General features: G+C 36.9%; 11 protein-coding genes and 1 non-coding gene across 18 annotated transcripts; 7 read left to right on the top strand and 5 right to left on the bottom strand.

Moving 5' to 3' along the window:
- Positions 1-2,731: 2,731 nt before the first annotated feature.
- LOC117623058 (1-aminocyclopropane-1-carboxylate oxidase homolog 1-like) lies at positions 2,732-4,654 on the bottom strand. 2 transcript variants are annotated; one of them, XM_034353907.1, is made up of 3 exons: positions 4,116-4,654; positions 3,334-3,659; positions 2,732-3,140 (listed from the first exon to the last, which is right to left on the bottom strand). In XM_034353907.1, the coding sequence occupies exons 1-3, from the start codon at positions 4,652-4,654 to the stop codon at positions 2,872-2,874; spliced, it is 1,134 nt and encodes a 377-aa protein (XP_034209798.1). In that variant the 3' UTR covers positions 2,732-2,871. The 2 variants fall into 2 exon arrangements, with proteins under 2 accessions (XP_034209798.1, XP_034209808.1); XM_034353917.1 differs by having other exon boundaries at positions 2,732-3,123; positions 3,338-3,659.
- A 4,212-nt stretch (positions 4,655-8,866) lies between these two features.
- Positions 8,867-11,207, bottom strand: LOC117623049 (1-aminocyclopropane-1-carboxylate oxidase homolog 1-like). Its single transcript, XM_034353896.1, has 3 exons — positions 10,382-11,207; positions 9,704-10,025; positions 8,867-9,332 (listed from the first exon to the last, which is right to left on the bottom strand). The coding sequence occupies exons 1-3, from the start codon at positions 10,933-10,935 to the stop codon at positions 9,081-9,083; spliced, it is 1,128 nt and encodes a 375-aa protein (XP_034209787.1). The 5' UTR covers positions 10,936-11,207; the 3' UTR covers positions 8,867-9,080.
- Positions 11,208-11,594: 387 nt separating this feature from the next.
- LOC117623040 (anaphase-promoting complex subunit 2) lies at positions 11,595-17,389 on the bottom strand. The gene is made up of 14 exons (XM_034353887.1): positions 16,481-17,389; positions 16,051-16,361; positions 15,875-15,946; positions 15,485-15,729; positions 14,888-15,304; positions 14,523-14,724; positions 14,293-14,407; positions 14,092-14,174; positions 13,408-13,527; positions 13,191-13,279; positions 13,034-13,115; positions 12,464-12,655; positions 11,911-11,979; positions 11,595-11,787 (listed from the first exon to the last, which is right to left on the bottom strand). Exons 1-14 carry the CDS (start codon positions 16,983-16,985, stop codon positions 11,665-11,667), a joined length of 2,625 nt encoding a protein of 874 aa, XP_034209778.1. The 5' UTR covers positions 16,986-17,389; the 3' UTR covers positions 11,595-11,664.
- Positions 17,390-18,925: 1,536 nt separating this feature from the next.
- Positions 18,926-21,206, bottom strand: LOC117613232. 2 transcript variants are annotated; one of them, XM_034341860.1, is made up of 5 exons: positions 20,948-21,206; positions 20,396-20,513; positions 20,219-20,308; positions 20,015-20,113; positions 18,926-19,311 (listed from the first exon to the last, which is right to left on the bottom strand). In XM_034341860.1, the coding sequence occupies exons 1-5, from the start codon at positions 21,013-21,015 to the stop codon at positions 19,210-19,212; spliced, it is 477 nt and encodes a 158-aa protein (XP_034197751.1). In that variant the 5' UTR covers positions 21,016-21,206; the 3' UTR covers positions 18,926-19,209. The 2 variants fall into 2 exon arrangements, with proteins under 2 accessions (XP_034197751.1, XP_034197758.1); XM_034341867.1 differs by lacking the exon at positions 20,948-21,206 and adding an exon at positions 20,827-20,941.
- A 2,119-nt stretch (positions 21,207-23,325) lies between these two features.
- LOC117613567 lies at positions 23,326-25,643 on the top strand. The gene is made up of 5 exons (XM_034342175.1): positions 23,326-23,515; positions 24,630-24,744; positions 24,846-24,935; positions 25,061-25,159; positions 25,254-25,643. Exons 1-5 carry the CDS (start codon positions 23,448-23,450, stop codon positions 25,353-25,355), a joined length of 474 nt encoding a protein of 157 aa, XP_034198066.1. The 5' UTR covers positions 23,326-23,447; the 3' UTR covers positions 25,356-25,643.
- Positions 25,644-26,542: 899 nt separating this feature from the next.
- Positions 26,543-35,196, top strand: LOC117615235 (actin-related protein 9). Of its 4 annotated transcripts, none has more exons than XM_034344282.1 (21): positions 26,543-26,704; positions 26,822-26,894; positions 27,042-27,151; positions 27,229-27,288; positions 27,382-27,447; positions 27,708-27,810; positions 27,965-28,173; positions 28,441-28,561; positions 28,930-28,994; positions 29,554-29,643; positions 30,539-30,589; positions 31,309-31,440; positions 32,724-32,813; positions 32,898-32,968; positions 33,066-33,265; positions 33,371-33,414; positions 33,502-33,551; positions 34,089-34,134; positions 34,291-34,341; positions 34,533-34,679; positions 34,884-35,196. In XM_034344282.1, the coding sequence occupies exons 1-20, from the start codon at positions 26,702-26,704 to the stop codon at positions 34,674-34,676; spliced, it is 1,779 nt and encodes a 592-aa protein (XP_034200173.1). In that variant the 5' UTR covers positions 26,543-26,701; the 3' UTR covers positions 34,677-34,679; positions 34,884-35,196. The 4 variants fall into 4 exon arrangements, with proteins under 4 accessions (XP_034200173.1, XP_034200174.1, XP_034200175.1 ...); XM_034344283.1 differs by having other exon boundaries at positions 26,578-26,704; positions 34,891-35,196; XM_034344284.1 differs by lacking the exon at positions 30,539-30,589 and having other exon boundaries at positions 26,578-26,704.
- A 284-nt stretch (positions 35,197-35,480) lies between these two features.
- LOC117616903 lies at positions 35,481-35,608 on the top strand. The gene has a single exon (XR_004584246.1). It is a non-coding gene; the product is annotated as a U11 spliceosomal RNA (small nuclear RNA).
- Positions 35,609-35,797: 189 nt separating this feature from the next.
- LOC117615993 (enoyl-CoA delta isomerase 2, peroxisomal-like) lies at positions 35,798-36,912 on the bottom strand. Its single transcript, XM_034345190.1, has one exon. It carries the CDS (start codon positions 36,710-36,712, stop codon positions 35,996-35,998), a length of 717 nt encoding a protein of 238 aa, XP_034201081.1. The 5' UTR covers positions 36,713-36,912; the 3' UTR covers positions 35,798-35,995.
- A 3,840-nt stretch (positions 36,913-40,752) lies between these two features.
- LOC117620998 (DNA repair protein RAD5B) lies at positions 40,753-47,242 on the top strand. The gene is made up of 18 exons (XM_034351258.1): positions 40,753-41,897; positions 42,044-42,177; positions 42,277-42,412; positions 42,540-42,593; positions 43,088-43,237; positions 43,339-43,490; positions 43,646-43,730; positions 43,856-44,047; positions 44,256-44,399; positions 44,513-44,665; positions 44,914-44,981; positions 45,104-45,226; positions 45,325-45,424; positions 45,607-45,719; positions 45,807-46,410; positions 46,504-46,575; positions 46,674-46,772; positions 46,928-47,242. The coding sequence occupies exons 1-18, from the start codon at positions 40,761-40,763 to the stop codon at positions 47,048-47,050; spliced, it is 3,639 nt and encodes a 1,212-aa protein (XP_034207149.1). The 5' UTR covers positions 40,753-40,760; the 3' UTR covers positions 47,051-47,242.
- Positions 47,243-48,245: 1,003 nt separating this feature from the next.
- LOC117614800 (uncharacterized protein At4g14450, chloroplastic-like) lies at positions 48,246-48,983 on the top strand. Its single transcript, XM_034343706.1, has one exon. The coding sequence runs from the start codon at positions 48,413-48,415 to the stop codon at positions 48,743-48,745; it is 333 nt and encodes a 110-aa protein (XP_034199597.1). The 5' UTR covers positions 48,246-48,412; the 3' UTR covers positions 48,746-48,983.
- A 7,957-nt stretch (positions 48,984-56,940) lies between these two features.
- Positions 56,941-60,067, top strand: LOC117614906 (protein PSK SIMULATOR 1). The gene is made up of 2 exons (XM_034343835.1): positions 56,941-59,298; positions 59,618-60,067. Exon 1 carries the CDS (start codon positions 57,339-57,341, stop codon positions 59,139-59,141), a length of 1,803 nt encoding a protein of 600 aa, XP_034199726.1. The 5' UTR covers positions 56,941-57,338; the 3' UTR covers positions 59,142-59,298; positions 59,618-60,067.
- Positions 60,068-62,667: 2,600 nt separating this feature from the next.
- Positions 62,668-66,875, top strand: LOC117614077 (bet1-like SNARE 1-1). 2 transcript variants are annotated; one of them, XR_004583829.1, is made up of 7 exons: positions 62,668-62,869; positions 63,882-64,029; positions 64,955-65,011; positions 65,110-65,169; positions 65,298-65,383; positions 66,299-66,533; positions 66,864-66,875. XR_004583829.1 is itself a non-coding variant. In XM_034342760.1 (6 exons), the coding sequence occupies exons 1-6, from the start codon at positions 62,847-62,849 to the stop codon at positions 66,324-66,326; spliced, it is 402 nt and encodes a 133-aa protein (XP_034198651.1). In that variant the 5' UTR covers positions 62,668-62,846; the 3' UTR covers positions 66,327-66,641. The 2 variants fall into 2 exon arrangements, 1 of the variants encoding a protein (XP_034198651.1); XM_034342760.1 differs by lacking the exon at positions 66,864-66,875 and having other exon boundaries at positions 66,299-66,641.
- The last annotated feature ends 715 nt before the right edge of the window (positions 66,876-67,590 follow it).

The following is a 67,590-nucleotide window of genomic DNA, read 5'->3' as shown; positions in this document are numbered from 1 at the left end:
AAGCCCAAGCCCGACCCATGAGCCGGGCTTGAGAAACCCATTGGGCCGGTCCGGGCTAAGCCCAACGGGCCCTACTTCATTCAAAAAAATCATAAACTTAATCATAAGGGCATTTTAGTCCAAATTTGAGATTAAACTCACTTAATTCCAATATTTTCATTTCAAACCAAATTCATAAAACATCCAATAAAGTCACACAACTTATAAGATTTTTCACAAAAATTCTAAAACCAAGTATTATTTTTGAGGTTATTACATAATTAGATCGTAATACGTTTTAAGAAATAATTTTAAAAAATAATAAGTATCAAAAAAATATTTTTTTAAAGGATTGTATGAATAAATATGCAAATATTTGGTGATGGGTTCAAAAACAGCATGATTATATTTGATGGTACAATTATATTTCGTGATATGATTATATTTGGTGATGTGATATGTTGTTCATCTTATATATATATATATATATATATATGAATTAATAATTGACACAAATTAATGTGCTAATCATCCAATTATAAACTAGGAATGAGTAAAGAAAAGTAAATGAAATGAAACAAATTATATATGTGATTTAAGTGATATAATCCTAAACCTAAACTCTTATTTATACATAATTATATATGTATGCGGGCCTAACGGGCCGGGCTTTTGTGAGCGGGCAGGGCCGGGCTTTCTTGGGCTTAATCGGGCCGTGTCTATAGGCCGGCCGGGCTTCAGACACCAAGCCCTTGGGCCGGGCCATCTCAAAGCCCATAACGGGTCGAACCCCGTGGGCCCCAGTTGGCCCATGAGCCCGTGGGCCAAATGATGAGGCCTAGTCTCACATGCGGGATATGAAAGCAAAGATAAAAATGCATGAAAGGTCAACATGGGTTGGCAATGGTGCAATAGGAATTATTTCTTTTGGTTTGAACAGCAAGCCCAAGAAAGAAAAAATAATTGTTTCTTTGGGCTTAATCGTGAGGCCATCATGACATCATGCGCTCAATCCGAAGGAATCCAAATCCCACTTAGGGCATGTTTACGTATCAGTAATGGGTATGGGAGGAAAGGGAATGATTTCCATTCCCGACTTCCTCTGCGTTTACTTGCAATCAGGAATGAAAACATAAGTGAGCCCCAACTCAAAATCCGTAATCACATTCCTCAAAACTAAGTATCAGATCAACTAGGGGGGTGTAGTCGATTCTCATTCCTGTTTTCTCTTAATAACTTCCAAAAATACCCTTACCATTTTACCATAATTCCAAAACACCCCAAACCCTTAAAAAAATAAAAACTCACACTAAGAAGTTCCAAGACGCTCCAACTTCTTTTTCACGTTAGCGTTGCAGACACAACCTCCCAGAAGCAGCAGCTACACCTTGTGCTCTGAAAGTCATTCTATCTATCTATCTATCTATCTATCTTCTTCTATCTTTTGTCTTCACATTTATCACAAAACAAAGTACGGTCATGGATAAAGACTTTTGTGGAGATTATATATCTCTTTTTTGGTAGTATGAAGATTATGTATTTAATCATATAAAGATTATGCATGTTATTATTATTTGATTGTTTACTAGTTTCGTAGGTGAAAGGTATATAATTATTGGAGTTTATTTTTCGTTTCAAATTGGCTCTGGATAAAGGTGTTAGTAACATTATCATTGAACTGAGCCCTTGCTGTTCATCTTGTTCAGCATATTAATTCCTCATGTTTACACCGCCTTACTGGTTTGTTGCATGATTAGTTTGGTCTCGTTAGCCAATTTGAGAATTATATATGTGTTGTGGTGAAAATGTGCAGGACATTTTAGTAATCAAATTAATTTGGATTCTGATTTATGCAAATTAGTAAACAATAACAATGAAAATCAACCCCATTCCTTTGCCAATTCCATATGTTTAGTAAACAGCTTAATGTGAATGATTCTTCCCATACCGATTCAGTAGTTCCCCGATTCCTAAATTCTCTTATTCCTTACTTTTTCCATTACTGATACGTAAACATGCCCTTAAATTATTTTTCTCTCTCCACCCGCAAATCGTGTAGAGAGGAAAAAAGGGGGGCAATGTAGGGACCAAATCTCACGTGTCATGGCTTAACCCATATGCTATGATTAAAAGACGTGGGATGGTCGAACTTCCCTCCCACTAGAGAAGTGTGGAGTGAGGGAGACACAACCCGGTTATGTGAACCCCATTACCATGAAGTGGAGGATGGAATGCGCAAAGCTAGGGAAGTGGCGCTAAACTCAAGGACTTGAAGTGCTATAAAAACCTGATTAGACCTCCAGCAAAGGTTCGAAAAATTCAATTGAGCACTAAGCGTCTGCTGCACAAACACTGACTTGAGCATCGGAGTGGCTTTTGCAGATACTCACCCAATTTTCATTGTTTGTTCTCGAGAACGCGATCCAGAGTTCTTTTTCAACCAAGGAAGTGTGCAGACTTCAGTCAAGAACCCGTGGAGGTATTTCTTCCTGAAAGACTCCAACAAAACCTCATTTGGATTGGTAGCTACCATTTTTGTTCCTGGTAAAGCTTAAATTTCTAGTGGATATCAGACTAAATACATATGATTCAGATCAGTAGTGTATATTTTTGCAAAGAATATAACTTTGCAATGAGCACAAGACATAAAAAAGAAGTCCAAATATTCCCAATACACTTTTACAATGAGAAGGTCGAGACAGATATCTATGTTAATTACTTTGACATATGTCCTGCATCAGGCGTGTACAAACAATCCACTTTTGTTGGCAAACATGATTTAACAACTGCATGAACATTATTATCTAACCACAACAGAGAGATTTTATGAAAATTTAAAGAAGAGGCTGATAAATATTTGTTCAGGGATGTACTGCTCCTCTATCTCCAAGTTCAAAGCTCAAAATGAGTCAAGGCTGAGGTCCCATCAAGGCCTTTGTCAATGAAGTGGGCATTATATTCCCTTATGGTTGTCTCCCTGTACTTTGGGGGGTTGTCTTCTGATAATAGTTCTTTGATAGGTCCATAGAGTCTCCCCAATGGTAGCATACCTGTGCTAAAGAAACTTGCAACCGATACTCTTGGACCTACACGGTTCGCTAGTACCCTATGCTCGACGCTCTTGAATCTTTCATTTGATATAAGCTGCAACCCCAAAAGAACTCAACCATAAAAAAAAATTAAAAAGAACAAGAAAAAAAACCCAAAGTAGGAAACCAGATGGAAGAATTTGAGACATATTCAGGTACAATAATAGTATATACTACTCCAGCCTACTCCCTTTTAAGAAGTATAAATAACATCTCCCTTTCAATTAAAGAAAAAAACAATGAAGAAGAAGAAGAATAGTTGTACTCGCCTGTAGAAGATCTCCAATGTTAACTACTAGAGCCCCAGGAACAGGAGGTACATCAATCCACTTGTTCTGATTAAGAACCTGGAGACCGCCAATATGATCTTGCAGAAGGACTGTGATAAAGTCATTGTCAGCGTGCTTGCTTGTCCCCAGAGTTAACTCTGGCTGGGGACATGAAGGATAGTAATGGCCTACATGCACAAGCCCTAAACTACAATCTATGTCATTCAAGTGACTTGGCTTTAGCCCAAGAGCCTCCGACAGCAACTCGAACAACAACTTCCCCAATTTCATTACTTGCTTGGAGTATTCAATAAGTATGTCTCTATAAAAGTTGAAACACAGAAAAGCACATGAAGTTGTCATATATATATATGATTCAATTAAAAATTGTAGAGCCAGGCATTTAACCAAAATCGTGAGCTGAATGACTTTTGATTTATGTTTAGAAAAGGCAAATGGCCTACTGTCAGATGTCACCTACTTACTCATGTATAAACCTTGGATTAAGTTCATTCTTATTTAAAATATGGGATTCTTGTTTGGGACATTCTACCCCTCCCGGACACGATACAGCTTTGTCACAGGCCATAACAGATAAGGAACTAGGCCTGCTCTAATACCATTTGTCATGGGCTAGCTAGGTGCATGTTTGTTTGGTGATGCTGCCTACCCATATATATAAAACCCATATGGGTGGTTCGTATCTGTATCAAATTAATTAATACCATCTTAAATTTTCTAATGATAGCAGAGAATTATAAGTTTCCATGTCACATACCTGAATACTTCTGGCATGTCTTCTGGCTTAGTAGGATTAGGAGCCATGTAGCACATAAAAGAATCCCTCCAATTAGTCGCTGGTGCTCTGTGTAGATCAAAGTTGCTATTGTAGACCACAGGTTTGAAGTGATCTCGAGTATAAAACTGTTTCTTCACTTGAGTGTCTTGCTCATAAAACCCACGTACCCCATCCTTTATCTCCTCCAAAACATCAATAGGTATTCCGTGTTTCACAATTTGAAAAAATCCCCAAGTCTCTGATGCCTCTCCAACTTTTGTAACAATCTCCTTGCGTTTCATTGGTCTATTTAACTCAAGGCCTTCAAGGTCTATGACTGGAACGCTAAACTGGGTGGCTTCTGAATCAAAGTTGTTGTTGGTGGAGTACTGATCTGGTGGTTGATGAAAAATTCTAGGAACCACTGTTATCCCAGCATCAACAAGGCCTTTAACACCTTCCTTGGTGTCATCAAAAGCTCTTAGTTCACTTTTTCTGTCATAATTGATTGGAACCTCATTTGTATTGGTACCTACCATCTTGGTTGCTGCTAAAGCTTAATGTTCTAGTGGATACAATATTTTTGCGAAGACCATAGGCCAAGGATAATGCCAAATTTAAATTATTATGATTCAAAGTACTTTGTAATATATTAGCAGAGTTGTTTTTTTCACATTACTATATTCATTTTGGGTTAACAATTCAAAGTACAGACAGATAATATTATACAATTCAACTTTCTTATATGAAAATATGATATTGATTATAACATTTTAATAACAGATCTACGTTTGATCCTATTAACTTGAAGACTTTCTGCCAATGGGGTCTACCACAGTGGTTGTGACTTCCCCCTTCCCCACATGGCACCCCCATTCGAAACCCCCCCTCCCTTTAGAGTAGCCTATCCTTGTATCAACAAAAAAACAAAAAAAAATTCAAGACTTCAAGTTGGTCAATAGTAGTAAAGCACTCGTATTCGTATATTATAAACAGGTATAGACAAATAATGCTCAGAATTCTGGTTTTGTTAAAGAAAAAAAATTCTGCTTTAGTTGGCAAGCATGAAGGTTTATATCCAAAAGAAAGAAATTTTAAGGAAGTTGGTAAAAAGAGCTGAAAACCTTTGCAACTATTATTGGAAAGCCATAATATTTCACAACAGATTATAAACAACCAATGTACTATAACCATACAATTATCTAACTTTATAACTTTGACTTTATGTCCCGCATCAGGCATGAACAAACAATCAACTTAGTATTGTGTATGAAGCGATATTTTCATGCCAAGTTATTTAGTAGACACCATTTGTTCATTGGAGTTGCTCCTATGCCTCCAAGTTCAGAGCTTGAAATGAGTCAAGGCAGAGGTTCCATCAAGGCCTTTGTTATGGAAGTGAGCATTATAGTCCTTCACAGTTGTCTCCCTGCATTTTGGAAGATTGTCTTCTGAGAGCAACTCCTTCATGGGTGCATAGATTTGTGGCAATGCTTAAAAACCTGTGTTAAAGAAACTCACAGCAGATACTCTTGGACCGGCACGATTTGCCAATACCCTGTGTTCTACACTCCTGAATCTATCATTTGATATAAGCTGAAAGTCCAAAAGAATTCAATATCAGAAAACCAAACTAGGAAACTAAATTGAAGAATTTGACCCATATTCTAATGACTATACTACAACAGAGGGATGGTCGGAAGCCCTATGCGAAAACTAAAATGGGGCCATGCTACTACACTGCCGAAACTTTTCTCAAATTTTAAACAATAAGAAATTATAAAAAAATATGTAAAAATTCCCTATCCCGGGATATATCCTGGTGTATAGAAGTTTTCCTCACATTCTGGACAACCTAATACATGTGTGCAATCACAATGTAATAGTACCTTTTTAATTTTAAAAAAACCCAACTGTATCTCCTACAAAATATAAAATAGGAATAAGATTTTTTTTTTTTTTTTTTTTGGGGGCGAATATAGGAATAAGAATTATAGTTATACTTGCCTGTAGAAGATCTCCAATGTTAACCACTAGAGCCCCAGGCACAGGAAGTACATCAATCCACTTGTTCTGATGAAGAACTTGAAGACCACCAATATGATCTTGCAGAAGTTTTTGCAAGAAAATAAGCAATTCGTACAGTAAGTTTTTGACATATCCCTTCAATTTAAATTTGAATGAAATTAGGTTTGAAAATTGCACAAAATAATTTAAAATAATTAATTACTATTTATTGAGTAATTTATGAAATAAGTAACATATTTAAATATTAACTAAAGAAATAATAATTAAAACATAATTACTATTTAAAATAATTCAAAAAGGATAAGATATTACTTAATTATATATATTAAATTAAAGAAGTTAGCCAAAAACAAAAGTAAAGAAACTAATTTTAAATTTTAAAAATAAATAAATAAACACTTCTCTTGACGAAATTTCGTCTGCACAGGTTGGTAAATATTTGCCGGATTAGGTTTCTCCCGACGAAAATACATGTGCCGACGAAATTTCATCGGGAGAGGTTTTTTTTTTTTTTTTAAATATATAAACTTAGGATGTGTAGGTTAATTAATTTTTTTTAAATTTTATTGTTAGTAATTAAATAATATATTTGCCTTATTCAATTAGTTAAATTAGTAATTATATTTTTATTATTATTATTTTTTAATTAACTTCGTGAATTATATTACTTAATAAATAGTAATTCATTTTTTCTTTTTTCTTTTTCCTTTAATATTTACTAAGTAAAAACATAACTACTAATCAAATTAATTAAAAAAAAGAGCTATTTAAAGGGTATAGCCGCGTAGCTGGACTTTTAAAATATTCTATTTTTCAGAGTATAGCCGCGCGGCTATACTTAAAAGATATTCTTTTGAGGTGCCCCCGTATCACGTATTCGTGTCGCCGTGTCCGTGTCTGTGCAACATAGGGATTAGGAGTGTAAACTTGTAGCACATAAGTATCCCTCCAGTTAGTCGCTGGTGCTCATAGTAGATTGAAGTTGCTATTGTAGACCACAGGTTTGAAGTGATCACGAGTGCAAAACTATTTCTTCGCATGGTGTCTTGCCCATAAACTCACGTACCTCATCCTTTTGTTGTACGGAAACACTACAAGATCTAGTCGTTGATGGACTATGCGACGGCACACACATAAACCCCTCTAAGAATAAAATACACGCACACCGAAGAGAGAAAGCAAACACACAATAACACAGATTTATGGAGGTTCGGCCTCATGCCTACATCCTCTTAGTGATCCACTCGAGAAATTCACTATTATGTAAGAACAAGTTTAGTTACAATTTAAACCCCCTTAGTTCTCACAAAAATCCTAGCTCTCTTTTCTCTCACCCTGGCTCAAATCCTTTGATGCCCTTGTAAACACTCAAGAAACCCTTGAATTATGTCTTGTGTTTCTCCCTTGAAAATTCATTAAAGTCCTGTTTAACCTATTTTAACCTATTTTAACCTATGTGTGTCTCTTCCTATTTTAACCTAATCCTAAAGTCCTGTTTATAATGCATAAGACTTTTGCTATAAGTTAATTAAGAATAGGAAACCAAAATAGTATTAAATTATGCTAAAAAAAACCCCAAAATAATAGGGAAAACCAAGTCAAACACACCAAACAGTGCGCGGACAAATTGACGCGACTTCACTGCTCTCGGCCAAAAACGACCGTCCTTCTCTTGCTGCTCTTCTTGCAGCCCCTTAGTTCCTCTTCCTTCATCCTGCATCAATGGTGAGCCAATTCACAAGACCTTTATCTCCTCCAAAACATCAATAGGTATTCCATGATTGACAATTTGAAAAAATCCCCAAGTCTGTGATGCCTCTCCAACTTTTGTAAAAATCTCTTCGCGTTTGGTTGGACTATCGAACTCAAGGCCTTCTGGGAACCTCAGTTATCCCAGCATCAACAAGGCCTTTAACACCTTCCTTGGTGTCATCAAAAGCTTTTAGTTCACTTTTTTCTGTCATAATTGGTTGGAACCTCATTTGTATTGGTAGCTGCCATCTTGGTTGCTGCTAAGCTTAATGTTCTAGTGGATATCAGATCAGAAGTGTATCTTTTAGCAAAGAAGATCACTTTGCAATTAGTGAAGTGGGAAGAAAAACAGCATTTTTGCAAATTTCATTCTCTGATTTAATTTTCAATGAACAAAACTAGATGTACTTTATGATTCAAAACTAAATAACACATCTCAAGACACTACGCACTGTTAGCCACCACTTGGACAATTAACGTTTCATCACTTAGTAAACATCTAGCTTTTATTTTTGGTCCAGATTCTTGTAGCCTACTTTGATAAAAATGACTGAATATGCTTTTGAATAGTCCAGGCAAAGGCAAAAAAGGCTCAAATATTCCCTAGTAAGTAACTGACTAAAATTAATTTGTTCAAACTTGAATCAGAGCAAAAATAGTTTATAATATATTAGCAGAGTTGTGTTTTTCACATTAATATATTCATTTTGGCTATACAATTCAAAGTACAGACAGATAATATTAGACATTTCAACTTCTGTATACGGCCATAGTAGTAAAGCACTCATATTCGTATTTTATAAACAGGTATAAACAAATAGTGCTCAGAATCAGTTGATTATATATCATAGTTAAAGAAAAAAAATTCTGCTTTTGTTGGCAATGATTTTACCAGTGCATGAAGGTTTTTATCCAACCACAACAGAGAGATTATATGGAAGTTTGTAAAAAGAGCTGAAAACCTTTGCAACTTTTATTGGAAAGCCATAATATTTCACAACAGATTATTAACAACCAATGTAATATAACCATATATACAATTATCTAACTTTATAACTTTGACTTATGTCCTGCATCAGGCATGAACAAACAATCAACTTAGTATTTTGTATGAAGCAATATTTTCATGCCAAGTTATTTGGAAGACACCATTTGTTCATTGCAGTTGCTCCTATGCCTCCAAGTTCAGAGCTTGAAATGAGTTAAGGCAGAGGTCCCATCAAGGCCTTTGTTATAGAAGTGAGCATTATATTCCTTCACAGTTGTCTCCCTGTACTTTGGAAGATTGTCTTCTGATAGCAACTCCTTAATGGGTCCATAGATTTGTGGCAATGCTAAAAAACCTGTGGTAAAGAAACTCGCAACAGATACTCTTGGACCGGCACGATTTGCCAATACCCTGTGTTCTACGCTCCTGAATCTATCATTTGATATAAGCTGAAAGTCCAAAAGAATTCAATATCAGAAAACCCAAACTAGGAAACTAAATTGAAGAATTTGACCCATATTCTAATGACTATACTACAACAGAGGGACGGTGGGAAGCCCTATGCGAAAACTAAAATGAGGCCATGTTACTACACTGCCGAAATTTTTCTCAAATTTTAAACAACAAGACATTATAAAATAGATAATAAAAATTCCCTATCCCGGAATATATCCTGGTTTATGAAAGTTTTCCTCACATTCTGGACAACCTGATACATGTGTGCAATCATAATGTAATAGTACCTTTTTAATTAAAAAAGAACCCCAACTATATCTCCTACAAAATATAAAAGAGGAATAAGAATTATAGTTATACTTGCCTGTAGAAGATCTCCAATGTTAACCACTAGAGCCCCAGGCACAGGAAGTACATCAATCCACTTGTTCTGATGAAGAACTTGAAGACCACCAATATGATCTTGCAGAACGACTGTGATAAAGTCATCGTCAGCATGCTTGCTTGCGCCCAAAGTTAACTCTGGCTGTGGACAGGGGGGATAGTAATTGCATAGAACCTGAAGCCCTAAACTACAATCCATGTCATTCAAGTGACTTGGCTTCAGCCCAAGCGCTTCAGACAGCAACTGGAACAACAACTTCCCCAAGTTCATTACTTGCTTGGAGTACTCAACAAGTATGTCTCTACAAAATTGAAACCCAGAAAATCTAAGGGTCCGTTTGGATGGAGGGGTTTGAAAGAAGGGATTTAGATTTGACAACAAAGCTAAATTTGCTTTAAAAAAACAAGAACCACATTAGATTGAATGTATTCTAAATAACTAGACATTTGAAATGACTATATGGAAGGAATCATTTGAAATCCATTCATTTTCTTCCTTTCTTTCTTGTTCAAATCTTGGCATATATGGATTGTAATAGTATATACAAACAATTTTACCTTATAATGTCATATAAACTCATAGATTCGGAATCCCTCCATGGAAATGGAGCCTAATATCATATTAAACCAGAAAATTATAAGCTTCCTTGTCACATACCTGCATACTTGTGGCAAGTCTTCTGGCTTAGGAGGATTAGGAGCCATATTACACAAAAAAGAGTCCCTCCAATTAGTCGCTGGTGCACTATAAAGATCGAAGTTGCTGTTGTAGATCACAGGTCTGAAGTAATCACGAGTGTAAAGCTCTTTCTTCACCTCAGTGTCTTGCTCAAAAAACCCACTTACCCCATTCTTTATCTCTTCCAAAACATCAACAGGTATGCCATGATTGGCAATTTGGAAAAAGCCCCAAGTCTCTGATGCCTCTCCAACTTTGGCAACAATCTCCTTGCGTTTGGTTGGATTGTTATCATATTCAAGGCCTTCCAGGTCTATGACTGGAATTTTGAGCTGGGTTTTGGTGGGTTCTGAATCACAAGTGTTGTTGATGGGATACTGATCTACTGGTTGATGAAAAATTCTTGGAACCTGGGTTATCCCAGCATCAACAAGGCCTTTAACACCTTCCTTTGTGTCATCAAAAGTTTTTACATCACTTTTTCTGTCATAATTTGTTACGCTTGGAACCTCATTTGTGCTGGTGGCTACCATTTTCGTTTGTGTCTGCAGGATGGTAGAACTAAAGCCTAGCAAACTAGATATGGATTGCCGAAGTTCAGACCACAAATGAGCGAGGCTGGAAGAAACTAAAAGCAAGATATTTGCCAAGAGTCAAGACTGTGGGGGCGGGTTGACGCTATAGATATTTTTGTGGTGGCCAAAGGACATACAATGCCAATTCATTCTTTGGATTGGTAGGCTATCACTGAAACTAGAGGTGAGAAATTTCATGATTAAAAGAAAACTGAAGGACGTCTCGTAACACATAGCTATTTTATTTTTATTTTTATTTTTAATACAAGCGATAATCTGAGAACACTAATCAGCAAGTGAACCTGAGAACACTAATCAGCAAGTGAAGGCCTTTTTCCACTTAACTAGACCCTATTCACATGAAATTTCTCAAGCGATAATCTGAACAAGATGCTTAGAATCCTATTCACATCAAGCTTCTCATTTGGGTAGCAGCTACCAATATGCTCTGACACAGGCTTCACATTTGTTCTCTTAATTTTCAGTTCTGCAGGATCAAACCGATGGGCTCTTTTTTCATGATATCTCGTACAACCCGAAGAGAGGCATAAAGAGTTGTACTTCAACTCTCGCCTTTCCCCTCAAACGAATCAGAAAGAAAAGAAAAAGAGTTGCACGAGGATAATACATTTTGCCAAGCTTTATAATTTTTACTAAAATTAGTAGGGTTCTAATTCTGTTAGTTTACTACTTTTTCAAAAAATACATTCCATCTCTTAGTTCCAACTTCTCTTCAGAAACTAGACCCGTTAAGAAACTTTGCAGCTGTTGGAGAGTTTTGTCATAAGGAGGATCGGCTATGCAGAACATCTGCAGGAATGAATGTGTTAAGAAATCTATTAAAAACAGCAACAGGACATATAACTTTCTTACCAGATATCATGTTACTTGGCAGAAATCAAATATCACAGGGAGTGTTAAAATCATCCTTACCTTGAGAGTATTATGAATTCGATCTAATGCCATGCTTCCAAAGTTTGTGAGCATCCCCAAGATAAATTTCTGCCAAAAACCAAATACCATTTGAAAAGCTGAGAACACAATGGCACCATGCAATTTTATCTGTTTACATATTTGAGACTGATACTCAAGACTGGACAAAGTTAACATGGTTACTATAAATGGCAAGCTATCAATTATGTGTTTCCTTTCCCCTCCCCTTAGTGGGAAAAGAAGGGAGTTAAATTTCTACTTCACTTGATTATTTCAGCTATTGACAATTTGGTAAAATGTGGAAAATAGTGTCATGAGCAGCAATTTTGTTGCCCCCTTTTGGTCTTTATAAAGAAGATCCAGTATGAAAATGAAGATCCAGAGATGGAAAACTAGAACTTAAGGCCGTAATACCTAGAGATGGAAATATACTGAAAGCAAAAGAAGATCCAGTATGAAAATGAAATGGTAGATCCTTCCTAAACAACTCAACCCATTGGGATGGATTTTAAAAGTATACCAAGATGTGGTCAATCTCGCACACATCACATACCTCATACACAGTCATTTCCTTGCGCAGTTGATCCTCCACAGAGGCTACAGAGCTCTCCCCCTCTTCATCAGCAACTATAAGATCCTCGATGCTTCTATTCGTACCACCATTTTTACCACTGTCAACCATACCTTCCATTAGTGTAAACACATGGTCTTCAGAGTCTGCCCCAAGTGATTCTGCAAGAATTCCCTTCAATAGGAAAAAAGAGGCAAACATATGAGTTTTCCTCTTGACTTCCAAAGCTTAAAACTTCAATAAATAACAAGAACCCATTTGAAAAAATTTTAGCTGGTGCTTGACAGGAAGGGGAACGTTTGACTTTACAATAAATGACACATCATATCATTCAACTCGAAATTCAAAATGATTAAAGGTAACTAAGATGAAAAAAAATCTGTAATCAGTAAAAGTAACCACTGCTGCTGAGAAATCCAGAGTTTCTAATACTCTTTACTCTGTCACCAAGACAGATAACTCAAAACTGGGGTTTGTCAAAAGTATCTAGGGTTTGTGTTCAAAGACAACAAATATATCTGAAACACGAACGTATTAGTCTATCTAGCATACCTTGCTTATCCAGAAATTTATCCTGCGATTAAGTATGTCTGTTGGAACCCCAATTGCAGCTGCAAGATTCTTACAGGTCCAGCTGAAACTATAAGATATCAGTATGGCAAGAAAATAGTAAACAACAAAAAATGCATTAAGATATTTCTGACGCTACCTTGTCTGATCTTGAAATTGCATTATAATTGCTGCATGCACAGGAGCAACCACGAATTGTACTGCTCTATCTTCAAATTGCAACTCCAACTAAAACAGCACCAACCATCATAAGTATTGTTAATGTCAATTCAGAGATTCAGGAAATATAGAAAATCTCAGCAAGTCAAAACTCTCCTAATAGAAAGGCATGAAATGACATAGTGTAAGCATCTTACCTTAACTGTACCAAGACTTTTCTTCCATAATAGTTTACGAGGGGTCTTGATTTCATTAAACCTCTTTGCATAATCAGATAGTAGTTGGTCAACAGGTCCAGGTACATTAAGGGACTCATCCTGAAATTTGGTTTAAAGGTTAATCAACCTTTACTGAAATTTTGTTACAAATAGAAAATGTAGTTCTAATGACAATAACAAATGCTAATGAGATGTATATATTATAACGGACAAAACAAAAGACATCAGTTTATGCACAAGGTTCTTGCTAGTCAATTTAGAATGAGTCAAACATAAGTTGCCTAGATACTCATGCAGAGAATATGTCACCAATTGACTAATAACTTTGGTGAAAGAAACAGTGGGCAAGGAAAATGCTGAAGTTAAGTGAATCAATAGAATAGGCGGGAAATTTTAAAAGAAATAAATTAAATTAAAATGCTTGCAAGAAATCATAACTAATGGGAGCCTCGAGGAGCATTAAGCTATTAAAGCCACTCCTAAATGCAGAAGAAACAACCAAAGTGCAAGCGATTACATTTAAACATAATCTGGTATCGCTGATTGCAGAGAAGTGTGCCAAGAAGATATTTCAAATTATGAGAATGTAAATCCTCGATCCGTCTTTTCCCTCTAACAGAAATTTCGAAATAAATGACATTACCACTGGCAACAATTCATTACCTGGATTTGGGGCCAGAAATTTGAAGAGATGATTGTTGCATCAAAAACATCCATGGAAACCCCGTTATCTCCCAGCTCAGAACCTAAGACATCCACCCCACGTTAGTGGAATAAAATAAAATAATTAGTCTTCTGGTAATGCTGGAGAGAATGGCCCAAAAACCAATCATCTGTAGGGAAGACGTAAAGTTTGGAAGCTACCTGCTTGAGATGTCTGAGTTATGGTTGCTTTAATATTGCCGTTAGTCCTCTTAGAATCAATCAGATCATTCAGCATAATTTCACATTTCTGCATGCTGCTCTCTCCAAAATGTATCTGAAGAATGATTACAAACTATGAACATTAAGGTAGACAGTTTGAAGACTACATGAACAACCAATACACCCAACTAAACAAAGAAACCGCAAGCTTAAATAAAAAAACCACTTGCCTTGAGGAGTTCAAGAGTGCGTATCTCTGTATCAATGTCATAGTCAGATTTGTTGAGAAGCTTTTCAGCCAGCATAACACGGTATTCATTAACTAGTTGATCTTTTGAACCAATTATGCCAACAATCATCCCAAGTATGTCAACCTTCCTTCGGTTCCTGCTGCCCTTCAAGGGGTCAGCTTCTACAGGGTCTGGCTCCCAGCTGAAACAGCAGAATTATAAAAATAAAATAAAAATACATCACCTGAGTATGCAAAGAACAAAAATATAGCATCTGATTGGATTGAAAGCAACTAAACTACATTCCATATAACTTGCAAACAACTATAATACATTTCAATCCACGGCCTTGCTTATGCACATACCGTGAAGCATTTATCCATGCATGCTTGTCATCAGTGTGGAAATCGTCATCAAGACCAGCGTTCTCTTGATTTTCTTCATCTCTGTTTAATTCTTCAAGAAGGCTATCCCCAGTGTTTCCAGATACATTCGGATTCCCACCAGTCCCATCTGTAAGCATGGTCACAATGCACTTTATGGTGTCCTTCCTTCCCCTCAAATAGTCCCTAATTGGTTCTCCAACTGCTTCGAGGAAAACACCTGCTGGATCTATTGTCCGGAGTGCTTTAATTGTTGAAACATATTGATGCAAAATGTCATTGGTTGAGGCACCTGCAGTTAGCAAGCGATATCGTAGTGCAGAGATAAATGACTCAACCAGCTTAGAATGTTGTCCGGTGTATTCAAGACACTGTTTCAAATCTTCAATTGCAGGAGAGCTGCAAAACCCCAAAAGGAAAACAAATGATCAAGGAAAGCCACAATAAATGAAGGTTATTTAAGTGATTGGTATAACACACCCCACACCCCATCCCACCACACACCCTCCCCCCCCCCCCCAAAAAAAACAGAAAATCAATTATACATCATCGTGGATTCCAACAATTGAAAACCAATACCTGTCAGGGTAATCCACAATAATCTCAAATAATTTAGTTATTCTTAAATCTTGCAATGTTTCGTATGCAAAATACTCTAGTCGCAACTGCCATCTAACAAGTCCTTCAGATGGGGTGTCAATTCCAGGATAAAATGTAGAAGGACATGAAGCCAAAGGTGACTTGAGACCTGATGAAACACTGTCATAACTAACAGAGTCACCAAGATAAGCAAGAAGAGCATGCAAGAACTGAAGAGGCACAGCCTGCAGAATACACATTCAAATATTAGGAAAACTTTGGCCTTTGAAAACATAAAGTCGTATTGGATAACTAAACCATTTGTGCGTTATTTGCGGCTTCACAGTTCTCCACAAAAATGGAAATGAAACACAAGCATATGAAAGCCACCTGAATCCACCCCTTGACGGACTCCAAAACAGAAATCCGGTAATCATCACCAGCAAGATCATGAACTTTGGCCTGCCATTCAAACAAGACAAATTAGAAGTTAGCAAGACAAATGAAATGGTGGAATGTTTAACATATAACAGTATACTGAATCCAACAGCAGAGATAATGATCACCTTTAGAAACAAAAAAATAGCAGAAGCGTAGGCATCTTCAGTCATAGATGTAAACCCGAGCCTTCTAAGATCGCGAACAACCTTCCCTATGTTGTTCACCAATTTATTGTTGTCCAAGAACCTCCCTTGGGGATAGCATTCATCAATCTCCATTTGTCCACTCCTGTATGAGACTTTGCATTTGTCATCTAAATCCATATCATCTTTATCATCATCATCATCATCATCCTCATCATCATCATGAGGGAAGTCTCCACCCATTATAGTACTCAGTTCCTCCAACCTTCCCTTAAAATACCAGTGGAGTATCTCTAAGAATTAAGAACATGGAGGCATTAAAAATAAACGCAAGTAATTACAAATTAAAACAAAAAAACAAAAAAAACATGTACATTGAAGGTTAAGATCTTTTATTTATTTATTTTTGTACCAGGAAAATGCCGGGGAAGAGTGGCCATAAGAACTGAAGACACTGACATTTGGTACTTAGCAAACAGCTCAACTCTGTAATCATTAGAATCATGGCTTCCATGGTTGTAAGACTGCAAAGCATGAACCAGTATCAACAGACACTTCTCCTGGTACTGCTTTTCCGAAGATATTTCTTCCAAAGCGTTATAGAACACTTCCTCTTCAACCGAAACGTCGTCGTAAGCCTCGAAATGCCGCCAAAATTTCAAGGCGCCATTTTTCTCGAAGGTTCGCTCCAGCGCACCAAGGAAATGGTCTCGGAGCAGAGACTCGAGCCCGTGCTTGCAGAGGCCGTGAACGTGAGATACGAACTGCGGACCGACGGAGAGGTCGCCGGCGCCGTTTAGAAGGGTGTCCGTAGCAGCACAAAAGCCATTGTAGCTTTTGAGGATTTCTTCGATGGAGCCATCACTGAGTTTTTCGAGAATCGCTAAATTGCAGACTGATGAAATCGAGTCCGCCATTGAAATGCCCTTGAAGCTATCGCATTGCTTAAATTAGGCTAATCTTCAAGAGAGTTTGATAGATTCTGTAGCTGAACATTCCCAAATTCTTTACAGACCACACAAATTCGATGAACCAGAGATACAAATTCTAGCCGCAAGCCAGCTACCATAGCCACGAGCCCAACTAAAATTGGTTCTTTGAGCAAATATTGACCCAGCATTCGAGTAGCCACAACACACACCAGCTACAATCAAAAGTGAGAGAGAGAGAGAGAGAGAGAGAGAGATATAAGGGTTGTGGGCCTGGGTGGGGTGAATCCGGAGAGAGAGAGGGTGGCTGGGATAGGGGAAGGTGGCGAGAGGGTCAGGAGAGAGTTGGGGAGTGCGGCGGTGTAAAGCAGGGGCGGGTTGTGTAAGTTTGGTTTTCAATTTTTTTATGTTATTTTATTTCTTTTCGCAATATTAAAAAAAAATTTAAATAAGACCTTGATATATATATATATAATATAACTCATAGTGTAAATTATTCTAAATTGATATAATTTATGAATATGATTTTCAAAATTTAAGTGCAAAGAGGTGGACTCATTATTCTGATCAACTGGCCTAACCTACTGAATTATTAATATATTTTGCTTTTTTAGGACAATACCTTAGACTTTTTGATGGAGCAACTCCAGAACTTGTGGCCATATGAATTACTAGTTTTTTTTTTTTTTTTTTGGGGCAATCCATATGAATTACTAGTTAGATAGAACTTTCTATTTTTAGCATTATGATCAATGACTGGTAAAATCCTACTCTCTTTCTGCATACACATTAAACATCCATGGCATGGCAGTTAGATGAAAAAAAATCTCTATTGTAACGGGAATAGCACACCGACTAATAACACAATAACATGTAAAAAAAGTTATCCCAACTATCATTGTGTTATTGATTTGGAATAGCAAAAAGTGATATCCCCTTGACACATACTAATTTTTTCATTTGATACAAGTTGCAACCCAATTCAATTAAGGGGTTAGAATAGATGGAACAAGGTTAGATCACAATAGGTTAGACCCTTACTCAACTACTAGCCAATTGTTTTTTTTTTTTACTTTAAAATTTCAGTTTTATAACTTGTATAAAAATAAAAAATAAAAAAAAACATGTGTATCCAAAATGCTTTACAGTTTTGGAGGTGTCCCAGTTTTATGGGCAACTACATAGCATGTTATTTTTTTCTCTTTTATTTAATTCATTTTATACAGATTGTGAATGTACTACTATATCCTTTTGACATTTTCATTAACTAATGACAATCTGTTTTAAGGTCGTCTCCCTTTATATAAATAGATTAACAAGCCCAACTTTTGACTTGGGCTTAGGATGACAAATTATGCAGCCCCTTTTTCATTTCATTTCCTGCGTACACAACATCCATGGCATGGGAGTTGAAATAAACCCATGTCTCAGGCATTATTTCACTTTGTCAACAATCAACTACTTAGCGTTTGATTGAATCCTTTTCCAACGGCATCTATGACAAGAGCAAGAGCAATGAATGATACAGCCAGCTATCGTAACTGTGGGATCGTGGGGCTGTGGCTACTGGCTACTGACTACTGACTAGTACTGCTGCTGATAGTAAGGTCATGCCGGTGAGATCCCAAAATTGAATGGATCAACCTTCCCTACCCAAATCCTTTTAAGGGAACCACCCTCTAGTCGAAACTAGTTTCAAATTTTCAATTAATGTCCCAATATGGTTATTTGGGTAGGCCCATATCGGACACCCAAACGCGAAACAAGGACCGTGAGACCAGCAACGCAGCTACATGAAACCGGCCGGCTGATAAAATTTATTCACCAAATGATGTAGCAACAGGCATATGACACAACCAAGATCTTGCAAGTGCAACGAGCAAGATGGATGATGGCAAGTAACTAATTGAAGTTCTCAAATCCAAGCATAAGAAAAGTTGCACCGTACATTAACAAAGGATATCACCAGCAGAAATAAATACCAATAATGATGTAATATTTCTTAACGTTAACAAACCAGCTCAGCTAAAATAGAACACCACCGCTTAACATAAACAAAAATCCCTTCTTTCCACTAAAATGTTTCCCTAAATTTTCGAAAAGAGAGACTCAAGTACAGACAGATGCATGCATACAAAACTAGTTCCTTAGGGAACAGTCAGGTGAAGTCAGAAACTAAACCCTCACATCATCTAAGGTTCCTCCTCAATCCTCATGTAGTTTTTGCTTTGGGAGCTCTTTTTCTGAGTTGCCTCTTTGGTATCGACGCCTTCATGCTTATGAAAAACAGCAGAGCCCCAAAGAATGCCAAATTCTGCAAATCATAAAAAAAGAAATCATTAATAATGATTTTGAAACTTTTTCTTTGGTTTTAGCTTTTTATATAATATGACTATCTAAGCCCCATACTATTGTTTAAGCATATTGTACACTAGATCCCTAATGTCAATAAAGAAGGGCCGCCTTGTGCAAGCAGCTTCTAAGAATCTAACCTAAGGCTAAGGGAGAATCCAAGTCATAACGGGGCAACCTCCTTCTCAGACCAAGAATCAGCCTCATTAATTTCCAAAAAGAAAAAGAATCACCCTCATTAGGTGAAATATCAATATTAGGACTTTTTCCATCTTAAAGTTTGATCCAATTAACCTTCCTCCTATAGTTTAAAACTTAACAAAAGTAACCATTTTAACCATATCAAACTTGTCTAAATCAGACATTTCATCATTGGTCGAGCATTAGCGAGCCGGCAATTTTTAACAGCAAATTTTCATCCCTATAATTTTGGTTTCATCGCACTTTAATCCATATGGTTTGACCTCGTTGTTGAGTAACTTAGACATGTTCTGTCTACAAAATTGACAAAATGTCTAATTTAGACAAAATTGAAATGTGAAGAAAATTAAGAGGGTATGTTTGTTGAGTTCTAATTATAGGCATGACAGTCAAATTAGGACTAAACTACAAACATTAAAAATGTGTCTGAGAGAGAAAGAGAGCAAGGAATCTTGATTTCCAACCTGGGTAAACTTGAGGAAAAGTTGATTGAATTCGGTCTTCTCAGGATCATAGTTGTAGAAGTCGTACAAGATAGGAGTGGCGATCGCCTGATGCAGAAGCTGCACAAAAATATATTGAAACACATGTTTCAGAAACTATGTTGGTCTACAGGTACAAAACAAAGACAGGCTCAGACGACCAAATCAATTATACAAAATACAAACCAGCAGATAGGCTCCAAGAGGAGAACCAAGGATGAAGAGAAGACCCCCAATGCCCTTCAAGGCTATTGTGGCCGCCAGTAAATGTTGGATCTGCCATTAACAAAGTACAAAATTCACTTGGGTTGTATACAAATAAGAAGTTATTGAATTAAAACAAAAAAATTTAAAATTTCTCACTTCAAATTTTTTGGGCTCTTTCAAACCAGTGTGAGTTGATAGATGATTCCAGAAAATATCGAACTTGGGTCTCAGAGACTTGGCTGCGGGTCCCCCATCCACACCAAATTCACTGAACCTATAAATAGAAACAAATATGAACTGTCTCATCAAAATCAAAGTGCATTCAAAGAAATGAAATATGCATAAATCAGATCATGTCACACAGCTCTTGTTCTTTAAGTTACTTGGATCTAAGCATGCATGCTTCACCATGAAAAATAACCAACTTTTTGAAAGGGCAAAAAAAAAAAAAAAGCAAGGCTATCAAAATACCCACAAACTTGATTTTGCTTCTGCCAATTCAAAAGCTAACAAACAATAAATCACATTTAAAAAAATGCCTAAAATGAAGTGGGTTCCATGCATGCAGCAAGATTATGAAAACATACATCATCAACTAAAATTCCATTTTAGATTTGCCCAATTGAAACTTCAACTTTAAAGTTCTCTTTTTTTTCTATAAAAATAGAGACTGGGCACAGTCACAGAGAGACACAGATCTGGGCTCACTCTTGCCAAGCAGAGAGAAGGAAGACAGAGACGAAGAGAAGCCTTCCAACGAACGAAATGAAGGCCATGTCTGGTGTCTGTACGGGAAGAGACCGAAACGATGCCGCGGCAGAGACGCGAGACTTTGGGGCCCGACTCTCAGACAAAGTTTCGAATTTTCGATGCAAGAAAAACGAACTCGGACAGGGGTGATAGTGATAAGGGGGGAGTATATCTAGGAAACGGCGTCGTAAAGTGAGGGACGGATGCACGCGTTCGAAAAATTTAGAAGAGTAAAGCGGTCGTTGGATACCATTCGAACTAATAATACTTGCGCGAGTGATGTACGTTTGTGTACTCGCGCGTTATTGGTGACGATTCGGGACCGGCAGGCCTACACGTTAACTCACCAATCATTTGGCTTGTGGTTTCTCGTACTGGAGCCCACCGTGGCGTTCGTGGCGGTTTTGAAAAGCGAGTGTTCGTGATGTCGTAGATCCAGAGAGTATTGAGATTGATGCTTCTGTGATTTTGATTTTGGGCTTGAAATTTTACACTGGTGCCCCTGAGCGTGTTATTGTCCATTTTAATGTTTTTTTGTTTTTGTTTTTTTGAACATTTTAAAATTTAAATTAAAGTGCTCTTGCCATGTGGTTTTTTCTATCTTCCTTTACCACTTGGATTTATTTTTTTCTTTATTACATTTGGTTCTATCATTTATGTTAAACTTCTTCTGTCACCTAATCTTTAGCCCATCTAGCAGTAATAAATAAATAAATTTTAAAGATAACTTTGGCAAGAAGATTTGGATAAATGCATGTATTTGCGGTCACGGGTCTAGCCACAATAAAAAAAATCTTGACTTGCATTGTATGTGTGAGAAAACTCTTATTCTCGCTTGCATCACAAAATGCATGCATTGGCAAGTCTTTCCAAATCTTTATATGAAGATGGACAAAATGAGAGGTTAGCTAGCACGACTGACTTGAGAATATTGTTTCTTTACACCATCTTGCACTCTTCATTTTTCTTTTTCTTTGTTGTTGTTTTAAATATACAATTATGCAAACTGCAGATCTAATATGTTGCCTGCCGCCCACCTCAATGACCTCATGTAGGAGCTATGCAAGTGCACGTGAAGACAACTCAAAGGATCAGTGAAGTTCCAAATGAACATAAGTAGATCAAGGCAAATCAGATGCTAGTGCTCAATATTATTTTCCTTTTCCGACTAACGTTTAGAGACAAAGTCATTTGTAGTCTTTGTAATTTGCTGGATTTTTCATTTTGCTCTTTGTAGTTTTAATTTTGGCGATTTGATTCATGTAGTTTGATATTTATCACAATATAATGGCACATTCAAATTTTCATCAAATTCAATCTAAAATGCCTCTGCACGTGAGGGACACATGCTTACTCATGCACGAAATTAAATGAAATTTTAGATGTGCCCTTAAATTCCTAAGGATATACAATTACATGGCTCAAAACACTAGAATTGAAACCACATTGACCAAAATGGGAAATCCAACAAATACTTTTTTCTAACATTTACTATGTTTTCCATATTATTTCTCCCTTAAAAGACAACATTGACTTTTTTACATTTTAAAAAGTTTATTATCAACTAATTAATCTCATATGGTCCATTTGCAATGTATGTGTATGTGTTTTTTGGTTGTACAATACAATGTATGTGTTTTTTGGTTGTACAATACAATGTATGTGCTTATATGTGAGTGCGTATTTATATCTATAACTTCAAATATCCCACTAAAAAAAGTTGCAAGGGAGAACTAATAAAAGTAAACATGCCGCTAAAGGAAATATATCATCTGCAATTAAATTTTGAAAGAATGCTTCTCTTATAACCTACTTCTAGTACCTCTCTTATACTGAGTTTATCTATAATTATGAATGATTACTGAAACTTAAAAATTATTCTTACTCCTCATTAAAAATGACAACATGATGAGGCAATATTAGATTCAGAAAAATTAAAAGATTTGTAGTCATACAATTTCTGGTCGCTTTTTTAAGTGGAGATTTAAATTCTTTTATAACACAAACTCCTTTACGTTTTTAAAAATCGAAAAATAAAATTTGAAAAGTAAATTGATAGAAAAGAAATTAGGGTCCCATAAAATGACTTTATTTTTTTGTTGGAACATAAAATGACTTCTTACTTGTGAAACACTTCATAAGTGAAAATACCAGGTTGGTGTAGTCGGGTCAAAGTCCACGGCCTTGTCCAGTTCGGATTCAGATTTCATATTGTTTTTGTCAAAACCCAAACAATATATAATAAATAAATAAATCGGATTTACTGTCCGGCTGCCTAGCCTCAAGTCTCAAGTCTCAAGTCTCAAGCTCAAGTCTCAAGTCGGCCCTTCAAAATTGCTTCTTTAAATTAAGACCCAACGACTATCCCCTCGGAGACAAAGCAGACCTACGATTCGAACTCCATCGCTTTCAAAAACTCTCTCTCTCTTTCCTTCTTATTCTCCTCCTCTGCAAAACAATGGGGTTCGTCTCCTTCCTCGGTCGCGTACTCTTCGCTTCCATCTTCATCCTCTCTGCTTGGCAAGCGTAAGCTCTCTCTCTCAGATCTGCTCGATTAGGGCTTCCCTCTCAAGTTCACCTCTTTACTCTTTTCCTTTTTTGTCTGAACTCAGATTTACCTTTTACTCTAGCAGATTTGATTTGTTTATACTTCTCCGATCTAGTTTACTATTAAGCATTCGTTTAGTTCATTTGTTTTCAAATTTTTGTACTTTATTTTTTCGCCCTGTATTTCAATTTCCGATTTTTGTGTATACTATGCGTGTGATGTTATATGTGTGTGTGTGTGTGTGTGTGTGTGTGTGTGTGTGTGTGTGTGTGTATCTTTGCTTGTTTGAAGTGAGATTTTAGTGACAATAATCTATTGGTTTCTGAAATAAGCGTTGAGAAATTTAATGTTTAGATGATTGTCGCTACTTCCTACTGGCTTTACTGTGTAAAGAACTGGTTGAGATCCAGTTGTGGGTTGATTTTCCAAATCTCTGCTGTTTCATTTGGTCATGGCACTTCTAAAGTCAGGTGCTTGCTGAATTGTGAAGATCTAATGATCTTTTGAGTGTTTTAATAAGCTGGGTTGAGAATAACTTTTTCCGACACAAAGTGAACTTATTCGCGTATCTTAAAAGGGTGGTGGTTGTCTATTCCTTGTCTGGTCCTTGTTTATGGAACTTTGAATTTTTCTTTCGACGTACAACGTTATGGTCTAATTATTTAGATACTTGTGAAGAAATTTTTTTTTTCTTTTTCCTAAATGCTAGTTTATTTGAAATGTGTAATTCAAGCGTCTGTTAATGTCAAAAACATCCACGTGTGTATAGGTGGGATCTAGTTTGGCAGTCTCTTTAGTTCGTTTTGGATGAAACAATTTCTATTTAGAGCATGGATGAACACTTTGGGTGATAAATTTAATTTAAAAACCTGGTTTCCATTTTTTTCTGTTTAATGGTTGTAGTGATCATTAATATTGTAAAAGGTTTATTATCTCCTGTTGCTTTGCTCTGTAACATCCGTTTGTGTGCCATCTTTCAAGATTGTGCATGTCTTGTAGCTTATTGCTTATATTGTAAATAGTCTGTTACCCTTTGGTATGTTTAAAACGATATTGTATTCATTTGTGTTGATGTAACATCTGTATATTCAGGTTCAATGAATTTGGTGTTGATGGTGGACCTGCTGCCAAGGACTTGGTTCCGAAATTTAATGTATTCAAGAAAAATCTGTCTTCGAAACTAGGGGTTGAACTACCACATATAGATGTAAGTCTCTTTATTTCTTTATATGCAGTTTCTTGATTCGATCCTATGTTCATGTTGCTCATGCGGTAGGTTGGCTTTTGACATGGGAATATCTTTTACAGGTTAAACATTTAGCTGCTGCTACGGTAGCTCTAAAAGGGGTTGGAGGCATTTTATTCATACTTAACAGTTCTTTTGGAGCTTCTCTCCTGGTTAGGATTCCTTTCTTCTGGGCTTTTGATCAATTGCTTTTGAAATGTAAAGAAGTGGTGATCAAATTCGTGTTTCAGTTGTTGGTTACCTAATATTCCTGACACATGTAATGTTTCTGTTGCAGCTTCTACAATTGGCGTTTACCACTCCACTTATCTATGACTTCTACAACTACAGTCCTGACAACACCAAATTTGGCATACTCCTGAATGATTTCTTGCAGGTTTGTATATTGTATACACTTGCTTATTGCTTGATATGTTTTTCATCCATGTAGTTTAGAGCGTAATTTGATGAGATTGTAATTTCGTTTGCAGCACGCAGCACTTTTTGGTGCACTGCTTTTCTTTGTAGGGATGAAGAACTCAATTCCAAAGAGGCAACTCAAAAAGAAGGCCCCAAAAACCAAAACCGGTTAGAAGTACATCGAGGGAGTAATAGATTTTCAAAAAGGGTCTAAATTTTAGCTTCTTGAAGTGGCTGCTGCTCAGCATCATTACGACGGGGGATTTTAAGCTACTTATCAGTGCTCTTGTAATTTTTTCCAATGTTCCTTTTTAGGATCCATTACTTTGATTATTCCCTGTTCTGGGGTGAGATATACTGTTACTTCAACACATGAACTGGTTGTTGTGGCCTTTTGTTCTTCGCTGATAAGTCATTATATCTACTTTTACTAAATGAAATTAAGATTTTCTTGATCGTAATTGCACACTTCTAGGGAAAGTGATTGTTGTTTCCAAACAACCGAGCCTTCAGTTTTGAAACCTGAAAATTCCCAGTTTGTAAGTGCACTACTTGGCTCATTACATGCAATTCACATTATATGTGCGTGCAAAACAGATTTGATTTGTCTGGGATGAAGAGTGGCTCTTACCGGCAATGAACCAAAGTATTTTCCTTTTAAGAGATAGATGATGCTCCCTAAGAAATAAAAGAGTGAAATAAAAGTTACTTTTGATTTGTGTGGGTAGCCTTTCAACGTTTACCTTCTTTTTTTCTTAAAAAATAAAAGTTATACTAGTTTATTGGATCATGCATTACTTTCTATATCTCGTTCAAATCTCCATCTTTTAAGAGAACCTCTAGTGAAATTGCATCAATAAAATGAGATTTATAAAACAAAACAAAAATAAGATAAGAGTGTAAGATAATTGTTTTGAAGTATCAATAACAACATTTTATACAAGGATATTGAGGTTGAGAGCATTTGGACACACTTCTCAAGTGCAAGGATAACGACTCTTAACCATTTCAACTACAAACCTCTCCCAAAAATGAGGAAATAAATTTGAGAGCAGCAATGTGCCATTCTTTACCTTAACTTAAACTTGAGCTTGATATCAAAAATTAGCTTAGCAAAATATATTGGTCCTATTCATGTAAAGAGTGTATTAGGTTTTTTTATAGCAAAATCTTGTAACTCAAGTGGTTAGATGCGTTTATTCATACACTCTAGTTACTGCGTTTATATTCCAAGCCTCATTTGTGTAAAAAAAAAAAAATCAAAAACAAAAAACAAAAAAGGTAATGTTTTCACATTAAATATTTTTATTTCCGAAAAAAAAAAAATTTTAACTGGGTCACTGACCAGGCCTGGCAGCCCATATTGGGTCCTAGACAAGAAAAGAAAGAAGAAAAAGAGAGAAACGCAGGCTCACAGAGTCTCTCAGACAAACACCGGAAACAAAAAAAAGAAGAAAAATCAAGCAGGCGAACCGCGATTTCAAGCTCATTCTCGTTCTAGCAACTCCTTTCAGTTTCCATGGTACGAACCCAGAACACGCACGCACTCTCTCTCTCTCTCTCTCTCTCTCTCTCTCTCTCTCTTTGTATGCAAATTGTAAATTGTTTGTTAATTCACAAAGCTTGTGCTATTCCCCAGGATTACTTGAAAACCGTGGTCCCTTCACAACTGCTCTCCGAGCGAGGCTCCAACCTGGTCGTCATCAACCCAGGTATTTAGTTTCTGAGTTTCCTACAGCTTCATTAGAAATATAAACACAAACCCATCAAATTTTTCTAAGCAAACACAAAACCCACTTGCCCCACTCAATCTTTTAGTTACTTATTTTGGTCCTTTATTGTGTTGTTGGGGACGTTAGGTTCTGCAAATATCAGAATAGGCCTTGCTTCACAGGACACCCCTCTTAATATTGCTCATTGCATTGCAAGGCATACCACACAAGTGCCCAGGAGAAATGTCCAAGACCAGGTTTCTTATACTTTCTTAACTTCAGTTTTATTTATTTCTTTGTATGGTTAGTCATGATTATTGTTTTTGGGTTTCAGCTGCTCAATTCACAAGTTTCAACCGCACAGTATATGGAGCGAGAAAAAGCTTATGATACAGTGAGTATATGTACATTGCTTCCTTTAATGCGTTAACCCATTAGCTTTATATTTGGAATTTGAATTGAACCTAAATGTTTGTGCATTTTCAAGATTGCATCATTCTTGAAGATACCTTTTCTGGATGAAGAGGTTGCTAACAATTCTTACCCACGCAAGGTATGTGTGATCATTGATATAATTTATTTTATGCGTGAAATTAGCACTGTATATACTCAAATTGACAGAGATAGTGTGCTATGCATGTTCATTTTTTTGGCATTTTGTTTACAATAAGATGATCTGAACGGATCTCTAACATATTCTATTTTAATGAAAGCTTTTTTAGTGACCTAAAAACTATAGAGACCAATGTAAAATCAGCTTGATGTTTGGTGATGATGTGTTTTGGTCATTGAAATGATGAAGCTGATGTGCAGATGGGACGCGTTGATGGATACAATCCACAGAATAGTAGAAAGGAACCAGCATTTGATTGGACAGATGTATATGAAAAGGACCCTAGTTCGTCTTCATCATTAGGTAATACAAGAGTGCTTATACAACACGCACTAATTGTCTTGATTCTCATGACTGGTTGAAGTACTTTGCTGTGTGTATGGGCATTTAACCTGATGTTTTTCTGTTACAATCCATATCATCTGTTTTTGGCGAACATTTGATATTATATATGCAGAAAGCTCAGAGAACAAAGGCACAGCTAGTGAGGCCTTGGGCCAGCTTGAAGATGAAAATACTGAGGAGCTTGGTTCTAGCAAACACAAATACAAAAAGGTCATTTTCGGTGAGGAAGCACAAAAAATATCCCCCATGGCGCCATATACCTTACGCCGTCCTATACGTAGAGGCCACCTAAATATTTCACAACATTATCCCATGCAGCAGGTACAATTCCCGTTTTTATTAGATTTTTAACATGAGATATGAATGCACTTTAATTAGGTTACCATTATAAACTTTAACTTTATGCGGGGTCTGATTACATCATCACCTGAGAAGTTTTGGATGACATATGTACGAATCATCATAATAGATTGACAATGTATTAATCTAAGCTTCATGCTGTAATGTGTTCTTCAATGCATAAAATTACTTTGTGTTCCATTATCCATGATATACTGAATCTCATTTATATTTTGCATTTTTCTTTAGGTACTTGAGGACGTACATGCTATTTGGGATTTTATTTTGACAGAGAAATTGCACATTCCTCTACGTGAAAGAAACATGTATGCTGCTATGCTTGTTGTGCCAGAAACATTTGATAGTCGAGGTACTTCAAATTGCTGTCAGTTCTTTAGATTGAGAAATCACTCCTTCTTCTTCAATTTCTTGGTCGTAGTCATAGACCCTCCATGGCTATAAGTTGCTTTTATTTCAAAATTTGTGTCCATTATGTCTTTTAGGATTGTTAGAAGTGTTTCTGTTTTTGTGAGTACAATTAATTCTGATCTTTTTTAAATGTGAGTTCCTACTTTCTGTAATACCTTTCTTTTTTTCTTTTGTTGGAACTTGTCAATATATTTACAATAAATCTGTTATTAAGAACCCGATCTGTCATTATCCTCTATATTATATAAAAACATTGTCTTGGGAAACTGTACTTATTTTCTTTTCCCTTCTGTTATTTTCTCCAAGCAGAAATAAAGGAATTGTTGTCTATAGTCTTGCGTGACTTGCGCTTTAGCTCAGCAGTGGTACACCAGGTGAGGAATTTTTCTTTTAATTTTTGCAGTATGAATTTCAATTTAGGTTTTGTGGCAAGCGTCAACTTTTAACAAGAATGAAACGAATTGAGTATCAAATGTTAAACTTGGGTCAATGTTTATATTTGTTGGCTATGTGATACTGACATGGAAGGCAATTATTTCAAGAAAACTAAAACTACTGCAGCGAAAGAAAATGGAAAAAGTGAAACTACCATTTTCATTATAATTTATCTTTATCTTATATCTGTGTATTGCATTGTTTCATGTCCAAAATTTGTGCTTTTTGCATTTGATTAAAATATAATTTTCTTATCACAGAAGGGCTGATGGCTATTACCTAGAATATAATGTGTTTGCGATGCTACATCTTTCCATATGAAATATATGCCACAATTAAAGTTGTAGTTTGATTTTTCTATATGCGCTCAATGCTATTGACAGTTTTCTTTCTTGATTGATGATTTCCTATATTTGCAGCAAATGGTGTTTTGTGCCAGTTAATCGTCAGGGTTTTTCTTTTTTATATGATGATCTTTTTGTCTGTTGATTACTTCAGGAAGGTCTAGCTGCAGCTTTTGGGAATGGATTATCAACAGCATGTGTGGTTAAAATGGGTGCTCAGGTGACATCAGTTATTTGCGTTGAGGTAACTGCCAATTCTATACTTTCTTTGCGCTTCTTTTTAACATCTAGAAAACAACTGTAAATGTGTGTAAAGATATGCAGTGACTCTATGGAATCATATCTTTACACACATTTACAGTTGTAAAGATATGATTCCATAGAGTCACTGCATATCTTTTCATTCTTTCAAAATCAACTTGAAAAAAATGCATGCTTAGTTACTGAACTGGAGGTATTTCCTAAATTTTTTCTTTTTTTTTTTTTTTTGTGTGTAAGCAAAAATATTTCTTTTTGTTTATTTTAAAGACAAAAGGCTATCTAATGTTTTTCTTGCATTACTCATTACCATGGTCACCAATACATTGCCGTCATTTGCCTTCCTTAAGCTCCATTATCAACACTATCACAAGTTTTACCAAAATCCTCACCTTGATCACCATATGTCCATCACTAATGGAACTAGCGATAACACTACCACTGCAATTCCTGCTACCACCATGTATCCATTCTTCTCTCGGTTCTAGAACAGGAATTGTGTTTAACAATTGCCTCCCTCACCATTTATTCCTATATTGGTGGAGAAACCAATTTCACCACCTCAACAACTGACATTGTTTCTCCACAGAAACTTTTATCATTACAGCCATCCTCCTTTTTCTTTCTGTGCTGTTTTGCAGGGAGGGGGTGGGGGTTGGGGTGGGTTTGAGTGTTGAGGGAACTACTTATGTTGCACTGTCACTGCCAACCATATTTTCTTTGGATGTATATCATGCAGCAAAAAGAAAATCATAATTAACTTCCTTTTTAGTTTTTTGGTGGTATATCAGTAGCATGACTGTATTATATTTATACCTAAATTGATAGATTTGGTCTTTTCCACTTATGATAATGTACCACTCGTCTCTTCTGTTGTCCAGGATGGAGTAACTTTACCTACTACAGAGAAAACTTTACCTTTTGGCGGAGAGGTGAGTTTTGCTTTTAAAATGTACTGAAGTTTTGACTAGCTAGTAGCTACAACAATGAAAGAAATATTACACTTGTTTCTGTAGCTCTCCTTCATCCATGTTAACTATCAGTCTAATAGGATATGTTCACCATCAGTAATGATGATGTAAAGCCGTAAGCCTTTCTTTTCATGATTCATCATACTTACTTTTCATCTTAGCTCTGCCGGCATACCCAACCTTTTGTGCACAAATGACTTCATCCTATTTATTATGCCAGTGATACAAATTTGAATATATCTATCATCTTTTCCTTTTCATAACTGTCTCAAATTAATTTTTTCTTATGGTGACTCATATCATGTTTGATTATTTTCAATTGGTCTGTCTTTCAAGCTCCTTCAACTTGTTCTACGCGATGTGGTGGTGCATCAGCAGTTGTTTTAGCATTTGAGCACTGAACTAACTCTGTCATCACCTATTTGTCCCACTGCATGGCTTTTTAATTTCGTCGGGGTTACTTACTCTCATCTTGTAACCTCTTTCTCTACCTTTTAAACTTCCATGAATAAATGAATTGTTTGTTTCTGTTTCTGCTAACCTAGATTTTGGATGTTAAATAATTGCTATTATTATTTATGGAGTTTTTAGAACTTCTTTAATATGTCGCTGATTTAATAAGTTTCATTTGGCGGTATACTTTTTCCTGGTGAAGTTGATTGATAAGTGTTTTTGTTCAGGACATATCAAGATGCTTTCTTTGGACTCAGCGACATCATCAGACATGGCCACAAATTCGTACTGACATGTTCGCAAAGCCTATAGATCTCTTGATGCTTAACAGGCTAAAAGAGTCTTATTGTGAGATTAAAGTTAGTTCTTTTTACTTCTTTCTTATTTTGTCATGGATTATCCTATATGTAATTTATCTTCTATAATCTAGCCTAGCTTCTTTTTGTGCTACATGGTTCATGCCAGTAGTACATGAATTACATGCATGCACGTATGGGTCCCTTTTAACAAGTAAAAGAAAATGTATGCCAGGCACTATAGAGTTTGTTGTAGTGTTTCTCTTTAACGTTTGGGATCCTAGTTAGTAGAGTCTTTACCACATGCCATGGAAAACCATTCGAGTGGTATGTTATTTCTTAACTTACTCTGGGATGTGTTTAAATAATATTTGTTACATGAGAGAAGTGCATTCACTTGGTAAATTTTGATGGTCTTACGAAGAGATTAGGCATGTTGCAAAGAAATATAACTCTCCTGCTGAGAAAAGTTAGATTATTTCAATTGCTTGGTAATATACTGAACCAAGCAATTGAAGGGGATGCTAGAGTTATGATTGAGGAAGCTCTTGAAAATAATCTATCATACATTCACCCCACCCCACCCCTACCCCCCTTTCCTCTTCCCCCTTTTCTTAATAGGAAACAATAACTTTCTTATTGAAAAACCAGAAAGGGATAAATAGGGGATGGAGCAAAGGAAAAACCAATTAATACAGAGCTCTCACCAGTCTAGATGGATTGCAATATTGTTTCTAGACAAGAGAACCCAAAGAGAGGAAAGATGAGTATCACACTATCATACTAGTGATGATTCTCTTAACCTAGGTTATTCCTTCAGTTGAGCTGTGGTGTACAATGCCGCCTAGATTTTTGTGTGGCCCCTCTAGACTCTAGTGGGGTTGAACGATATCTATGTATGTATAATATTTGTGTTCTGTTTAAATCTTGTGAAGACTTACCTACAGGACAACACACATATGTTATGGTCATAATAATTTTGATCCAGTGGGTGGCTTTCCTTTGTATATGTTTGTTTTGTACCCTTTATGTTATTTTAAAATGAATTTTAATAATGAGTAATGAGCCAATCATATCCAAAGTACTCATTAAGATCTAGCATATATTGTGACGTTTCAAAGTGCAAAAAGGGAAAAAAATAATTTCAGGTCACAGTGAATCATCTATAGAACATATGTCAGGCTAATCCTTTTAATTGAGTGCTTGTAAATGCTATATGTTAATGATTGAATTGTATGGAGTGTCTAATATAGATGGCCAAATTGTGTAGAATGTGTTTGGACAAGGGTTCTTTACCTTGGTTCTCAGGTTATACGTTTTCTAATTATTTAGTTTCCTTTATACAGGAGGGGGAACTTGATGCTGTTGGTATAGTTCATTCTTATGAAGATGACTTGCCAGCTGGATCTCATAAGACAAGATTAACTGCTCTCAACGTGTGTCTCGTAAAGTGAATTATAGTTTCTTTAGTCCTGAATCAATTTGTGGGCAAAATTTGAATCTTACTGTATCTTAAATAGGTCCCTCCAATGGGTTTGTTCTTCCCAATGCTTTTGGTTCCAGATGCATATCCTCCCCCACCCAGTGTTTGGTCAGTCATGTTTTCCAACTTAAACTTTTCTGCAACATGAAAATACCTGAGATAAATCACTTTACCTTGATAAATATTGGATTGGTTACTTAAATAGGTTTCGTGACTATGAGGACATGCTGGAAGATACATGGCACATGGAATTTCCCAGAAGACCTGAAATGCCAGATGGCATGTATCCCAGCATGAACGTTGGGTATCCAATGTGGGATAACTACCCAGTTTTTGCAGCTAAACCAAAGAAAGAAGAGAAGGTTGGCCTTGCAGAAGCCATAACAAGTAGCATTCTTTCAACAGGTATGTTTCTTTTAGTTTTGCCTAGTCTGTTTTTCTATCTGATACCTTCTTATGTTTTTGGTCAAATATCTGATACCTTAATACCACTTGGTGGTTTGTTGACAGGACGTATAGACCTCCAAAGAAAATTGTTTTGCAGTATACAGTTGGTAAGTTTGTCAACCAAGATAGAATATGAGTTTCTATATTTGCTTACTTTATATAGGAACGAAGAAATGACATATTTCATGTCTTAGGTTGGTGGAGTGGCTTTGACAAGAGGTCTTGTTCCTGCAGTGGAGGAAAGGTCGATTCTTCTGTTTCTTTAAGCTAGCAAACCTACTTGTTTGATTATTATTTGTGATTATGATCTATGCTTACGATATTTATGTAAATTGTGCATCAGAGTTTTCAAATTTTATGACAAGGGAAAACCCACCAATGTGGACTTTGATTATTTGGCTTGGAGTATGGTTAATATTTGTGGCCTATATTCATGAACTCATAGCTTAGGCAATTAAGCTTCATGTTTGCACTCTGCAAGCATGCCAGATGAGTAATAGTTGTTAGGTCAGGGGCTCTCCAGTTCTGTTAGTTCATAGGGTCTCCATGCTTGGAAATTTTTTTTTACTCCCCCTCTTTACACTGACCCTACTGACCAATCATCTCATCACAACTTTCTGCAGAATTTCTAGTTTTCAAGTGCACTTTGATATAATGGCATGGTTATGAGAGCCTGATATGCCCATGTGCTTATTTAATAAATGTTATCAAATGAGATGGACCTTTCACTTAAGGGATTTAGGCACCCTTATAATATTAAATTTGCATCCACCTTTTGCAGGGTTTTACATACTATTCCTTCAAATGAAGCTATTGATACTGTTGAGGTAAGTTTATCTGTTACTGTCTTGAAGGTTATTATAATCCTTTTTTACTTGGTTGCTCAAACTCGACCAGTGTCTTATGTTCCTATACTTTGTGGACATTATATTATCTCTTGTCATGCCTATTCTCATACGTGGACGTTATATTATGTTAAATAGGTCTTGCAACCAAGAGCAAATCCAACGTTTGTGTCCTGGAAAGGTGGAGCGGTAAGTAAAGCTCCCTCTACCTTTTTAGCATATAGCTGTATGCATCTTTTGTAGTCGGTTGACTGTTGGGAGGAGGTATAGTTGTATGCTCTTTGTTGGGTTTTTGTGTCTGATGACATCCACCAACATGTGTTTTGTGGGTTACACTTTTCGTAATGTCACCAACTTAGCACATATCTTGCTCACAACAGATTCTTGGAATTCTTGATTTTGGTCGGGATGCTTGGATACATCGTGATGACTGGATTCGCAATGGGATTCACATTGGAAGTGGAAGAAAGTACAAAGACTCTTATTTCCTTCAAGCACAGGCAATGTGTTACATTAATTCTTAAAAGGTGAGATCAACTGCCTACTGTTATTTTTATTTACATGAACATAAAAGGAGCCCCTTATTTCAAAGTTGTGTGGCCTTACAGAGGTGTATACCTTTTTACTACCCTAAAAACATGCAATTAACAATTGATTCTAGGCGTATTATAGGTTGTTTATATAGGCTCTGTGAAAAAAATCAAATGACATTACTGATTTTACGTTTTCAGCTTTCAGATATGACTGGCAGAGCGAACTGGGTGGAGTAAATTGTTGGTCTTCGTTTGTACAGAAGCTAAATGGTAGATACTTAGCTTAGCTACGCGTTTCAAACTTTTTGCATTTGATTGTAAAATATCAAATTCCTTTATCCGGCTTATTCAATTCGAGGAAAGTATCATGAAAATCTCCTTCAATTATGTGCCCAATTCTCTTCTTTATTGTACAAAATATTTTCTCGTCTAGATTCGTGGCACGAATGCTTGAGAACAGGGAGTATGTGACATTTTCAGTTTCTGGTTAAAAGAAACTTTCTCTTAGACATGTTTTACTCTTCTCATTTTGGGAGGGTATCAGAGACATTTTTGTTGCATGGATCTCCTTCATCTCTCACTCTTGCTTTCTCTCTTCTATAAGTACAAGATTGTAAGAGAACAAGGATGACGGGAAAAAGAAAGAAAAAAGGGTACGAATTTATTTCTGACAATAGAGTAGAGATGTGAGTTTGAAATGAAACAATAGGCAACTGAGTCCCACATCGGCTGAAAAGAGGAGGAACAAGGGAAGGAGCTCGTATAAATAGAAGTTGGTGGGTTAGGGGTGAACTTTAAAAGGGTCGGTTGGCTAAATATGCCACTCTCACCCTAGCTTGGTGAGTGCCGTATGGATATCAAGACATATGGCCGACACAATTTGTGGGGCCCCATAGGGTTGGCTCGCTTTGGCTGACCCTCCGATTTTAAGTCCAAACATTTACACATTTTCAAAATGCAATGACCTTAAATTTAAATAAATAAATAAAACTTTTTAAATGTTTTAATTGATCCTATATGATATATTTTAAGGCAAATTAGATATTGGCTTGTTGTGATTCATTTTAAAAATATCTTGTAAATTAATTAATTTTTGTAAAATTTAAAATAAATTGACACAATATTAACACCGTTTTTATTTCACTTATTATATTCATCCATTGGATTAATAACCAGAATGATAAATACCAAGTTCTAAGCGTTCACTGATTGATAGCTCAAAAGTTTGAGACCTCAAACACTGAAATCATCATTTTCAATTTAAACCCCTTCCAAATTATTTTCTTAAACACTTGATCGAAACACAGGAATCAAAGCTTTGCCTTTGGAGTAGCAACCCCCACTCCAACAACGCCGCACAACTCCGGATACAAACTCTTCCTGATCTCCGCGTAAACGTCGCCGTTCCACTTCCTCTTCGCCAACTGCTCCCCCAGGCGCACCGCAGCCTCCACCGTGCTTTCCGCGCTATCGTGCGCCGATTCCACAATCCCAAGCTTGACAGCCTCGTCTCCCTTCAGCTTCATCCCCCTCAGCATCACGTCCCTCCTACCCGAAACCGACCCGATCTTCGCCAGAAACGCCGCCGTGAAGTAGTCTGGGAATGGCAGCCCCAAATCGACCTCGCTCATATACAGCACGCCTCTATCGCGCCTCATCAGGAAGTAGTCGTGGCTCAGAGCCAATAAGAATCCGGCTGCAGCGGCGTGGCCTTGGACGGCGGCTACCGTCGGCATCGGGACCGAGAGAAGCGCGGCGACAACTGGCTTGAAGGCGGCGACCATCTGGCTGAGACGAGCGCGTGCGGCAGAGGCGGAGCCGGCGGCTTGGGCCCAGCCCAGGTCGAAGCCGTTGGAGAAGAACTTGCCGTGGGCGGTGGTGACGAGGACCGAGCCGCGAGTGGCTTGGGACTTGGCTTGGGAGAGAGCCGAGAGGAGCGAGTCGATGAGGGTTAGGCTGAGGCGGTGCTCCTCGTCGCCGGTTAGGGTTAGGAAGAAGAGATCACCGCGCTTCTCAAGAGTGCACATGGCTTTGCCGCGAGAAATTGGCTCTGAAGGCGAAGCGGGGGTGAGTTCTTGGGTTGTGTGTTAGTGTGCGTTTCTTGTTATCTTTATGATGAATTTTTTAATTTTTTTAATTTGAAAGACTTTCGGTTGTGTGCCTGTGTTCGTCTGCGTATGATCTGTTTGTTTTTCTTCTTATCTTTATTAGGTGTGGACATGGAGAATGGAAAATGAGTTTTTATCAAAAATAGTCAAAATTTACCCTATACTTTCATAAATGTCAGTTTTTATAAAAACTTTCAAAAATAGCAGAAAACTCACCTAAAATTACTCAAACACCCTCATAAGTAAAAACCCACAAAAACCTTTTTAAAAAAAATGCAATCTTTGTTTTCAATTTGATTTTAAACATCTATAAAACACAAAGGTTTGATCCCATGTTATATCATTGGAGGAGTTGAACCATGAATATGACTTGATTCCTAGCTAGTCCGAGTACTGCATCCACCCAACATTGATAGAGTTATTGATTCATCTCCATTATCTAATTACTTAATTATCTCTAATAAGCCATGTATTTGTATTATATATTTAACAAGGCATTTATAGAGTTATTGATTCATCTCCGCAATGTTAAAGTTCATATCGGAATCTAATTAGCAACTTTGAAGTCCATATATGGCTGACAAAGGGTTGTGCGTGGCCTCCAATGGTGATAGCATCAACATGGCTGACGACAATAAATAATACCAAAGCTTTGAGCCCAATGACAGAGACAACAGATACTAACATAGGGGAGTTTTTATGTTTAAAATCAAATGAAAACATAGATTACAGGTTTCATGTTTTGCTTTTTTAGGTTTTTGTGGGTTTTAGTTTTGAGGGCATTTAAGTATTTTTAAGTGAGTTTTTGGCTATTTTAGAAAGTTTTTACAAAAACTGACATTTATGAAAGTATGGGATAAGTTTTGGCTATTTTTGATAAAAACTCATGGAAAATTGGAACACCGAGCCACATCGGATGGAAAAAATCGAAAAAAAACTATGTTGATTAAAAACTCAACAAATCGATACCAAATTGGATCAGACCGGTCCAAACTAATTTTGATGTCGATTTCACACCTTACAAAATCGAATTGGATCGGACAGATTGAGTATTTTTAAAATAAAAAATTATATCAGTCCAATACTAAATTTCTAATCACATAACTAATATTTGTCCAAGCCCGACTTCAAAACACCTTCCTTTTTTATGCCCAATCATTTCTCTTTTCAAGGAATCGGATCATTTGTGAATTTTTAAGCTCAAAAAATAAAATTTTTGTTGAAATTTGTAAAGAAAAATAATTTGAAATATATATTTTAAAAAATTAGGTCTAAAATCGAAAAAATCGTAAACCGCATTGAAACCGATTTAAATTGGACCGGTTGGTTTCATAATTTTTTCACCAAAATCGAACTGAACTGCATCAATTGAATAGTATCGATTCCAATTTCGGTGTGAGGTGAAAACCAAATTGATAAGGACCACACCACCCCTAATCTTTATGATTATACATATATTGAAAGACTTTATGATCGGTCACACACTTTTTTTTTTATAAAAAAAATTCTATAATTGCATTCATAATTTAGCAAAAAAAATCACTAACCACCAAAAGGTCAATACAAACTAGCCACAAGGGTCAATTACAATAACGAAGCAATCTAACATCAAAATTAAGACAATATGGGACTCCTCTCCTAACGATCATTCATAATCGAAGAAACTCTTATATAGGCATTCCAACTAAGAGTGTGCAAACTCATAACAAAGAAATAAAGCTTGAAAAACCAAGCCATAGCAATACAAAGAAAACTCTTGCATAAGATAGGTGGAAAACTCTCACAAATGAGAGATGAAAAACTCTCACAAAATGAGAGGTGAAAACTACACAGAAAACCCGAGTCTTTGCAACTTATTCCAAACATGAAGAAACCGCAAAAATGATGGTGGTAGAGATCCAACACTAAAATGCATGTAGAGATTCGACGCCGAGACTCATCCGCCTGTGATGAGTGGAAGAAAATCATTAAAAAAAACAAAGACAAATAAGGAAGTCTTTGAAAATGGGGAAAGAGAAGAGAATGGAGGAAGGGAGAAGGGGAGGGGGGGTGGGGGGTTGGGGGGTGAAGAAAGAGGAGGGGAGAGGGGAGGAAGAACGGTGGCTTCCTCCCCCCTCAAAATGAAAATGGCTCTAAGGTGTTTTTTGAGAGAGAGAGAGAGGGGACTAGGGTTTTAGGATTACACACTTATTAATACAAGCAAATCCATTTTTCCTACCCGTTTTTTGCTAAGGCTTATATGTTGTTCTTTCAAAGGTACTGAACTTGAGTGCAAGAGATGAGACGAATACACTACTTTGATCAACTCGTTTAATCAACATTTATTCTTGTTTGATCACATTAAATTTGTTAATCGTACAAAGAGGAAGATAATTTGAATTCAAACCCAAAATAATTAATTTATAAAACTCAAAATGGCCTTATAGTAAGAGCTATTGTTGGGTTTTGGCTAGTGGTGATAATGGTTTGTGTCATGTCAGGTAACAAATGTGTCAAACTTCCTATTTTAATTTCGATTACGAATTAGTAAACACGCCATTATTGTCTTTTCCTATTACAATTCAAGCTTTTATTTCATTTGATTACTCATGGTTATTTGAAAGCATTGTTTACCAATAAATTAGTTCCAATTCCGAACCTTCGCAATTGTCATTGTCAACCAACAGAACAGAAGATTGCTGTGCCTAATTTCAATTCAGTTGGGCGACAACAATAGATTATGTCCAATTCCAATCCTCCAACATCATTGCCAACGAAACAGAAGATCGCTGGGCCTGGTTTCTTTTGTTTCTTTAGCCCTGTTTTAGCTTTTCTACCGGGCTTTGGGTGGCAATTTAGTTCAAGCGGTCCTGTTCTGTTTGTGTCCAAAAATAGTAAATCTTAATTTTATTTTATTTGCCAGATATAAATCTTAATTTGGCTCATTTAATTAATCGTGTCAAGTAGCTCATCCCCAACCCAACTTGTTTATAATTATTTTGTATTTGGATATTTAAATTTTGAGCCAAGAATTTCAAAGTAAGCTTCCAATACTATGAACTAAGCCTATCACTCTACATCAGTTATCAAATAAGAATAAATTTAATATATGAATACATACAAAACCATAAAAATAGTCTTATAATTGTACATCTTCACGTACAATACAATATATATTAATAAAGGAAAAAATAACTAATTTTCCTTATATAATACTAGTTTTTTTTGGGGTCAAAAACTTATATAATACTAGTTAAACATGTTTATTGTGTCAAAGTTGGGTCATTAAGCTTGGCACCAATACGACTCATTTATTAGTCGTATTTAGTAGGTCGTTTTATATGTGTGTTTGTGTCAAGCAATTGTCAATAAAGCTCGTTAATTTCGTATATTTTTTAAGTTATGTTGTCATGTCGTGTCAAAAATTGTCACTATTTTTGTAGGAATTTACCTTTTATTTATTTATTTGCTTATACTTACAAAAAATAATAATAATACAAATGTCAACAAAGTGATGAGAATTGATTACATGCTTCCTGTGATCATGTGCACCATATTGTATTTATAAGGTCAACCGTCAATCCATACCCAGCCCCAACCAGGCAGCAAATCTTTGGAACCACAATTATTCCATGTGTGACATTCCAAACGACAACGTATCTCATTCATGGAAACAAGTGCAGTTTTTCCGCGGTAAAATCAACAATTTACTCACTCACTCACCCTTTGGGCTTTGGCGCCAAAATGTTTACAATAAAGGGTAAATATCAGGTAATAAAGGCCGCGAAATTTTGGAGAAGGTTAAAACTAAAAACTTTGTTTCGCGCCAAAACCGGTTCCATTATAAAATCAAAGGCGCAGAAAGCCTTCTTCATTTTCCCTCTCTTTTTTCTCGTTCTCCTCTTCCCCACAATCTCCGTTCCATTTCCTAAACCCTAGTTCCCCTTTTTTCGTCTTCTGCTTCTGTTCCGTGTCTATGATCGAAGACATGGACCCCAGAAACGGCGCAGAGGAAGAGAAAGTCTCATCAGTTGAAATTCCCAAATTTGATATTCTCCCAGAGATCTCGCAATGCGGTGAGGCCAACAACTCCAACTTTGAAATTCCTACGGCGGTGATTGTTAAGCGAACCAATACGAGCACTGGGGCTCGTATTTCAGCCCCGATCAATCAAGAGGGCTCCAAGGCTGCAGATGAAGCCGAAGCTCAGAGATTAGTGAAGGAAGAAGTTCCTGATAGTCAAGAGGGTTTGGTAACTTTGGCTCAACTGCCGGATCCTACGTCCACCCATATCAAGCAAGAGAGCTCCGAGAAGTCAGATAGGGCTGAAACTCTTTCTGGGTTGAACCCTCCAAGCTTGGTTAAGATTGAGGTTCCTGATAGCCAGGAGGGTTTGATTCAGCAGGCAAAACCTGTTCCAATTCGGGTCAAGCAAGAGCCCTTTGTGGAGTCAGATGAGGCCAATCCTCTAAGCTTAGTACCGAGTCAGGTTCCTGATAGTCAAGAGGGTTTGGTCCTACGAGTGGAACCCATTACGACCCTGGTTAAGCTGGAGGCCTCTGAGGAGGCAGATGAAGCCGAAAAGCTTCACGGGTCTAAGCCTGAGCGCCCAGAAAAGAAGGAAGTTCCTGATCAGCAAGAGGGTCTGACCCAACAGGAAGAGAATGTCAAGAAAATCCGAGCAGTTGTGGGGTCTGAAATATCTGAACTTTTAATTCAACTAGTACTCTCTCGATGCGGTGACAACCCAGATGCAGCCATCAATTACATCCTTGAAGGTCAGGGGATATCGGTTAAGCCGACAAATACGAGCACAGGAGCTTGTATCTCAACCCAGTTGCCCGATTCGCATAAGGGATCGAAGCCTAATAGCCAGGTAAAGAAGGAAGATCCTGATTGTCAAGTAACTTCGGTTCAACAGACGAGGCCTAAAAATTTGGAGGATGGAGACTTCCCCACAGAGCAGGATTGGCTTTTGGTGGGAAGAACATTTGTCACTGCACTTTCTACTTCCAAAGGCAGGAAATTGTTTGATAATGAGATTGTTCATTTCTCTTTTCCTTCCGCAAACTCCAGCCACAAAACCAGATGGATTGTTCGTTTCTCAACCAAGCAATTTGGAGAGGTATATCTGTGTTCTCAGATTGCATTTTTAGTCTTTGCTTAAGTTGTCAGTTCTTTTTAACAAATTCGGTTATCTTGTTATATGTTTGAGTTAAATGCATTTGTTTATTTGGATAAAAGAATGACATGTTCTATATTGATGTATAGATTGGTCGGCTTCCCATGGAATGGGCAAAGTGTGTTATTCCGCTTGTAAATTCTGGTAAAGTTAAACTTCGTGGGCGTTGTATAGCTGCACCGAAAGTCCTTTCTATGATGCAAGAGGTCATATTGTATGTAAGGTATAAGTCTTATCCAGTTGTTTCAACAACATGCCTTCCTTGGACAAATTCTACGTAGTTTTGTCAGTTCTTATTGAGTTTGATTGTTAAATGTTACAGTTTTTATATTCACCACTCAATTTTCACGGAGGGTGACCACTCGTCGTGGAGGCTAGATGTATCCCCCAACATTGATTCTTCAATTTATCCTCTCCTCAGTCAGTTCAAATTGCTGAAAATTCAGCCATATAAGAAGGTACACTCTATTTCTCCTGTTGTGATATTAGCATTCTGCATGATGCAAATCGAGCCACTAGAAACTCTACTTTTTGTTGGTTTGTGCTGTATTGACACATGTTTTTTTTTTTTTTGGCTTCATCCAGGCTGAATTCACCCCAGAAGAACTTGATTCCCGGAAACGCCTTTTGAATATTGAAGTATGGTTTTCATTCTTTTTTTTCATTTGCATTGATCTCAATTGCTTAAATATTGAAAGTTTGGTTGATTAACTTTGAGGTGGTTTGCCAATTCTCCATTTATTGCACATTATCTTTTTCATGTACGGTGATTACTGAATGCTATTGGGAGTTTGGAGACCAACAAATAGTTGTACCAAGTGAAAGATTACATTGTGCTTTGAGTACTATTATTATCCGAATTCATTATCTGAATGAGGTCTTTGAAAGAATTCAATCCCTTGGTACAAGCAAATCCTAGAATTGGTTCAAATGCCATTGGTTCAGTGAGCGCTTTCAGTGGTGCTGTTTGAATTCAAATGATACTGCTTTGAGAAATACAATTGAATATTTTGATTTCCAATATTTTTGTGTTTCAATACATATTTCATTGTTAGTGTGTGTGCTAGATGTAAACACATAGATTATCCAGGATATATCCCCTTAATAACATAGACATGCATGGTTCAAAACAGCGTATCCCAGATGACGGTGCTCCTGTGTTGCCCTTAGTGAAACGAAGAAAGGGTTGCCAACAGCCTTCAGAAGAAAGCAGAGATGAACAAGCCATTACAGAGTCATCTCTAAATAAGATTGTTGGTGCAGCAGATGTTTATGACTTGGAGGTAGGCTCTTTGAATCCTTATATTGTTTGGAATTCATAGTAAATATGGTTTTGGATGTCATCAATATCCTCTTGTCTGACCTCTCTCTCTCTATCTTTTAGGAGATGGAACCCCCGAGTACTCTCACGTGTGTTCTGAAACCATACCAGAAACAAGCTCTCTACTGGATGTCTGAATTAGAGAAGGGAATTGATGTTGAGAAGGCAACACAAACTCTTCATCCTTGCTGGGCGGCCTATCATATGTGTGATGAGTATGTAATTTAAACAAATTGGAAATGGAAGAAAGGCAAACATGACCTTTTTTTATATATAATTTTTTATATTGTCTGTCATAGCAAATGCTACAGCCATATAGTCAATTTAAATTGCTCTCAAGTTATAACGTAGTTAAACATGCCATCTGCAGGAGGGTTTCTTCAGTCTATGTGAACATCTTCACGGGAGAGGCAACCACAAAATTTCCAACTGCAACACAGATGGCAAGAGGAGGAGTGAGTTTGTTTATCATCCCTCCAGTCCATATTTGCTTTAATTTGTTCTAGCACGTTGTTCAGTTCCTTTCTGTGCTTTGGTTATTCTCATGTACAATCTCTAACTTGAAAGAGTCTCTTTACAGATCCTAGCAGATGCAATGGGACTTGGGAAGACTGTGATGACAATTGCTCTAATACTTGCAAGACCAGGCAGAAGCTCTAATAGTATTGAAATTGCAAAGAGGAGGAGGATAGATTCAGATACAAGCACCCCATTTAAACCAAGGGGAGGCACTCTTGTTGTCTGTCCCATGTCTTTGTTAAGCCAGTGGAAGGTAAATCTTCTATTTTTGTATTGAACAGTTTCTTATTATAAAAAAAAAGTATTTTAATTTTAATTTTGAGGCATGAAATACAAGGTGCCAGAAAGGACAGAGTTTCACATGTCTAATTCATTTGCTCATACCTTGAATCATAATTTGAATATACCACTATATTTCTCTACTTTGCAAGATATCCCAACAGTTCTTTTAATGTTCTCAGGATGAGCTTGAAACCCATTCAGAGTCGGAAAGCATTTCCATTTTTGTTCACTATGGTGGATACAGATCCACTGACCCCAAGGTGATATCAGTACAAGATGTAGTCTTGACAACATATGGTGTCTTGTCTACATCTTATAAAAGTGTAAGAAACTATTGCCTTCAGTTTTAGGCAGCTTTGAGTATTTGTAATTTGTTCATGTATACTAAACCAAATCCATTCATCTTCATCAAATTGATACTTTAATTATGATACAGGATGGGGAGAACAGCATTTTCCACCAGATCGACTGGTATAGGGTGGTGCTTGATGAAGCACATAGCATTAAATCTTCAAAGACCCAAGTTGCTCAGGCTGCTTTTGCCTTGTCCTCCCATTGTCGATGGTGTTTGACAGGAACGCCTATTCAGGTATACCTTCTACTGTCATACTTGATAAATATGCAAATATGCATGCTAGAAATTGCAATGGCAGGGACAAATCATAAGTGAAGCATATATTACACTGTGCTCTTTCAACAGTACTTGCCTTTTCTTTTAGTCTAGTGCATTTTTACAAAACTTTAATCAGTTGTTTCTCATTGAGTTTAGGAGAGGTTATTCATTGCTTGTAACTTGTAACGCTATTTATGAAATCCAGTGGTCATCAATTGCTGCAGAATAATTTGGAAGACCTCTACAGCCTCTTATGCTTCTTGCATGTTGAACCATGGTGCAACTGGGCATGGTACGACAACATGTTGCAATTGTTTGCTATTCTATTGGAGCTATTACAACTGTTACTTCAATCGGGGAATTAGTGGGAATGTTAGCTTATGGCATTACTAATATTGTTTTATCTATAACTAGGTGGAGTAAATTAATTCAACGACCTTATGAGAGTGGTGACCCTAGAGGACTGAGATTGATAAAGGCTATTTTGAGGTCATTAATGTTAAGAAGAACAAAGGAGACAAAGGATAAAAAAGGAAGGTAATTATGCTTCTTGAGTTCCTTTGAACTGCTCTCTCTCTCTCTCTCCTGCCTTTAAACTCTTTGAAGAATTTTAACATTTGATGCTTCTGATTCAGGCCCATACTTGTTCTCCCTCCAACTGACATTCAAACCATTGAGTGTGAACAGTCAGAAGCTGAACGCTACTTTTATGATGCCCTTTTTAGGAGATCAAAAGTAAGTTTTCCGGTCACTAATTGTGGACCCGGCTGAAACTGTACTTGCAAACGTGCTTACCTTTTTGTTCACAGTTTGGTTATCTCTTAGTACTTTCCTCATGCTTAGTTTTTATTCATAGTCTATTAATATTGAGTCTCTATCATACATGGATCTAACCATTTTTTATGCAAAATGTACAGGTCCAGTTTGATCAGTTTGTGGCACAAGGCAAGGTTCTTCACAACTATGCAAATATCCTTGAGCTACTACTCCGATTGAGGCAGTGTTGCAACCACCCATATCTTGTGATGAGGTGGAAATGGGTTAACTACTACCAATGTTTTTTCCTTGTTCGTTATATTGATTTGCTTCTAAGAATTTTTGTTTTGGATATATACAGTAGCGCTGATTCACAAAAGATAAAAAGTGGGAGTGATCCCCAAAAGTTTGCAGACTTGGACGAGCTTGCTAGAAGATTCCTTGAGGCTAATCGTGATGCTTCCACTTCAAAGCAGATTGTCCCCACCCAAGCCTATGTTGAAGAGGTTGTTGAGAGTATACGTCGGGGTGAAAACAAAGAGTGTCCCATATGCTTGGAGCTTGCAGATGATCCTGTACTTACACCATGCGCGCATAAGATGTGCAGGGAGTGTCTTCTCTCAAGCTGGCAGACACCAGCTACTGGTCGATGTCCAATATGTCGGCAATGGCTCAAATACACTGACCTTATAGCCTGCCCATCAGAAAGCCGTTTCCAGGCTAATACTGAGGGAAATTGGACGGAATCTTCAAAGGTTTTAAAGCTCTTGGATTGCTTGGAACATATCCTTCGGTCAGATTCTGGTGCAAAGAGCATTGTTTTCAGTCAGTGGACTGCATTTTTGGATCTCTTGGAGACCCCTATGAAGAAAAGAGGAATTGGGTTTCTGAGGTTTGATGGAAAGCTGTCCCAGACACAGAGAGAAAGGGTATTGAACGAGTTCAATGAGACCAGGCAGAAGATGGTTAGCAGAAACAAGCACATATTTTTCTCTTTGATGTTAATATTTGGCAGTAATCATTTTGTTGGTTAATATTCTGCATGCATTATGTTTCAGGTGTTGTTGACGTCTTTGAAAACTGGTGGTGTTGGTCTAAATTTAACTGCAGCATCTAATGTCTTTATAATGGTACTTTCTATCTTTGTATCTATCATTTGCATGTATTGGGTAAAATTAATCCTTTCCTCCCCGCTGATATTAAAAATGTTGTCTATACCCTCTTTTAGGATCCATGGTGGAATCCAGCGGTTGAGGAGCAAGCAATAATGAGAATTCATCGCATTGGACAAAAGCGAACTGTTGTTGTTAGAAGATTTATTGTCAAGGTAACCCATCCACGGCATTTGAGCTTGTTAAGGAACTTGGCTAATCTCATCCCCGCACGTCTTATGTTTTTCATTCTGAATTCTCTACTTTGGTGATTGATTATGAAATGTGAATGATTGAGAAGCTGAAAAAAAAAATACTGATTGGTTTGCAGGACTCAGTGGAGGAACGCATGCAACAAGTTCAGGCCAGGAAGCAAAAAATGATTGCTGGAGCTCTCACTGATGAGGAAGTAAGATCTGCCAGAATTGAGGAGCTCAAAATGCTTTTCACATAGAGGCATTCATTATATGTATATGGTATTTAGGAGAGGAGAGAGAGTTGCATTTGGGGTTGCTTTTCTGTGTAGTTAGTCTAAAAAGAGAAGAGCCCCTAGTTTTTGTAAATCCAGGGCTCTCTTTATCTACTTTTTTGGGAAGTTGATTGTGTTTGTGTAGAAACTTGACCAATCAACAAGTTAATTAACTTATTTTCTTGTCCGATAAACAAAAGAAAATAGGGTTTTGGAAAGAAAGATGGCAAGTTATGCGAATATTCTATAAATGACGTATATATCCCTCACCAACAGATACTTGGTTTTGACTGGTTTGGCAGCATCTTTCTGTCGTTTTACAGCCTTGCACATGCAAAACACTGGTCCATACATCCTGTGGGCTAATCAAGGCTTAGAACTGACCACGTAATTGGCATCTCAGCCGTTGGATTGAGATGAGTGATACGTGGAGATGTGGGTTTGAACGTCGTCTTTTTCGATGACGTGTTACTAGTGGTTCCTACTCAAAATGGTCGGTGGTGGGCCCGGTTTAAAAAATTATAATTTGTAACGTACGCATTTTCGTATGAGTTATAATATATGATGCCCTCTCAGTCACCGTTAACTTTCGGTTGGGGAGGTTGTTGGCCGGTCCTGGAGAGAGAGAGAGAGAGAGAGATTACTTTACACTTTCCTTTCCATTGTTAAAAGTTGATGACATTTTTTCGTTGGTGAAAGTTTGAGAGAAATTTCACAATTCACATTTAACTTTAAAGCATTGAGATTCTTGTAATATTTTCAATTACTTGACTGCTAATTCACTAATAACGTGTTTAAACTAGGGGTGTGGTGTGAATTCCCTCTTTCAACTTTTTTTCCTTTATTCTCTTGTAATTAGCACATTGGCAAAACCCTTGGTTTTTCTTTCAATTGAGTTGTGTAGACATGCCGCAATTAAATCATGGTTAGGCCTAGAAATAAAATTATGAATTTGAGATTGTGCAGTCAAGCGAAGAATTTAGGAGATGTAAGTCATGTAACACTAGTATTGAGTGTTTGAGACTCACTAGTATACTATTTATTTGACTTTGCGATACCGCCATAGACGGGGTGTAAAATTGAGCCAAAGCCGTGTGCCAACCATACGCCCTCAAGCTCAGCAAGCCCCCACCCTTTCAATTTTTTGACCCTTTCGTCCTTTCTCTTTCCTCAAGCCCCCAAAACAAAACCCTCTCTCTCCTCGCTCTCTCCGCATATATATTACACACACCCCTCCACTCCTTCCTATTCTTCTATTTATCATCTGTTGCCAGACACAAAACCAAATCCCTCACTCTCTCTCTCTCTCTCTCTCTCTCTCTCTGAGATCTCATCACCTCAAAATCAATGGCAGACGCACCCAGACCAAGCTCCTCCAGCAACCGCCGCCAGCCCAGCCGCCTCCAGCGGCGCGCCCCGCCCCCTTCTTCCTTACAAATAAATCGCGTCCCTGATTGGAACATCGCGATCCCCCTCCTCTCTCCTCTCGTCTCCCCCGATTGCCCTATAGACACCACCAAATCCCGAGACCAGCACCAGCAGAAGGAGATGCCACGTCATCATCAGGGGGCGGAGGCCGAGAAATCGGCGCAGGCGATGGTATTCAAGAAGTGGCAGCATCCGGCAGCGCCCTTCTGCTACGAGCCGGCTCCGTTTGTCTCGGCTTTTGTTCCGGTGTAGCCGCGAGCAGCAGATTCGATCCCGTTTGGGTTTAGGAAAATCCTGAAGAAATTTTGAGTCTTTTTTTTATATAATTTAATTTGTAAAATAGTCTCTGTAGATTTCATCTAACGGTGTATGTGTGCTCATCGAGTTAATTTGTGATCAAACATGCACGTGATTTTGCCAATTGTAAAATTGCTAATTCCAATTTACAGTTCCACAGAATTCAATTTTATTTTGATTTTTGGTTGATGAATGAAATGTGCAGTTCTTCTTCTGTCAAGTTGGGGTTTTGGAATTGGATGAAGATTGGTTGGGAAAATGAGATGCTATTTTCATGGTGGAAAAATGATTTGTTTAATGATTGGATCCAACGGTCATGATGTAGTCAAAGGGTTCCTTTTTCGAGCACCAGTTGCTCAGTCTCCACCGGAAGCATAAAGCAAATTAGTATATAATTAGAGCTACATATACTAAAAGTTGTCCATGCTTGCTCATTATATATTTAAATAACACAAACGAAACAAATTTTGTGACATCTTTTTCATGTCTTTTTGTTCATTTTAAAAAAAGCAAAAGGGTTAGGCGACGTTTTTGAATGGTATCTCGTAAGGCATCTTGTAATCAACGGGACCAACACGATCGTTAACAGTTGCATATGGTAATTATCCGTTACTCCTAAACTCGAATTTCCTAAACCCTAATTTTGAACATGTGCAATTACACGCAAAACACTCGTATCAAGTAATTCCTAGAATGTTTTACATTCACGAGCTATATGTGTTTAATAACCAAGTTGATCAACCTTTACAATCATCTACATCCCTTCTAGTGTAACAAAAAAGGAATCTTTTTGAGTTCACGAGTCACGAGTGATGTGTTTAGTAATCAAGTTGACCAATCATTATAGTCATACAAATTCCATCCAATATAACAAATAAGAAGAAGTCTTATTTGTTTTGAATTAGTACTACTACGGTACATAAATTAGTCTCCACTAATTTGAGTTATTTTGCAATAGCTTCAAGCTTGAACTTGAATCCATTTTGATGTTTTCTTATATTGTTTGGTTCACCACTTTAGACCAAACTAAGTTTTGCCTTATAGTAACAGATAAAATAATAAGAGAGAAATCATAACGATAATAAAAATTGTTGCAAATTCAGGAACCGTATCACTTGGGATGCAGTCAATCGGTCTATGCATGTAATTGATTCTCATACTAAAAAAGAAAAAGAAGAATCTTCAAACAACATTGGACTCATCGTGACATTATAATTCATCATAAAAACAAAACAAAATAATGCGATTATTGGAATGTAAGAACAATAATTTTGGTCAAATGATTTTTGCCTTATTTTTTATTAATAAAAGTGTTCTTTAGCGCCAACGAGTCTAACTTAATGGAAAATGACATTGACTTGTAAATAAAAGGTATGTTTTTTCTTTACTTCTTTTCCAGCCAAAATATATTCCAAAGCACGTCACACATGAAGAAGCTATACAACAGTTATAAATTTAATAACAACAGGGGCCTATGTGTGAAATTCAAAAAATACATAGTCAAAAGGCAGAAAATATTCGAAGAGAAGGATTCTTTGGAGCAGATAATAACAGATAAATGGTCAAATATTCCAAGCTTTAGTTGTCTGATTTTATTTGGATTTGTAATTAATGAATGAGTGGAGCTGAGGTGTGTGACTGTGAGTGATGGTGGCCTTGGTCTTCCATTATTATCTTATCTGTTCATATCAGATGACCAGATCAATTCATAACAACAACAACAGTTGGTTCATATACAAGTCAGCTTGCATGCATCTCTGAGGCTACAGGATTTTTTGCGGGTTAATAATTGCTGGGGGTCTCAAAGTAGGCAAGGTCAAATAAAACAAATGTGGCAACCACCACATGAGAACAGTCTTAAAATAAATGTGGATGGTGCTTGGAAGCCAGGGACCACGGAGGGTGGCGTTGGTGTGGTTGTGAGACACTCCATGGGCAAATTTGTGGCGGGTTGTGCAACTAAATTGACTAAAGTTTTCTCTGCGCCACAAGTAGAGGCCTTGGCTGCAAGAACAGGTAAAATATTGGCGATAGAAAGGGGTTATCAAAATGTTGTCTTTGAAAGTGATACTCTCCAGATCGTTACAGCACTTCGAAATCACTCCATAGATAGGTCCGTCCTAGGACCTGTGGTGGAGGATACCAAGAGCTTGCTGACACAGATCACTGGGGAAGGTTTTACCCATATTCGTCGTACTGCTAATGGTGTGGCTCATCGTTTAGCTCGTTTTGCCTTGCATATTGGGGGTTCTTTATACTGGTTCGAGGAGCCTCCTGATTTTATTTCTGATATATTGTACGAAGATTGTAATTCGTGACCAAGGAATTTCTTTTGCCCTTGATACGGGTTCAAACTTCTTGTATTACCTTTTTTACATCAACAATATTCTATCGCTTATCATAAAAAAAAAAAAAAAGAAAAAAAAAAGACAAAAAATAGTAAAATACTAAAAAATATTTTTGATTAATACAAACATTAAGAATTGAAATTATTAATGAAATGAAGATAATATGATAAATTCACACTGTTTTATATTAAAAAAGAAAAATAAGATAATGAATCTTCTTTTTATGAAACACAACTACTCATTATCTTTTTTAATTTTAAAATAAAAAGTGTGCAGAAAGACTAGTGTTTTTATAAAATAAGTAATATTATTTTCTTTTATTTATAAATTGTAACTCAGTCTGGATGTGATGGACCAGCCTGTGGATTTATGCCTACACTCGACCCTTTAGCCCAATGAAGAACAGTTGGGCCTTTATCTCCAACTCATTATTTTTGTTTGTTTGTTTATTTATAAGAATAACTCATGATGTTACAAGAAATCTCTTTTTCAATAGTAAAACACTATAAATCTTAATTTAAGTGCATGTTGTTATGGAGAAGAACTTGTGTGGGGACTTACTTGTTATTCGACAGATTGAGTGGCACATAACGTTTGTAATCTGAATTATAAATTAAAACTTATAATACATGTTATGTTTTAATTGAACAATAAACGGCATACACCCCTCAATCTATTACGTGACGAGAGAATCTTTGTCCAAATTTCTTTTGTAGTTACCCGTAAAAGTGAGAGAGAAAAAGAGGAATATAGTCCAACATTTTCCAAAGTAGATGACCTTTTCAATGTTAAGAGCCTCTATTACCTTTCATACTTTTTCACTTTGGGAGTTCAGCCTCTTGGAAAGTGAGAAGAGAAAGATCCCTTTGTCCTACTTTGGGTATTGAAAATGTCATACTCACACTTATACACAGCACACCTTTTAAACAAAAAAAAAATGCCAATATTGTTGAAGTTGCAAATAGACAGCACTATATGCTATATGATCTCTGACTGTTTGGCAAATCTAGAAGGAAATCCAGGACTGTACAGTCGTTTGGACCTTAGAAACCATGCAAAAGTTACATTGTAAACCAGAAAACCCACTTTTCCTTTCCACTATTCAAGTTTCCAAGTAAATTTTAATTTTGTATATGTACAATTAAGTTAAAATCAAAATAAACTTCATGTCATAGTTGGAGCTTAAATTTATATAATTTATAAGGAAAATGCTAGGTTTATCATGTTTTTATACCACATTGTGTATCACATCTCTAATATAGGTAAATTCCATTGTATTGGTAGGTTCTACCTCTATTAGAGAAGTGGTACACAATATGATATAAAATGTTATAAGCGTGGCATTACCCAATTTATAAAGTGCCTAATAATACTAATTATGAGATGAAACTGGAAAAAACCAACGAGATGCCAGAGTGGTTTTGTGGAAGAATATCAATAAGATCAATGTCACAATCGGAGGGAGACAACAAAAACTTATTTGGCTGCTGTTTAATATGTCACTGAATTGTCAGTTAGTCGAGGTCCTGCAAGGGTCTTTTTCCTTGTGAATATTATCATTTTCAGTGGATCATAATAACTTATCTTAGCTATCTACACAAGGCCCTCTTATAAAAGTTTCCATTTTTTGGGTATATTTCTTGGGCCTGCAGGATCAGTTGACCAGTTGAGTCGCCTATAATGTTGGGCCGACCCAAACTCGCATATTTGGCCCATGGCTAACCCAAAATTTCCCATATCACAAGGCTATTGGATGACACTTCCCCCTTTATTTTTATTCTAAGGGCCAGTTTGGCATTGCTGTGCTGTGAAAATAATCATTTTTAGATTTGCTGTGACAGAAATCATTTTGACATTTGGTAAACTTTTTGTTAAAAGTGTTGTTGGTACTTATTTCCGCATAATCAGAAAATGATTCCCGCATAATCATTAAACACAGCGCCTCTTCGAAACTAATTTCTTCATAATCAGAAAATGAAAGCACCTCATTAGCTGCTTTCCCTTATAGCTTTCTCTCACAACAATTTTTAACAATAAGTGATTTTATCATAGTTTACCAAACGGGCTGGGCTTCCTAAATTTTAAAAAAAATCACTTATCACCTCAAATAAGTAATGTCAAACGGACACTAAGTTTTTGAACAAAAAATGTCAAATCCAAAACACCCATTATGTCAAAATGATGAAATTTGAGACTAAAGAAAACTTTACCCCAATGTGAATTAACCAAATTTCTTAAATTTGTCATCCATTCATAATCAAAATTAGTTTCACGATGAATATGCTTGAATTTTACTTACTTTATGAACGCAACGAGAAAATAAATGTCTCTCACTATAGTATAGAGTGTAACCTCCAAAAATTCAAATGCATCTAGTGATGCAATATTCAACAATTGATTTGAAGTCGTTAACATGCCAAAGAATACTTTAACCCAAAGTCAGGATTCTCTCTTTTGCATTGCTGATTTTTCACCAACTTTTTATCGTATCGTTTAGAGAGTATGACCAAATTTGAGTTGGATTAAATTTAGAGGCAAGACCATCAAATGAAGTTATGCCACGATCACCTTCTTTTTCTTCTTTTCAATAACTTAGACCTTGAGAAAGTTAAAAAAAATGAAAAAAAGGAGATGAGACAAGTAAGAGATAGGCTTGTGAAACAAGACAAGCATTAAAATGCTCAAAGATTAGAGCTTGATTGATTGATTATTATTATTATTATGGAGTTGTTTACAGATCAATGATTTCAATAATCAAACCAATGGAGTCAATTGTCAAAAAGCCTAAAGAACCCCAAAAAAAATTTAAAATAAAAATAAGTGTCACTAATTAAACACCACCTCCTCCATGAAAGTGACATTTTATAATGTTTATAATATGTAAAACCTAGGCATTTAAAAGAAGAACCCAAGCAGAGGATCCATTAGTGTAGTGGTTTGAAGTATTTACTTCCTCATGCAAGGTTCTGGGTTCGAGTCCTAGCATCCGTATATTGTGTGTGAGTTTAATATGCTATCGCTCATTTCAATTAAAAAAATGCTAAAAAAACAAAAAAAGAACCCAAAAAAGTGAGCCGAAGACGTAATTTGTGGGGGCAAAAGTAGAACGGCCTGCTCCTATAAGGATTCCCATCAACAAAGCCACTCCAAACACAAACTTACATGCAAATAGCGCGAAAGCTGTGATCATCTTTTTTTTTCTTCTTTCTTTTTGTTCGACGTTTCTTTTAGGCAAACCGCACCTTGATTGATTGCCACAGGCACATGGTACAGCCAAGTGTTTGAAGCTAGCTAAATGTATTGCTCATATTTGCCGTGTCAAATTGGAAGAGCAAATTTGCAAATTGGTTTTTTGTGTGACTCATTCAAATCAAATTGATCACTCTGCATAGGAGGAAATATTTGACTGGCCGATTAAAAAGAGCATTTCTTTTGCTAATTTGATTTGGACTGATAAAGGCAAAATACGCATGTCTAAAATGATAGGCAAAGCTGCTAAAGAAACACACACGCAAAAGGAAAGGTGTGCCAAGTTGGTCCTCTGATCTTCTAACTGTATGTCTTTTGTGCCCTTTAATTGATGGGCACTTTCTAGTCTCATAACCAAGTACTCATTTCCATTGTATGATCACTTTGATAAAGAACAAAAAGAAAAAAAAAAAAATTCCATTCTAGAACAACTTTGAGAATTTGCTAACAGTCTAACATCAATGTGGTCTCAATTTCGATAAAAACTTGTATATCATCATGAGAATCTCTCATTTCTCATCAATTTTTTTCCTCAAACCAAACAGAACGGCAACTTCTTCTCCTCAATTTGAAGCCATTGGAGAAGGTCTAGAAGCTTAGAGAAAGTGGAAAAAGGCATGTTCCATTGCACTAAAAGAGCTGCAGACAGAGGCCACCTAGCAAATGGGCACCACATTAAATCACGTTTTAGCCACATGTTTGATAGCTAATTTTAATTAAGTACAGTAGGAACATGGAGTTTTCTATGCAGCTAGCTGCTAGCTGTTTAATTCTTCTGACATTCATGTGATCTCCATATGAAGGCATTTGCAAAATGGAGATTACCTTCCCACATGATTTTATTGTAAGAGCTTAAATATTATCATATCAATCAACCTTAAACATGATATTGAAAAAAGAGAAAAAGTTTTTAATCAAATCTTCAAATGGTATAAATTCAAGTTAAACTCCATCTTTTTTTTTAAAGTATTTGTCACAATGATTACAGATCGAGAAATTATAGAATAGTATTGAATTAATAGCGAAACTCAAGAATTTGTGCATAGGCTAAAGATGACTTGATCATTGTTTATTTTTGTTATTATTTGTGAGGCGGTGATAGTAGCCCTCAAGTCTTAACCTTTTGTAAGTTGTCTGCATAAAAAAAAACAAGTGACCAACTCCCACTAGCTATGATTAACTTTTGACAAATGCCCTTCATCAGTTTAGTCAAGTTTCATCCCTAGACGTCTTTTTCCACGATATTATCACCAAACAAATCTAAGATTGAAAGGGCAAACAGCTTTAACTATTCAAAGATTTTAACAATTCTTACTCGCTTTACTTGCTTTTATATTGGGAAAATAAAAAGGCAAAAAGACAAAATGAAAGGAAATGAAACAAGGATTGAGAAAAAGAAAGGGAAAATTGTGAGTTGTTAGATGGAGAAGTTCCAACTCATCCACGGGCCATGGCTGTACTTTGTAGAGAGGCCAAGCTCAAGTGTCAATCTGATCAAAAACAGAATTAGAGGAGCAGGTGACACCTAAATCAATTAATTCTAGCTAGCAGCAAAACTTGCAAAGCTAAAAAGCAACAAACTTGCAAGCTAAAAGCAGATACGTTTATAAATCATCACCAAAGTATTGGACCCACCACCACCCCCCCTTACTTTTTAACCTATTTTCCCATGACAAGGGAGAAACATCTGGCTAGAAGGAGGATACAATTGTTTTGTTATTTCTGGTAAATGAAGATATGTTACGTGTGATAATTTTTTTATTTGACATAATGTGATTAGTTGGGAATAGCAAAACAATGCTACTCTCGTTTCACACAAGTTTTTCTACATAATAAGGGGTCCAAATCCAACATATATGCACGGTCAGAATGTTAGGAAACTTAAACAGTTGACCCCATTGGAATTTAGAAGATGCACATACAAATAGCAAAGCAGTTTGCCTACCATTTTACTATTTTCAGAAAGATATACAAACACCTAACTGAAAACGTATGTGCCTATTCTTATAGATAGGTCTAGTTGTGACCATATTGTTAGGGCAGTTCCTAGTGCTTGGGTCAATTCTGTTTGTCTGCGTAGAGTATGAACACTTGGATGTGAAGTCAGAGAGACCCTAGGGGTGATTGTGGTTTGGTTGCTTCTTTTTCTAGTTGACCCAAAAGATATCTCAAGTCAAAACCACTTACCTATTATTGTATTTGTTGTTCCTTAATCATTCAATATGAAACCCAGAAAAAGCAAAGCTCCATGTTTGACTTGGATACATTTTATTGAATAAATTTCTGCACTTAAATTTCACATTTTGTTTCGTTGGTATTCAATGAGAAACCAAAAATCTGATAAATTTCAAAAGAAGAAGAGACCCTTATTTAACACTCTAGTAATTTGAGTACCTACCTGACCCATCATTCATCAGAAAGGAGAGAGAGAGAGAGAGAGAGAGAGAGAGAGAGAGAGAGAATATTGATTAAAAAATTCCACAAAAACAAAAGAAACAAACAAATTCAAAAACCAAAAAACAACAGAAAGTCAGAGTCAGAACCACTTTCAAATGTTTTGAAAATTTTCAACTACTTTAAATACCAATCAATTGCAATTTACAAGCAGAAAAATGAGAGCGCCTCATAAACGCTGCTTCAGAACACACCATCAGTGATTTATTCCCCACTCACCCACATACACACAAAGAGAAAGGTACCATCTTTTTCCCTCCAATCAATTACGCATTCTCACTCCCTCCCCACGCTGGGAGTTCTCAAGTACCCAAGTGCCAAAACACTCAAATTCCTCACTGCTTCCCCTGTTTCAACTTTCTTGGGCAAAATCTCAGCTGCCAATCAATACCATAGCCCGCACGCTCAAAAGGGTATCTCATATTTGCACTTGAGGTTGAGTTTGTGCAAGGGTTTTAATCCGACCCAGTTGCCGTGAGCTTCAGATCTTTGCAGCAATGGTTGCAGAGCCTTGGATTTTGAAGATGGGCAACCAGGTAAGCTCCAATCTCAAGCATGCTCTTCTTCTTCAACCTTCAAAGAAATCAAGCTCCAAAAACCTACCCACCAGCAACAACGCCAAAACCCAGAAGCAGACTATAGGCATTCTCTCTTTTGAAGTAGCTAATGTTATGTCCAAGACTGTGTACCTCCACAAGTCCCTCACAGACTCCGAGATCTCAAAACTAAAAAACGAGATCTTGAAGTCTGAAGGAGTACTGAACTTGGTCTCGTCCGACGAGGCCTATCTTCTCGAGCTTGCAATGGCCGAGAAGCTCGAAGACCTTAACCGGGTCGCAGCGGTTGTGTCCAGGCTTGGAAAAAGGTGTGTTGAGCCTGCTTTGCAGGGTTTTGAGCATGTCTATGCTGACCTTGTTAATGGGGTTATTGATGTGAAGGAGTTGGGGTTTTTGGTGAAGGACATGGAGGGTATGGTTAGGAGGATGGAGAGGTATGTGAACGCCACTTCAAATTTGTACAGTGAAATTGAGGTTTTGAATGAGTTGGAACAGGCCACCAAGAAGTTTCAGCACAATCAACACGAGGAGAGCAAAAGGGCTTTTGAGCAGAAGCTGATTTGGCAGAAGCAAGACGTGAGACACCTCAAGGATGTTTCTCTTTGGAACCAAACCTATGATAAGGTTGTGGAGTTGCTGGCCAGGACAGTTTGTACCGTTTATGCTACTATTCGTGCTGTTTTTGGTGACTCTGTTTTGGGCAAGAACCATGTTGGCCTAATTGGCGGAGCTTCACCACCTCCTATGTCTGGTCCGGTTGACGCGAGAAGGGTTTCTCAGGTGGCTTCTGAGCCACTGAAGAGAGTTCTTAGTAGGAAAAAGGGGTTGCACTCGGGTCCAGTTGAGAAAGCTATGGTGGTGAAAAAGGGGTCAGCTTTTAAGCCGCCTCAATTTGATTCAAGGAGAGGTGAATTGGGATTGTATCGAGCAGAGGATTTTAATTTTCCGTGTGGAACTAGCCCGGGGAGGATTTTCATGGACTGCCTTAGAGTAAGCAGTTCTGTTAATGATGATGATGATGATGATTATGTTGGTGCTGGTAATTTTGAGGAAAGGAGTAGCCAAATTTCAGGTAGCAGTGTTGCAAATGGTGGTTTGAGGAGAGACTGTTCGAACCATTCAGGTTGTTTCAGTCGAACCCAAATGGGTGTTCAATCAAAGAGTGGTGGGATGAATGGTGCCAGGTTTGGTCCCAAGAGTAAGTTAATGGTATATGCTCCTCCTTCTACCGTGGGAGGCTCTGCTCTAGCTTTGCATTATGCTAATGTTATAATTGTTGTCGAGAAGTTGCTTCGCTATCCTTATCTAGTTGGTGAGGAAGCTAGGGACGATTTGTATCATATGTTGCCAACCAGTTTAAGGATGTCCCTGAGGACTAATCTCAAGTCCTATGCTAAGAATTTCTCAATATATGATGCACCTCTTGCGCATGATTGGAAGGAGACTCTTGATGGGATTTTGAGATGGCTTGCCCCGCTGGCACATAACATGATCAGATGGCAGAGCGAGCGTAATTTCGAGCAACAGCAGATTGTTACGAGAACAAATGTTCTTCTGCTGCAGACATTGTATTTTGCTGATCGAGAAAAGACAGAGGCAGCCATTTGTCAGGTTCTTGTTGGGTTGAATTATATATGCCGTTATGAGCATCAGCAAAATGCATTATTGGATTGTGCAAGTAGTTTTGATTTTGAAGACTGCATGGATTGGCAATTGCAATGCGGAGCTTCTTTTGTTGATTGACTACATTATTGGATTTGAAATCGTGAAGATGGTGATAGGGAATTCTTCTTGATTCCTATTACTTGGGTGAAAACATAGATGATAGTTCAACAGGATGTGAATATCTCAACTTTTCACACTGAAGGCTTTGATCTTCATTAATGTATTTTGTTGCAAGGTATGGGAAGCTTTGACTTCTGAAGTACATAATTCTAATTATTTATTAAAAAAAGGGTATCCTTCTTTCGTGTAGAATTGTACATGTGTTCTTGTAAAGTTCGTAGTTTTTTCTTAGTGAAGTCTGTTCATCTTTTTGCAATTCATAATGTTATTCTGGCTAATGTTAATCTCTTAATCAGTAATGGTTCACTCTGGTCACGACTGTTAGTTTCTGATTAATTCATGACCTCTAATCTGATGTTGTTGTCCACAAATACACACATACTAACAAAGATATTCTTAGATATATTTATCCTATTCTCATTTGGTTATGCTAGATCATGTGCTAAGTGCCAAACTACGAAAGAGATGAACTAAAAGTGTTAAATGGTTGAGAACAATTGTGAGCTGAAAGTGGGAGCCGCATTAGGGAGAAAGGAAATTTCCTATCAAATCCGAAACGGTGCTTCTGCAAAGCAGTGTGGCATGTCCTTATGGAAAACCGGAGATTGCTGAAGGTGCCTAGTTGCATTCCAAAGAAAGCGTGAAGGTGTCATTGGGTTTGAAGCACTCCTAAGGTTCAAGTATCTTTTGCACACTAGCTAATGATTTTATTGTTACTATGAGGGTGCAAGCTGTAATAACTCAATAAGCTGCCGGTTAAATTGTTTGAGGGACTGTGTCTATGTTGTCGTCTTAGATGTCCTATAAGGAGGAAGTCATTTCATGTTGTCTGATGCATGGCTCACTTGGAATTTAAACTAATCTGGCTCCTCTTACATCTTTCATGGTGGTCTGGTTTTATAGTTTTACAGCTCACATTTACATGGAGTTAATCTGTTTTGGTATCTGTTGTTTTCAAGCAAAGGATTAAAAATCATGTTATGTACCGGGATTAGGGATTATTCATTGTTTTGCCGTAGCATTTTATTGTAGCTGTCTTGTATCTAGAGGGATATGATATGGGAGACTATTTGATTTGTCTGGATGTTCTCACTCCCAGCCAAGTCATTTGTATCTGTAGGCCTTTGACACAGGAAAATCACACGATGACAAGGGGAAAAAGAGAAAGAATCTATGAATTGAAGCAAATGCCGTCATCAACTCTTCCTTTTTAACTGAATGTTAGATTTTGAACATTGTCATTGCATTTCTAAAGATTCAACAGGAACAGTATAATAATTTTTACTGTTCCATTGACACACTAAAAACTGGCAGTTTATTTATCAGGGCTGAAGATCCTTCTATTTTGATGCCCTGAGATTCCAGATTCCATATAATGCAGAGGTGTTTTTCATGCATTAAAAATCTACCCTGTATGGTAAATTCTGCAAATAGTCTTTCACCTCTCTTTCTGGAATGGTTTCGGGCTAAAATGGGCAGCGTCCAACTGCACTGCTTCTCTCTTCTCGTTTCATATTTGGACCCTGCGACCGCGATGAGCTTCTCATTTGCAAATTTGGATAAATCATTAGCTGTCAATAACCAGAAGAAAAAAGAAGAAGAAAAGAAATAGAAATAGTTACAATGGTGAAGAATTGTGTCAGCCTTAAAAACAATCAATGTGTATTTACAGCTCTATCCAGCAAGGAGTTGCTTGCAGGCAATGTCATGTGGCATTAAACTGGTGGTAGGAGAGGAGGTAGAGGAGGGCACCTGGGCACTGACGGGGGTATTGAAAGAGCCTTCAATATTATTAATGTGGCTTTTGACTTTTGACATCATTACGTCATACTTTGTTTGGTAGTAGGAGTAATGAAAAATTAGAAGAAGTAGTAAATCATAAATGGAGGATGGAGAGGAAGTGTGTTACGATCACAAGGCTAAAACGCAACTAATAAAAACATCACAATCTTTCTACATAATTCCTTGAATTTGTCTATTCTTTTTAAAAGGAAGGATTCTAAATGCTTAGGAAATTTTAGCTTTTATTTTCCTTTAAAGATCAGTGTGAGAATCGAACTCTTGTCATAAGTGTAAAAGTATAAATGCTCTATCGTTAAAGTTATAAGCTTTAAAAAGACCCACATTTTTATAGGATGACTACTGCAAGAGGAACTTGCAATAATTAATATAGAGACTATCAATGAGAGTAAGGGACTTATAGTTCAAGTCAATGGCAAATTTATGATTTGAAAATCAACTGGGCGAAATTTATGTACTAAATTTGATGGTACAAGTGAAGTTCATTAATAAATATAAAAAGATACACATAATCAGGGGACGTAATGAGTGTTATCATCAAATGCATGCTTATACATATATAAAAGCTTAACAAAAACCACAAGTAAATGTCATGCAATACAAAACAACACTATTTAAATCTAACATTTTACCCTACGAGTAGCTTCGAAGTCTTAAATTCTTAAATTATTAATATTATTAACAAACTCTCTTTCATACATGTTTTAAGTATCTAAGAAAATCAACAAATTTGAAGTAAAACTTTCACATATGTTAAGTACAATCCATTAACACACCAAAATGCTTATAAACGACTTGATAAATAAAACCAGTGACAACCCAACCCATGAACAAAACTAAAAAATCTATTAAAAAAAAAAAAGATTGATAGATACCACATGACAACCGAACCCTGTAACACAAGAACTAAATAACCCAACTCATTAACACAACAAACTCATAACCCAACCCATTAATAGGCATCAAACTAAACGATAAAGAGAAAATGAGAGACAAAAGATAATTTTAAAAAAAAACAAACAAGACTCGCACCAGACAATAAGATAAACTTGAGACAGAGGTAGAAATAAGATTTCCACCTTGCCTACAATACCACCCACAGAGAGGCGGAGTGAGAGAGAGGAAGAGGCATTCAATTTTTTGGGTTATTTGCTGGCATCGGATAATTTTTTTGGGTCACTTCGATTATCTTTTTTTTAATCCTTTCAGCTACCCTGCCTCTCTATGGACAAAGTCACAAAGAGTAACTAGGAGAAAAGAATATGTTGATGGCTGGCTGGGCAGCTAGAGATATGGTTTCCTTTTCTTTTTTGGCTGGGGTAACATATCTACCTTTTTTTGCTGAAAATTTTCTGCCGGGTAGCTGCCTAACCAAAAACCGGCTAGATCCGCCACCGACTTGAGTGGTTAAGAGTAGTTTAACCATGCCCTCGAGGTATTGTGTTCAAATTGCATCTCCCTATCATTTGTGTAAAGAAATCAAAACAAATACAAAAAGAAAAAGAAGAAAAAAGGGTATAGGTTAGGCCCGTAATTAATTTTGAAGCCTGCACCAAAGTATTGTTGGGCCTAAAAGATCACATACTTGGACCATTGAGCCTTTTGGCGGCAAGCCCAGGCAGTGGCACCACGTGGAAAACCATCAACTGCCTTTCCGTTCAATTCAATTCCTCCATCACCTCTCCCTCATTTTCCTTTCCCTCATTTTCTCAGCAACCAAACGGAGCATCAACCATTTGAAAGTTTAACTCTTGCACTCTTGCACTCTTGCACTCTTCAACTTCATCAGCAGATTCAATTTTCTCCTCCTAATTCAAACTCTTACAAGCGGAAAACGACGCCGAATCTGCCAATATTGAAAGCATGAAACCAATGAGCTACAGAAGGTTCGTTTCTATAATGCAAATATATTACATCTCTTCTGCATATAACAAGATCTTGCTTTTAAGAAATTTCAGGAAAATTTTATTTTTATCTAGACTCAATTTGAGTGTTGATATCGAGATTGATTAGTTAGATCTTATAATTAACATTGAGTACGAGCTCAATCTGCGACTATCCGAAGCCTTAATCTTGGTAAATTTTACTAATGTAGGTTATTTTCTTGATGAGAGTGAACAAATTTTGGATATAGTGAGGGAAATTTAGCGTTCATTTTACTTACAAGTTTAGAATAGAATTATTGCAATGCTACTTTATTTTCTCAGAGAAAGTACCAAAGGAAAATGCTTTTCACGGATTTTGTCTAGAATTGCTAATGTAGGTGATGAATGGTCTTGGATTAGTTCAGCTAAATGTTTATATGGCATTGAGTTATAGTCTGGATTAGTTAAAACGAAACCTGTAAGAAAGGGGATAAGGTGTTGATTTGCATGATGGTGCAAAACCAGTTGAATTTTTGAAAGTTTTAAGTTGCGGCCATAATTCGAGAGGACGATCCCTTAGATTTGTGTTATTTTTGTGAGAATACACAATTAACTGTACTCTGACGGTTTGGTTTGGAATTAGGGATATACACTGGTGGTACTTGCTTCAACCATCCGTAGTTTAAAAATACTACAAAGTCCATGTTTCTTCTGTTTTGTCGTGGCATAGTACTATTATGTGTATGTTCAACTTGTTTTCTAGTTCTTTTTTAACAAGAAGCTTTGTTCCTTGCAAACCATGCCACAAACCATTGCTACCACAATTTTGAACTTCATCTTCAATGTCACTTTTGAGTTTTAGTTCAAGGCACTGGTGTCAACCCCAAATATGTTGTAGTTTTGAACCAATATGCCTTGTAAAATAATTTGACATAGTAAGTACTAATTTATTTAGGAGTAGTAGGTTTCCCAGGTGAGAACAGTATTTACACTAAATTTGTCTAATACTTGAATATGTTCACTCTTTTTGTAGGGAGCACCGTTCCTCCAAATCAGCTCTTTTAGATGGTCTCGAGGAAGGTGGTCTTAGGGCCTCCTCCTCATACTCCCATGACATTAATGAGCATGACAATGACAAAGCCGTGCAAAGTTTACAAGACAGAGTTGTTTTTCTGAAGAGAGTGAGTTCCATATAAGAAGATCTCTTTACTGGCCATTCAATTGTTGATTTCGACCTTCTTTTCATAAATACCTTAACATGCTTTATATGTTATCAATGAATATCTCTTTCTACAACATTGTAAATTTGATATGCACCCTGTGCTTTTAGACAGTGGATATGTATGCTGTAGCCATTGCATGGCGGATGTTTAGGAATTGATTTGACTGTATCTATTTAGGAGTGGAAGTAGAACATTCATCATTACAGACTTTTCTTCAAATGGTATAACTAGAATCCTACAAACATCGTTGCCTGATGCATAAGCATGAGAGGGTTCAGGTGGCCTGTATTGCCTTTTCTGTCATGGTCCTCAAGATGAACTCAGGTCAATCTTTAGGCCATCCAGTGTATCAGATTTGTCAGTTTTGTTTGTCAGCACCATTATTAGCTACAATAATGTTTATGAATGCATTCAGGTTATGATATGCTCGATTATTAACATCATTGGATAAATTTCTGTGATGCATAGAATAATTGTACAGGAACAGTCCCCAGAAGAGGTGCAGTGCGTTCAATTACATTATGTACTGTACCGACACAGCTTGCCTATTTACCATTGATAAGTCTAGATGCACCTGATCACACGTTTGCAAACTCCTGCAAACCTATACATACCTTCAACAATGTCGTCATACACTGGCATTAGTGTTATACAATATGAGTTCTTGCACGCATGGATTGTACACAAATCTGATGCTAGAAAGAAACTGTTCCTCCTGATGTTATTGATTTATATATTAGTGCAGATAGTAAAGAGACGGGCTGGAGTTTGATCAATGTTTAAATCTTACAAAATGAAAATGTTGTACTTGCCGAGACAAAGGATTTAAAATAAATAAGTAAATACAGGAAAGAATGGAAAATGATCTGGGTTTTATTTACAGTTAACAGGTGATATGCATGAAGAGGTGGAGAGTCATAATCGTTTGCTTGACCGAATGGTATGCTTGTACAGTTTTTATACACTCCTAATTAAATTCGTTGTTTAAAAAACTATTGTATATATGTCTTAACTTTTTTGAGTATACTGCAAAACCAGGGCAATCACATGGATGCATCAAGGGGTATATTGTCTGGAACGATGGATCGGTTTAAGATGGTACCCAAACTAGATCTCCTATACTAACTTTTTCCGTCTCTCTCTCTCTCTCTCTCTCTCTCTCTCTTCTTTTTATATTTTCTCATTTATGGGAGATTAGCTGAGAGATGAAGTTGTTTGCGATGTAGGTATTTGAGAAAAAATCAAGCTGGAGAATGTGTAGACTTGTGGCATATTTTGTGGTGTCCTTCTTAATCATATACGTTCTCTTTAGGTAAAAGTTCATTCTTTCTTATTGCAATATTAATGCATCTTATTAAGCAGGCAAGGATATCTTGGTTTTGAACATTATGCATTGTATTCTGATAGAGATGCTTATGCTTTTGACTGATGGACAAATTGATCACAGGAAAAGAGAGATCAAAAGTATGTGAGTGGGAAGGTGGGGTTGGTGAGATGGAGATTGTTAAGATGCATATGTGGAAAGTGGGAGTGGATGTCTGTCATTATTAATTAATTAAGATAGATTTGGGAATGATGGTAACAATTCAAAGGGAGGGGGTGGCAACATTCAAAGAGGAAAAGAGAAAAAGGAACTAGTGGTGGTTGGATCATGTGCAAGGAAGATCTAAGGTCGCGCTGAAATGAAAAAAGGAAAACGGAACAGTACATTCAAGCTAATGGGCAAAAAAAAAGTGAATGGAGACTAAAAATAACATTGGCTGAAGTAGGAGTTGGACCGAAGCCGCTAAGAAATAAGATTCATGTAATCCACCCAAAGAAAAAAATGTATGGGATTCAAATTGTGGTATAGATTGTTAAATTATCTCTTTCATTCTGCAATCCACATAGCCGTCAATTCCACAAAGTTCCCGATATTAAATTAGTGGCCTACATTGTAAGAATTTTTGGCTTCTACACAAGAATCCTTAAAACTGAACTGCCCCCCTCTCGTTCTCCTATTCTTTCTTTTGTTTTTTGGTTGGGCGTGGGTTTTCAACCGTTCACCAGTGTTTCAGACTTTTCTATGTTGATGGGTCTTTTGCCATTTTAGACTTCATTAGCAATTTTCTATGTTGGCCCATTCAGGGTAGTTTGTTACTTTGCTCAATAAATGATGGTATACGTTTGCAGTCTTGATTGCTTAATCAAATTGTGTGGCTGATGTTGGTTTGCTTCTTGTTTGCAGGATTTGCAGAATCTTTATGCATAGCTGAACCAGAAATATAGAAAGCTCCTTTCCCAATTTTTTATCAAAAGAAAAATGTTGGCCCATATGCAGTAACATCATTGGTGCAAATGCATCTCACTCAAACAGTGTGACAGCATGTGAAAATGATTTCAGAGCTGATCAGCAGAAAGAAATATTTTTCATTTTTCAATATAGAGATATTATGCCTGAAAGGATTGGGCAGCTGCTGGAGGTGAGCTGCTTGTTGAATTGTACAAGAACACATACTGAACTTTTGTTTCTTGTTTTACATTTTAAAAGACCTTGCACTTTGCTCTTTCTAATGCATGGCTTTATGTCTCATGGCATCTTTCGATTAAGGCATCATGCAAACTGATCATAAGAAGAAACCATGCCAGCATTCATACATACCATCCTAGGTACATACATACATACATACGTTCATGCATATGCATACATACTCTTGAATGCAGCTTGCTACATAAGGGGAAGCGTTTATGTGGGGGAACAAACACAATGGCATGGCCTTACCTGGCTAAAAAGCTGCATTGCTTTGTTACAGGAAAGTATTAGAATTCAGTTTGTTGGTTAGGGTGGGCATTTTATACTCTAGTCAATGTTATCATATAGTACAAACTATTTTAGTCTGATGGTGATGGGTAATTTGCCTCTGTATCAAACTGGGCCAACTCTCAAGGACCTCGGGTACAGGGGTAAATGCTCTTAACCAATTGAGCTGCAAGACTTGTCATATTTGAATGGCAGGTGAGCCATATTTGGGTTAGGGTTATTTTATTAGATAATCAGGGAAGCAAATTGTAGGCTTGATGGCAAGTCAACCTGGGTGCCTATGAAGCGTCATCCTTGTAAATTTGGATCTCAAAACAACTACTTTGGACCTTGGTGGCCGGCATGTTATTCTAATCAAAATAAGACTTCTCTCAGCAATGCAATTTGCAGCTCAACTAGAACAAGCAAGTTCCTTGTGGTAACCTTAGACTTTGCCCAATTTGGACCTAAATATTTTCTAATGGCCAAGTGGGGATAACTGGTTTGACGTGAAATTACAAATCAGCTCATTATTTCTTCCAATAAAGGGGATTAGGTATAGGGCCAAAGGAGATTACGTATATAACCCAAATGAAGGGGCTAATAAGGTGGTGATGCCCTTCTTGGTCCCCACTGATGAGAGTGCACATCCATAAAATAGCTAAATATATTGAGTTTGTAGGGTATATGGGACTTGATTAAGTTTGTTTTGTTTTTGTTTTTGTTTTGTCAATGACTTA

This window comes from Prunus dulcis, chromosome 1 (genome assembly GCF_902201215.1).
Source record: "Prunus dulcis chromosome 1, ALMONDv2, whole genome shotgun sequence".
Classification (NCBI taxonomy): Eukaryota; Viridiplantae; Streptophyta; class Magnoliopsida; order Rosales; family Rosaceae; genus Prunus; species Prunus dulcis.
The sequence above is the reverse complement of the archived record's forward strand: the minus strand, read 5'-3'. Positions and strand labels throughout refer to the sequence as shown.

Bases quoted from the DNA above. Each gene is read 5' to 3' on its own strand.
- LOC117615235 (XM_034344282.1), top strand. The intron at 27,152-27,228 runs GTTTCTTATACT...TTTGGGTTTCAG, and splicing joins GGAGAAATGTCCAAGACCAG to CTGCTCAATTCACAAGTTTC. The intron at 33,552-34,088 runs GTCGATTCTTCT...CACCTTTTGCAG, and splicing joins GTTCCTGCAGTGGAGGAAAG to GGTTTTACATACTATTCCTT.
- LOC117623058 (XM_034353907.1), bottom strand. From the start codon at position 4,654: ATGGTAGGTACCAATACAAATGAGGTTCCAATCAATTATGACAGAAAA. The intron at 3,660-4,115 runs GTATGTGACATG...CAACTTTTATAG, and splicing joins GACATGCCAGAAGTATTCAG to AGACATACTTATTGAATACT. The intron at 3,141-3,333 runs GTACAACTATTC...TTTATGGTTGAG, and splicing joins TGGAGATCTTCTACAGGCGA to TTCTTTTGGGGTTGCAGCTT.
- LOC117614906 (XM_034343835.1), top strand. From the start codon at position 57,339: ATGGTTGCAGAGCCTTGGATTTTGAAGATGGGCAACCAGGTAAGCTCC.
- LOC117615993 (XM_034345190.1), bottom strand. From the start codon at position 36,712: ATGTGCACTCTTGAGAAGCGCGGTGATCTCTTCTTCCTAACCCTAACC.
- LOC117613567 (XM_034342175.1), top strand. From the start codon at position 23,448: ATGGGGTTCGTCTCCTTCCTCGGTCGCGTACTCTTCGCTTCCATCTTC. The intron at 24,745-24,845 runs GTAAGTCTCTTT...TATCTTTTACAG, and splicing joins TTGAACTACCACATATAGAT to GTTAAACATTTAGCTGCTGC. The intron at 24,936-25,060 runs GTTAGGATTCCT...TTTCTGTTGCAG, and splicing joins CTTTTGGAGCTTCTCTCCTG to CTTCTACAATTGGCGTTTAC.
- LOC117623049 (XM_034353896.1), bottom strand. From the start codon at position 10,935: ATGGTAGCCACCAGCACAAATGAGGTTCCAAGCGTAACAAATTATGAC. The intron at 10,026-10,381 runs GTATGTGACAAG...TCAATTTTGTAG, and splicing joins GACTTGCCACAAGTATGCAG to AGACATACTTGTTGAGTACT. The intron at 9,333-9,703 runs GCAAGTATAACT...TTGGACTTTCAG, and splicing joins ACATTGGAGATCTTCTACAG to CTTATATCAAATGATAGATT.
- LOC117614077 (XM_034342760.1), top strand. From the start codon at position 62,847: ATGAAACCAATGAGCTACAGAAG. The intron at 62,870-63,881 runs GTTCGTTTCTAT...CTCTTTTTGTAG, and splicing joins AAACCAATGAGCTACAGAAG to GGAGCACCGTTCCTCCAAAT. The intron at 64,030-64,954 runs GTGAGTTCCATA...TTTTATTTACAG, and splicing joins GAGTTGTTTTTCTGAAGAGA to TTAACAGGTGATATGCATGA.
- LOC117620998 (XM_034351258.1), top strand. From the start codon at position 40,761: ATGGACCCCAGAAACGGCGCAGAGGAAGAGAAAGTCTCATCAGTTGAA. The intron at 42,178-42,276 runs GTATAAGTCTTA...TAAATGTTACAG, and splicing joins GAGGTCATATTGTATGTAAG to TTTTTATATTCACCACTCAA. The intron at 44,400-44,512 runs GTAAGAAACTAT...ATTATGATACAG, and splicing joins TGTCTACATCTTATAAAAGT to GATGGGGAGAACAGCATTTT.
- LOC117613232 (XM_034341860.1), bottom strand. From the start codon at position 21,015: ATGGCCTTCATTTCGTTCGTTGGAAGGCTTCTCTTCGTCTCTGTCTTC. The intron at 20,514-20,947 runs GTGAGCCCAGAT...TTCTATTTATAG, and splicing joins CTTCTCTCTGCTTGGCAAGA to GTTCAGTGAATTTGGTGTGG. The intron at 20,309-20,395 runs GTGAGAAATTTT...TGTTAATGGCAG, and splicing joins AAGAGCCCAAAAAATTTGAA to ATCCAACATTTACTGGCGGC.
- LOC117623040 (XM_034353887.1), bottom strand. From the start codon at position 16,985: ATGGCGGACTCGATTTCATCAGTCTGCAATTTAGCGATTCTCGAAAAA. The intron at 14,175-14,292 runs GTAGCTTCCAAA...TGGATGTCTTAG, and splicing joins AACTCAGACATCTCAAGCAG to GTTCTGAGCTGGGAGATAAC. The intron at 11,788-11,910 runs GTAAGGATGATT...TCATTCCTGCAG, and splicing joins GAATTCATAATACTCTCAAG to ATGTTCTGCATAGCCGATCC.
- LOC117614800 (XM_034343706.1), top strand. From the start codon at position 48,413: ATGGCAGACGCACCCAGACCAAGCTCCTCCAGCAACCGCCGCCAGCCC.